General features: G+C 34.1%; 1 protein-coding gene across 2 annotated transcripts; it reads left to right on the top strand.

Annotated features, from left to right (window-relative positions):
- The first annotated feature begins 34,524 nt into the window (after window positions 1-34,524).
- On the top strand, window positions 34,525-49,149 carry LOC149558983 (ENTH/ANTH/VHS superfamily protein). 2 transcript variants are annotated; one of them, XM_089832929.1, is made up of 16 exons: window positions 34,525-34,717; window positions 37,019-37,126; window positions 37,332-37,401; window positions 37,635-37,732; window positions 38,338-38,479; window positions 38,571-38,671; window positions 43,555-43,638; window positions 43,808-43,858; window positions 44,026-44,091; window positions 44,185-44,250; window positions 44,577-44,657; window positions 44,800-44,877; window positions 45,069-45,227; window positions 45,451-45,529; window positions 45,615-45,736; window positions 48,297-49,149. In XM_089832929.1, exons 2-16 carry the CDS (start codon window positions 37,028-37,030, stop codon window positions 48,657-48,659), a joined length of 1,659 nt encoding a protein of 552 aa, XP_089689055.1. In that variant the 5' UTR covers window positions 34,525-34,717; window positions 37,019-37,027; the 3' UTR covers window positions 48,660-49,149. The 2 variants fall into 2 exon arrangements, with proteins under 2 accessions (XP_089689055.1, XP_089689054.1); XM_089832928.1 differs by having other exon boundaries at window positions 45,066-45,227.
- Window positions 49,150-72,089: the final 22,940 nt, after the last annotated feature.

The raw sequence follows: 72,089 nt of genomic DNA, 5'->3' as shown, positions 1-72,089 counted from the left end.
GAGGATCTATGGATGCTAACTCTTGAGATGGAGTGGAATCGGTAAGGTGTGCAGTACATGGAATGCCTTGATCTTGATTAGGAAGGGAATCATGAGATGGACTAAGAGAGATAAATGGATCTTGAGGGATAATGGAATGATGGGATGGAGAAATGCTCAGATCTAGAGGAGAAGAGGAATCTATAATGCCATGCTTTGGAGGAAGGTCTTGAGATGGAATTGGGGGTATGACTTTGGGTGATTGGATCACTTTATTTTGAATTTTGTACTTAGACAAGAATTTGGGTGAGAAAAACCTATGACGAGGTGGGGATGATGTTTTTGGAGGATTAGGATTATGTGAAGGTGGAACTATGGGTAGGGGATTGGGCTGATGGTTTTTGACATAAAGCTCAAAGTAGGGGGAATTGCATGGAGGGTTGGGGTTGGATCGAACATGAGGACTATGGTCTTCAAAACATGGGAGAGGAGGACATATGGCATGGAAGTGGACTTTTGCTTTTGATTTGCTAGGTGCAAGATGTAATTCTTTAGTTCCTCAATTTCTTTGGCCATGGCATTTCTACTTGAGGCATTGTGTGGGCTATGTATGGAATTGTATGTGGCTGAAGGATAATGAGGTGGATTTCCCTTGTCAAAGGTAGAAGAATAATGAACATGAGATGGATTAGAGTTGGATATGAAGTTTTGAGGATGGATTTGATACATAGGTTGAAAGAGAGGTATAACTCCAGATTGCCATTGAAGATTGTCAATCATTTGATTAAGCCAATATGGATCCATAGATATTAGACAAAAAGTGATGAAAGATTTGATGATGGATGTAATATGAACTTGGAACTAGGAGCAATTTTGGACTTTGTGTCAATTTTATTTGAATTGAATTTGACTTGATATTGATTGGACTTGATTTGATTCAATTAGATATTGATTGGATGGATTTGATTTGATTTGATATTGATTTGATTGAAGGTTTGATATAGCTTTGATAAAAAACTTATGATATGGCAAACAAGTGAATGTGGGATTTCAATGAAAGTCCGATGTTTATGATAGTGCTCTGATGTCCAAAGTAGAAGATTTGGTGAAAAATTGAATTAGAAGAAGAATTGAATGGATGAAATTAGAAAGATTGATTATGGATGAAGAGGTAAATGGATTGAATTAAGAATTTATTAGAAATGACTGAATTTGACAAGGAATTGGATTGACAATCATGAGTATGAAACATTGGAGGAGGGCATTGAAGTGTGATATGGAGTATGAAATATGACTAGGATGGAGATTAGGAATTAGATTGAATGATTAGGAAGACAAGGAAATGATTTGGACAAATAGAGATGATTAAGACATCAAGGAATGATTTGAATGATGAAGACAAGAGATGTATGAGGGTGATGACTTTGATGGAAAGAAGAAATGATGTGGAATTGATGTGGACAACTTGACTAAGAGGACTAAAACCAAGACTTCTTCTTCTTCTTTTTATGTTTTTTTTTTTTTTTTTTTTGGATTTTTTTGAACTTTTACAATGTTTTGTATTTTTATGTTTTATGATGTTTTTGGGTTTTGTCAAATTTGAGATGCAAAATCAAACAATGAAATATATACAAGACAAGTGTAGCTAGTGTGTCCCCTTCAACTAGGGAGGGTTTCAAACACTCAAGAATTTCAAACACACCAACAATCCTATAAGGTTTCAACTAGGATGTACAAAGATCAACTAGAGGGCATCCTCGATATATGCAAGGTATGTGAACCTCAAATCTGTAGATGAAAGAAAATAATGCCACATAGCTAGGGGGAGACGGTAACTCAAATCTCCTCCTTCACTTTGAAAAGGTATAAAGTTCTTTGGGGCTTAGCCAAGAGTGACAAGATTTTACTTCCAAGAGAGGTGTCTTTCGATTCACCTCCTGATTTTTATACTCCACTAGAACACTAGAGTTGAGGTCGTCACAAGGGGTGATGAAATCCCCAAGTAGGCCTCCTAAAAAGATAAAAACAAGACCACTTATTTCTTGTGCACCCAAGATCACCCAAAGGCACGAGGGGAGAGAATACGTAAGTGGCCTTGGGGTTTAAAAAATATTTGTTCTTTCCCAATGGAGCTTTAGGTTTTGTAATCTACTTTGAAGACACACATTTTTAAAGCATACAATGTTCTATTCAACTTGAAATCATCGTCAACATAAATGAAAGCGTGGATCCATCAATAAGAAAGCAAATCGCTCGTGAACATAAGCAAATTGTTGAAAATGAAACCAATTCCCTTAAGTCATTCAAGATTGTGTGAGTTCATTTTAAGCATCAATTCCAAATGTTTGCTAGCCTAAGCATGCATGCCAATTTTCTTAAGGCATTCAAGAGCGTGTGAATTCATTTTAAGCACCAAGTCCAAATGTTTGATATCCTAGACATTCATGTCAATTTTTGTAAGGCATTCAAGATTGAATTCAATTGTTTTAGCTTTAACCATGCATTCAAAGACAAGTATTTAAGCATACAAGTTCACTCCAAAACAAATTTAAGGTAAAACTTGCAAGCAATATGGTTAGTGATTTCTAGAATTCTCTAACTTTCAATGCACAAGTGAGAAAATATCCCTGCAAAACCATAAGTTAGGGCATCGAAAATGTGTGACAAACATGAAATAATCCTGCAATGAAAATGTTAACATAAAGTTTGGTCTTTGATAGAAAAAAATAGGAATCTAAACAACATCAAAATCTAATAAAACCAAACCATCATGATGGGCTTAGAATTATCTTTCCAACGATATTTTGTTTTTCGAAAATGGAGTCTGTATGATCAAGTTATGAGCAAAACACTGAAGGTTGCTCCTTATGGTCTAGAAGGGCATGTGGAATGTTGGTGCAGTGATGATGTCAGTGACCTCCGAGTTTAAATTTGATAGTTAGAGGCACATTAGGGAATTTTATTTTATTTTTTGTGTTTTAAAAAAAAAATGAAACCTAGATGGTTTATAAAAAAAAAAAAAAAAAGATAAATGTTATTTTTAAAAATAAAGTTGAACAAAAATCAATACTTATAATTTTGAACCTAAATATCAAAAAAGAAAAAAAAAATGTTTTAAAAAAATGGGTAAGGGAGGGATGGCAGAGGAAGGGCTTTGGTGGAGTGGCAAGAGGAGGGTTTGAGTAGGGAGCGATCGGCAGGTTTTGAGTGGAGATGAGGAGGCAACGAGTAGTGAAAGTGCAGCGTAGGAGGCAGTGGTGGTTTGTAGGAAGTGCAGTCGAGGGTTGCATGAAGAGGTGGTAGGGTTTCGGCTGTGGCTGGTGGCAAAACGCAGAGGGTTGTAGGTGGTTGTGGCTGTGGGAGTGCAGGGGAGGAGTAGCGAAGAGGAGGGATTTGCAGGTGACCGCGAGAGGTCATAGGTGGTGGTGGGTTGAGTAGGGGTTGTAGGGATGGGAAGCAGTGGGGAGGAGGTAGTGGTGGTGAGCGATGATGACACTCACAAGCGAAGGTAGCAACATGGAGGAGGTGGCGCTCAGGGCGATGCATTGCAAGAAGTGACCACGAGGGCGGCGCTCAAGGGTGGCGATGGGAAGATGGTGGAGCCGTCACTGGCGGGAGGGTGTTGCAGGTGGCTGAGTGGGAGAGAAAGGGAGGGACTACCAGGGTAGGAGTAAGGGTTGCGTGAGCGCCACCAGTGGTGGTGCCTGTAGGTACCCAACTTGCCAAAAATGCAGTTTTAAAAATTTTTATTTTATTTTTAAAAAATTTTATTTTTAAAAATTTTTATTTTCCCTCCTATTTAGACTTTTGACAATTTTTTTTTTTACAATATATATATATACATATATATATATATGTATATATATATATATATATATATATATATATATATATATATACATATATATATATATATATATATATATGTATATATATGTATATATATATACATATATATATATATGTATATATATATATATATATGTATATATATATATATATATATGTATATATATATACATATATATATATATATATATACATATATACATATATATATATATATATATATATATATATATATATGTATATAGATAATAATATATATATTTATATGGTTAATACATATACAAAAATGATTTTAAAAAAAGCATAAATGAAATAAAGCAAAAATAAATAAAAAACCTTTTTTTTTAAACCTATTTATTTGTCAACAAAGATGGAGATTTTTTTTTTAGTTTTTCATTTTCCTATTAACAAAGATGTATATTCAACGTATATGTACTTTTACGACTTGAAAATAGAGCAATGATAAATATAGAGTGTTATAAGTCAAAAGACTTCTCTCGTGTGCTTCAAGCATGATGATGGGCTTTTTGGCTTGATTAGAGGCTCCTCATGAAACTTGATCTCCAAGTGCAAGCCTTCAACCTACAAGCTTGAAAACTCACAAATAAACTCAAAAACACGTTAGATGATTAGTTTGAACTGTGAAGTGGGTCCCACCGAGCGTGCCAAAATGTATTGCATAAAACTGTAACAACAGAATAAACACTAAGCAACTAATGCCTATTCCTACATATTCATGCAAACCTCAATTATGAAAGACAACATGTAAATAATGATGACATGAAACCAAAAGAGTTTAAACCATTCAAAATAGTACTAATGCAAACCTCACAAAATCACCAAATGTTGATGATTTCATTATTGTGGGATGTGGTTGCTCACAAATCCTAAAGCATAACAATGGGCTAGATAGTGCTCTTGTAATGAGGAGAGGGCTCTCCTTTTATAGAAAATGAGATGAAATAGACAGTTGAGATTCAATGCAAGATGAAGGGCTAGGATCTCTCAGGATCAATGGGGTGTCCATGAGGTGGAGGCCAAGTGGACTCCATGTGGATTAGGTTTTTTGACCATTCAAAGGGGGGAAGATGCTCACACATGTGTGAGCAACCTTTGATGTGACATGTGTAAGAGGTGTGAGAAGCATGGTTTCTCACACATGTGTGAGACACCTTGATTCTCATGTGAAGGAGGACACATATGCAAGAGATGTGGAAGGCATGAGGGGTGTGGGAAGTGTGAGTGTTCCTCACACGTGTAAGCACACACTTAAGATTAAAAGGGGATTAGCAAAGTGATTAGGAAAAGTAAGTAGGATTAAATGGTGGGTAGGCTTAGAATGATGGGTTAGGTTAGGAAAATGAGGTTGGGTGAGGGTTAAAGTTAGGAGCCATGTTCTCAAATAGGATTAAATTTAATATTTAATTCCAAGTGAGATTAAAAAAGGATTAATTAAGTAAACAAAGTACTTTACTTAATTAAAGTGAATGGGTTAAGATGCAAGTGGAAAGGCTAGGATTTTAAATAAACCTAAGATAATTTAAATCAAGGAAAAGCGAATATAATTAAATAAATGTAAATTTATTTAATTAAAGGTAGGGTAATTAAATAAATAATAAATATCTATTTAATTGGTCATGAAAAGGGGATTTGGATAATTTTAGGTGTCTACATGTATAAAGCAATAACATGTTTCAAGGAATGTAATGATAGTTTACTGGTTTAATTCTATTCGTATGTAATGTACTTTCATATGCTGGTATTTTGAATGTTATTTTTGGGTAAGAATGAGTAAATATGTATTAGGGATATTTTAGAATCTTTTTTCTCTAAAACAAAAACCATTATAAATTTATTCCAATAACACTTTCAACAATTGAAATGAAAGGAATGAATAAATATTTTCTAAACCCTTAGACTTGGAGGTTTTCCATAAAGTTTTAGAACACATGCACCAAACTCTTACCACAATCCATTAATAGGCCTCCAATTCCATTCAATTAAAGTTAATTCCTTCTATTTAATGGGTTACAAGGAAAGATCCTTTAGTGGAAAAGAACAATAAACCTCTAATAAAAAAATGACAAAGTTTGGCTTTTTAAACAACCATTTTATTGAATCCCAACCCATTACCCTCAACCAAAAGAGGGATATTTAACCAAAAATATCTACTCACAACTAAATTTAACCAACCATTCAATCAATTTGTCAATTAGGCTCCCTTGACAACTTTTTTGCAAATGTTGCAAAACTAACTTTTGCATTTTTTACATTTTTGATCCAAATGACTCCCAAACACCAAAAAAACTTGCCAACATATTAAAAATGATCGATCAACATGATTCCAAGAATTTTAACTCCCTTTGACCATTTCTACATATTTTGACCATAATTGACCAATTAGGGCCTCAAGGGTCACTATGCACTAAGGGCTTTCAAAGCCTTACAAATGAACTTAAATGAATATTATGTACCTATTTGATGTCAAGAATAATATAAATGGCATTTCCTTGGCCTTATTACATGATTTGACCATGACATCTCATTGTGCTCCTAATGCTCATGCACTAGAACACAACTTATTCTTATCATACTCTCTCACTGTCTAATGCTATTCATCGGGATCTAGATCTTGGCATAGTGTCTTAGGAAAATTCTTACATTGTATCAAAGAAATTCTTACAATTATATCCTATGTTTCTAAATTCCTAATGTCATGTTATGTTTGTGGGACTTCTTGGCATGGTGACATCCTACTTGGCAGGCAAGACTATGACATGGATCTCTATTCTCTAGGAAGATGGTTCCCACTTTATAGGTCCCAAATTTTAAGGGACTAGTTTTATAAGATTCTATTTCGGGAGTACAACAAGTTTCCATTATGTTATGACAATCATTGGTTTAGTGGAAAAGTTATCAAGAGTTAATATTTAGAAGTTTCAATTCATGGTGAGGTTCACTTTGACAAGTGGTGTGAGGTCAAGAAGGTGTCAATTCTTGGTTATGAAAATTTCTATGTTCAACGTGCATCCCATTAGGCAAGATCAATGTTCTAAATGAGATGGTTGTTATTGCTTTGGAAGTTGCTATATACAACATGTCGTGCCCAAATGTCAAGTTATTTTATAGAACACTTACCTCTTACATATGGAACATGATTTTGGAAACCATGGGCACCTATGTCTTCATGTTGAGATCTATTTAAATATGTTGGTGCCTTAGTTGATTTTTTAAGAAATATTGATTTTTTTTCAAGCATGTCACACTATCAACATTGTACTAGATTTCTCAATAGTTGTATCCACTCACAGAGAGCATTGGATTTTTGCATTACATTATAATTATTTATTGCTATAGCACAATTGAGATTTCTATTTAGAGTGTGAAATTTGCTTCTTAAAAGTGTGATGTAAATATGATTTTAAATTTTTAATATATCTTAGGAAATTTCTTACATTGTATCAAAGAAATTCTTATAATTATATCCTATGTTTCTAACTTCCTAATGTCATGTTATGTTTATGGGACTTCTTGGCATGGTGACATCCTACTTGGCAGGTGAGACTATGACATGGATCTCTATTTTATAGGAAGTTAGTTCCAACTTTATAGGTCCCAAATTTTAAGGGACTAGTGTTATAATATTTTATTTTGGGAGTACAACAAGTTTCCATGATGATTATGACAACTATTATTTTGGTGGAAAAGTTATCAAGAGTTAATATTTAGAAGTTTCAATTCATAGTGAGGTTCACTTTGACAGGTGGTGTGAGGTAAAGAATGTGTCAATTCTTGGTTATGACAATTGCTATGTTCAACATGCATCCCATTAGGTGAGATCAATGTTCTAGATGAGATGGGTGTTAGTGCTTTGGAAGTTGCTATATATAACATGTCATGCCCAAATGTCAAGTTTTTTTTTTTACAACATTTATCTCTTACATATGGAACATGAATTTGGAAACCATGGGCAGCTATCTCTTCATGTTGAGATCTATTTAAATATGTTGGTGCTTTAGTTGATTTTATAAGAAATATTGATTTTTTTTTAGGCATGTTACACAATCAACATTGTACTAGATTTCTCAATAGTTGTATCCACTTGCAAAGAGCATTGGACTTTTGCATTACATTATAATTATCTATTACTATAGCACAATTGAGCTTTCTATTTATAGTGTGAAATTTGTTTCTTAAAAGTGTGATGTTTTATATTTACACACACACACACATTTTATTTGTAACTATTTAAAGGCTTGTAATAAATTTTTGCATTCACTCTCATGTTTAGTTAACTTTGAAATATTTTTTTACACCTAACTTGCTTTATCTTGAAGGTTTTGTGGTGAAATCTTTAATCATGATCTTAGAAATTTTGGACTTCAAAAAAATCAACAACACAAGATTTATGTGGAATCACTTAACCATACTTTTAAACCTTAATTAAACATATTAGATACCATTGAGAAATTGAAAAGAATAAATCAAATCCTAGCAATACTATTTTTCTTCATAATGATCAAATCATGAACAAATTACACAAATAGATGAAGAAGCAACACATGCCATTTTCAAAGATATATGTAGGGTGTAACACCCCTCCAGGGAACCCAAAATAAATTAACCTAAAGTTTCACTAAGTTTTCCAAAATAATTTTTTTTTGAAAGATAATAAACAACAAGAGATAACATAGCGAAAGCAATAACTTAGATACATACAACCATTATAAACAGATTAAATCTCTTAAGGGTTCCATGATGTTGAATCACATGTATAAGTTTATTAATATTAAATCTAACACATAACCAAAATCCACATCATGGAATAATCACAAGTATGAACCCCATTAAATAATATAGAATTACATAAGATGTGACTTGGCAAAATTAGAATGCATAATCATCCGTGTACAAGTCACATGGTGTGAAAATCTCAAAGAATATACATCATAAATAAATACATGATTTCATATGATATCTGATAAAGAAATATAGTACAACAATATATAATCATCCAACATAAAGACAAGATCAGAAAGGAAGGAACAACTACACAAGGACATCCAACATCGACATATAGCTGTCGAATCTCAATGGTATAAGTAAAAAGTACTACCACTTGACCTCATGGAACCTAAATGGCCCACTCCCACCATGTTAAGGAGATAATATCAAGTCCCAAATATATATCAATTCAGAAGTCATAATCAACATCTAGGTCAAGGAAATCCTGATAGTAAACTATCTCAAAGGTACCAAGACACAAGTAACACCTAATCCCAGAGGAAACAAAGATGCACAGGAAATCTACTATGCAAGTGGAAAAATGTCATCACATGAGCTAACTCTAAGGTTATCTTGGAAACCTCTCTGGACTCCTAACCCCTAGTGTCTCTATGTGGCATCAATATCCTTTTGTACGGACAAGGCATACTAATGAGGTAAGGTCACAACCAAGAATCCTCTCTACTCCCATCCTAGCCTATTCTAGCACTCAAGGCATGGGCGAGGAAAAATATTGACTCTTATCAATTCATTTTTCTCTCAATTCATTTTACTCTCATTTAATGAAATGTTATCACTTATTAAAACAACTTACAATGGGTTACCTAGGTAGCCTCTTTAGGGCTTCTAACTCCATTGCAAGCCACTTACCAAGTACAAATAGATTACCTACCCTAAGCTCATGAAAAGTACAACTCATAAATGACAAATTAAGCACCAGTCCTTTACAAGCAATTGGAAAGAACCTATAGATAAAACATAATATTCACCTTTGTCCTTTACAAGTAATTAGAAAGTACCTAAAGACTAATCACAATAATCACCTCAATCCTATACAAGCAACTGGAAAGCACCAGAAGACAACTGATAAAAAACTCAAAGGTTACAACAAGAAAGACACAATAATCACCTTAGTTCTATACAAGCAACTGGAAAGCACTAATCAAAACTCATCATAGAAACACGTGACACATCACCATGGTCGAGTATAAAAGATCATATACATAACATCATCACAGAACAAAAAAGAACCCCAGGCCTCTGGTAAACATCTTGACTGGTCAACGTACTAGGTCAAACCTGAACTCAACACCAGTAACCATACATCACATCAAGTATCAAACAAGTGTAGTTTTTTAATATTGTTCATTTGGTTTGAAATCATTAAAGTTTGATTTATAATAAGGGTTCCAATATTCAATTTCAAAGTATCACATTTAATATAGTTTTCAAATTCACAAGTATTCCAAAATTTCCTTAGTAGACATAAAAAAAACATTTCCTTCTTAAGAACTTAACCATTTAATCAAAGTCCCAATCTCATTAAAATTCCTCTTAATTAAGAAAAAAAAAACAAAGTAAATTTATTAATTTAATATACGTGTATTTAAATATTATTAAAAATCTAATAATAATTATTAACTTACTGATAAATAATAATGTTGATTTATTAATAATAAGAATTATTAATTTAAATTCTATAAATAATTTAACAAATAAATTTATTGTTAAAACTAACATGCCCAAAAAATGGCAAACTCCTGCAGAAGTGCAAAAAAAGTAGGACAGTCGAATTATCAGAGAAATAAAGGCAAAAACCCTAGATCATCTCATTGGAATGGCAGCAATTCACGAGCTTATTCTAAGGAACAAACTAGTTCATGGTTTTCCTTGACCATCAAAGACCCATGAAGATCTGAATATGCAATTGAGATGACCAACAGTTTCTCCATTCTGGAGAAATCCGAAGAAATACAACATCAAAGCCATCAGAGCTAGTAGGGGGTACATTTACAACAAAAAGCATTAAATGGGCAAATATCCAAGACTGAAATTCCTCCAAATTTCTCAAGTTGATCAGGTAATTTTAGATCTTATGCGTTCTTCACCATTGATAGCTTGGAAAACCAGTTTAGGGTTTTCAATTTGACTAAGTATGCTTGTCCTCATTCTTGTGGAATTTTCCAAAAACTTATGAGTTTAGATCTTCATTTGTCTTTTGAACCACTTCATTCTGATAGGTTTAGGATTAATCCTTCACCTGATATTGCTTCCCCAAGCTCATATATACCCCCTCATCATCACCCTGCAATTGCATCTGCTCTTTCTTCGTCAAACCCTAAGAGATATCTTGATCCCCAGTCTCCATCTAAAGATAAATCTATAATTATCTCCAACGAGGAAGTCAAAGATTCTTGGCTTGAATTTCAAAGGGTAGGAATTTTTGTGGTTAGGAACGGTTCTAAGAAAGATTTCCCCCTTCTCTCTGACTAGCTAGAAGAAAATTGCAGTGAACAGGTAAGTATCTCTCATTTTTCAGATAGAATTCTATGTTTGCATTGTTTGGATGAATTTGTTAAAAAATAGTTTATTTTAGTATCTAAGTGTTTCTTTAAAGGCATGTTGTTAAATTTATTGAATGCTCCCCTAATTTTAGAGAAGAAGAATTAGATTTTGTGATTCCAACTTGGTTTAATATTCAATCTCTACCTCTCAAAGCTTCTCCAAATAGAGATACTTAGGTCTTTATGATATGCTTTTGGAGAGCTTATAGGTATTGATTGCACATTTCAATGTTGCAATAATGTGAAAATGCTCATCAAAACTAAGTTTAAACAATCAACATAGATGCAGAGGAAAGTGATAACAAGCAAAGCTACATATGATCTAACACTACAAACCTTTTAAGGTAAAATATCAGAAATTATAAGATTGGATGACAATAACAAAATCATATTCAAGATACAGGACACGTGAATTTCCAACAGATAAAGTTAAGCTTAAATTAGTCATACTGGTTGATCATAAAAAGAGCTCAAAATTGACAAAATATGATAAGTCCAATAGGAAACAGAGAGTTAAAGGAAAGAAAAAGCCTAAAAAAGTAGTATTGGACAAAGTATGATAGTAGAAAATGACAAAGCCAGGAAAAATAGTGGAAACAAAGATGCATAGAATTCACAGGAACAAATGACATGTAATAAAAAAGAAATGGAAAATTTAAATCCCTTGACAGACAAACATAACGAACTAAACTCCCCTCTTAATGGAGTTTCTACAAAAAATAAATTGAGTCCTTCATGTGAAGATGTCAAAGACAGAGTAAACTCAATTTTATAGCAAGCAGAGGCAACATGGGACAATGAAGAGGGCAATATAGAAGACATAGAGAATTCTATGTTATTTGAACCAAATGCAATAAATGAAGATGAATATAAAAACTCTAAATGAAAAGAGCAAGATGGAACATTGCCAGATTTAGATGTAGATGCTAGATGAAAAGGAAGTAACTCCAGTCTCGCATAGCTTATATAAATTTTAGCTATCTCTAGTAGCCTCAATAAGCTCTCCATTTATTCCGGTTAGTAATCAAAAGGGTAAGGAAATTGGTACAAGGAAAGCAAATAAGCCTCTTACAAAGGAAGTTCAGGATTTCTTAAATAAGGATATTATCTTAGACCCAAAAATGGAGAATCTGAGTATATCAAAATCAGAAGAAGACAATTTTAATCTTTTAACTGATGAATTAATTTAGGTATTTAGTTTTGAGAATATTCACAAAAGTACTGAAGCTCAGAAGGAAGATTTAATTCAGAAGATTCTTAAATTAGGAGGTAACAATTACACTTGTGAAGATCTAAAAAGAGATATATTAATCATTGAGACTGAGGACAATATTATGAGTCAATCTCAGTTTAAAGAGCATGGAATAGTTATAGAGCAGAATGACAAAGGTAAGAGTAATGATAGAAAAACAAGCTCAAATATAGTTTTGGGAAATCATCCTGGGCTAATAAATCAGGTATTAAGAGAACTCAAAAATGAAGAGACTGAAAGGAACTCTTGTGATAAGACTACTACTATTTAGAATGCAGAAATAAATTTAGACCAACTTGGGATTCAAATGAACCAAGGTGGTCTTAAATCACCTAAATGTGGCAAAGTGAAAGGTAAAAGAGGAAGAAGATCCATAAAGGAACTCAGGGAAGCATATGGGCTCAATAGAGAACAACAAAAGATAGACCCGCTATTTAACAATGGGAAGGGGAAGTGCCTTCTCAATGAGCCATGAAAATCACAACATGGAATGCTAGGGGTCTTAATGCCCCTAGTAGAAAAAGGTTACGAAAATAGAACCTTAAATCTTTTGAATCTGATATTATTTTAATTTGGGGAACAAAATTAAATAAGTTAGAAGGAAATAAATTAGATAAGATGTTAGGTCTTTGGAATACTATCTTTCAAGAGTTAGTTGGGGCTTCAGGGGGCTAGGAATTTTTTGGAACCGTATGAAGGTTTTCATAGATATTTTAAATAGTAGCAATAACTGGATCAATGGTAGTGTATAGAGTTTAAAATTAGATCTTAAATTTATTCTCATTAATGTCTATGGTCTAATTAGTAATCTAGGCAAAAAAGCAATTTGGGAAGATATCGCCAAATTTATGAATAATTTTAAGGGTAGTTTGTTTTTAGTAGGTGGAGATTTTAATAAAATTTTAAATATAAATGAAAAAAGTAGGTGGTAGTCAACAAATCTCTCAAGCATCTAAAAATTTCAAAGAATGGTGTGATAATCATAACATGATTGACAACCTGATCAATAATGGGATTTTTATATGGAACAATAGGAGGAAGGATTTCTCTTACATTGCCGAAAAACTAGATAGGTTCTTGATTAAAGGTGATTTGGATGTTAACAATTTGAATTTTCAATCTTCTATGCTGTCGATTGCTGGGTCTGATCATTACCTGGTTAGATTTGAATTTTTAGAGCCACATAAACCCGCTAGGGACCCATTTAAATGTGAAAAAATGTGGTTCTTAGACCCCAGTTTCATCAATAATATTAAAGAATGGTGGACACAAGACAACTTTGAAGGTTCAAAGATGTTCATTTTTGTCGCCAAATTGAAAATGCTTAAGGAACAAATTCTCAGGTGGAATAAGGAACGCTTCAATAATATCTTTAAAGAAAAGCAACTAAAGGACTTAAACTCATAAATAATTAAGAATGGTATGAACAATGATAGTTATTTGTTAGAAAAGGAACTACTCGCAAAGCAAGAGGATATACAATCAAAAGAAGAAATTTTTTGGAGACAAAAGTCAAAAGAGAGATGGTTAGATGAAGGGGATTAGAATATGAAATTCTTTCACAATTCCACTCTATACAACAGATCAAAGAGTAAAATATCCTGTATTAAAAATCACATGGGTATCTTAACTGATAAACCAAGTGAAATTGCAAATACCTTCGTAGAATACTTTCAGAATATCTTAAACAATTATGAAGGGTCCAATAGAGCAGCACAAGCTAATATTCTCAAAGTAATCCCAAAAATTGTTACAATAGAAGATAATAAGGTTTTAAATAAACCCATTACTTTGGAAGAGGTCAAGTCTACTAGTAGTCTTTGATATGAATCTTGATAAATCACCCGGCCCAGATGGTTTTCAGGCCTCCTTTTTCCAGAAGTGCTGGGATATTATTGATATAGATCTTTGGAAAGCTATTGAAGCCTCTAGAAATGGTGGCACTCTACTATTGAAAACCAATCATTCCTTTCTCACTTTGATTTCCAAATAATCAGAGCCCAAGACCCCAAGAGACTTTAGACCGATGGCTCTTTGTAACAAGGTTTACAAAGTGTTTTTGTAATGGACCTGGATTAATGTGTATTGTAATGGACCTAGATTAATGTGTTTTGTTTTATCAGAGATATTATGTACCAAATTCACATATTTATTTAATCAAAATTTACTTCTATGATAGCATTACTTTAAATTGTTTCATACTAGTTGTGATGAATATTAACTTCACATTTTCCAAATCTCATATAAACATTCACATTATAAATATATAATATGAACATTTATATTATAAGTATAGTATTACATATTTAACTTTTAATATATAGGTTTGTTATTACAAATATTATCTATGTTTAATAAATAAAATTATTATAAACCATTCCTTGAAAAGAAAAAGAAAAAGAAAACCCTAATCAGCTAAAGTATTTTGATATTTATATATAATCACACCACGCTTATTACATGGGTATAATAATGCTTAGTGAATAAGCATAACACAAGCATTGAAATATACAAAAAGGAATATTGAACGATAAGTCACGACTTTACAGACGTGGCTCCCAAAAGGTATATGAATACTCGTTATTAGGGTTAGGTAAAACAACAAGGATGCAGCAGAATATAGTATATCAACCAAGTTATAAAGCAAGTTAAATAATAATCGAGTCACATGTACTCTTTGCTCGGCGTACAAAATACTTCCTCCCACCACTGAACGTGCAACACTGTACCGAGGACAGATAGCCTGCCAGTTTTTGCACCAGGAAAGATGCCTAACCGTGCATTATAACAAATAGCAGAGTTCGCAAATAACGAATGAAACATTGTTAAAAAAAAACAATTGCAATTAACTTCACGTACCATCAATCAATGATTGGTGTATAACACAAATTTAATTAAATATAAAGTCTCATTAACTATTGTGGACAATGATCCATACGTGGAATACACACAGGTCAATATGCATATTTATATATTCCAACATATAATACAATATATATATATATATATATATATATATATATATATATATATATATATATATAGATAGATAGATAGATATAGACAATGATAAATAGTTCAATTAATAATAATGTGTGAATGACTATGATAATAAAGGAATATTATTACATTATATTTAACAATAATTGGAAAGATTACCATTAAAAAATGTATTTCAAACTATAGCCCAGGAAGCTTTGTTCTCATCTAAACTATGACATCTTCAGACAGGGAGTGGGTGGAGGGAGAGGCAGAGTAAATTCGAGCACTTGATGGTATCCTCCAAGGAGCTGCTAGTAGCTTTTTTCACGCGTCCTTTGCACCGTCAATCTACCGTCTCCAGATAGTCATAGCCGAAGAGAGTAGTTTGCCTGGTGCTATAGAGTGAAACTTTATAAATCAATTAAAATAATTAAATTATATTACTCAATCCCTCCATTTTGAATAATAATAAGGATCTAAGGCATGTTAACAAGAATGACTTCCTAAAATTATACTAATTTTTGAATATCAGGTCAAACAATTAAAAAGGGGTCATTACAATTGGTATCAAAGCCTAATCCCGCCATCCTGAAAATATAGTAAATGACAAGAGGAGAAAAAATGAGTGAGCAATTATCCAATGAAATTAGGAATGTCATGGAACAGACAAACCAAAACTTAGCAGAGCAAATAGAAAGATCAAATCAAGCACTTCTTCAAGCATTGCAAAACATGGGAAATTCCATAAACAATCTTAAGAACAATAATTCTAATGGAAGGGACATAAGTTCAAACCATTCAAAAAATAATGGAGCTATGCCATCTCAAGTACCCAAACCTCCTTTCTTACCCAGGGAAGGCCCCTCAATGGAAGAAGAAGGTCAAACAACCAATACTGCTATTGAAAATGCTAGAGCTTATGCCAATCTTGAACCAGAAATCAGGGAGTTAGTAACATTCAGGGATTTCTGTGAAGCCAACAGGCAAGAAAGTCATAGGAAAGAAAAAAGACATCCGAATCAAGATTTTAGAAGTAAAGTAAATAAAGTGACACTTCCAAATTTTGATGGATTAGAAAAACTTACGACACGTGCATGGCTACAAAAATTGAACACCTATCTCACCCTAAGTCTAATGACAGAGGAAGATGCGCTTCAATTCACAATCCTTCACTTAGAAGGCATAGCTCATGATTGGTGGCATCATGGCCTTGTCACCTAAGGACACCAAAATATTACTTCCTATCAAGAATTTTCTCAAAAACTCATTAAGAGATTTGATAGGAAGCATCCTCAAGAAAACTTTAAGAAATTAACTCAATTAAGGCAGCAAGGAACAGTAGAAGATTATATTAAAGAATTCCAAAGGATCTCTATCCAAGTCACAGGAGTGGATGATGAACACTTTATCTACTTTTTCATAGAAGGGTTGAAAGATTCACTAAAAGCTCTAGTAAGTGCCTTAAAACCTTCATCCTTGGATGACGCTTTTGAAATGGCATTGAGGTTGGAAGTCTCAAACACGAGCAACAAATCATGGAATAAGCCCACTATTAAAAATCACAAAAAAGATAAATCCTACAAAAAGTTCATTCCGAATAAGGAATGATAAGAATTAAAGAAAAATAATTTATGCTTTAAATGCCAAGAACCGTGGGAGCCAGGCCATAGCTGCAAAAAGAACACTTGTAGAAATTGTGGAATAGACTGGGTGCCTGGACATAAATGTGGGAAGAAAGGCCACATCCAAAGAATAGAAGAGGATGATGAGGAAGAAAGGGTGAGCAAAAAGGCAAAATGTGACAAAAGCAATGAAGAAGAAGCAAAGGAGGAAGAATATGGAGTAATAGCCACTATGACTCAACCCTCCAAAAATAGGGTCTTAAGAATTAGATGCACCCTTAATGGACAAAAAGTCATTGCACTAGTGGATAGTGGAGCATCCCATAACTACATTAATGAAAGACTACTTAACAGAATGAGATTAAAAACTGAGAGGTTTAAAGGCTTTACTATTGTTCAAGCCACAGGATCATTGATACGTTGCACAAACGTGATTCCACAACAAGAAATCACTTTAGGAAGAAAGCGCACCATCAGAGAAGACCTACATGTGGTTCCACTAGACTTAGATATAATCTTGGGCAGTCCATGGATATTTTCTCTAGGATGTTTTAGGTTCAACCTTCCAAACCTAAAAATCCATTTTGAGCATAATGGTGAAGAAATAACATTGAAGGAATACCTGATGATTTCGCGAAACTAGTTTCTTGCAAAATAATAGAAAGAATACTACGACATGATCAGGGAGAATGGATTGCACAATGTTTAGTATTAAATAAATCAACTCCACAGGAATCTGTCATCCATATTGACATTGAATCTATCATTAAGAAACATCAAAGAGTACTTGAAGAGATTCCCCCAAGATTACCTCCCAAAAGAGGATTTGAACACATTATAGAATTGGAAAAGGATGCTAAACCAGTGATCACCACCTCTTACCGACATCCTCAAAAGTATAAGGATGAAATTGAAAAGGCCATTCAAGAACTCTTAGCCATGGGACACATTCAACCTAGCTCCAGTCCCTTTGCATCACTAGTAGTACTTGTGAAAAAGAAAGATGGGACAGTGAGGATGTGTATAGATTATCGAGCCCTAAATAAGAAGACTATAAAAAATCGCTATCGCATTCCTAGGGTGGATGAACTCATAGATGAACTTCATGGAGTAGTATATTTCTCTAAAATTGATTTATGTTCAAGATACCATCAAATCAGAATGAGGAAGGAGGATGTTCCCAAGACGACATTTAGATGTCATTACGAGCATTTTGAGTTTCTAGTTCTACCCTTTGGCCTAACTAATGCTCCAGCCACCTTCCAATCATGTATCAATCATATATTTCGAAAACAACTCAAGAAATTCCTTCTTATTTTCTTTGATGACCTCCTTATCTATAGCAAAACATGGGCAGAACATCTCCAACACATTGATGAAGTCCTGAGTATATTGGAATTTGAATCCCTATTTGCAAAAGCATCAAAGTGTGAATTTGGATTAGAAGAAATTCTATATCTCGGTCATAAAATCAGTGCCAAGGGTGTAAGTGTGGATGAGGAAAAGATTAAAGCAATAAGGGAATGGCCAAAACCCAAAACTCTAACTCAACTCAGAGGGTTCTTGGGACTATGTAGCTACTATAGACGGTTTGTGAAGAATTTTTCAAAATTAGCATTCCCATTGACAAACTTGACAAAGAGGGGAAATTTTGGATGGAATGAAGAAGCACAAGAAGCTTTTGAAGAGTTAAAAGAAAGAATGAGTTCGTGCCCAGTCTTAGCTATCCCAGATTTTACACAACCTTTTGAATTACAATGCGATGCTTCTGGTGAAGGAATTGGGGTTGTGCTTATGCAAAACAAACACCCTATTGCTTTCGAAAGCCGAAAAATTTCTAAGATAGAAAGACACTACTCCATTTATGATAAGGAAATGTTAGCTATCATGCATGCATTGGCAAAATTTAGGCAATACCTAGTGTGTGGAAGGTTCAATATTAAAACAGATCACAATAGCCTAAGATTATTCATGACTCAAAAAGATCTTAATGATCGATAGCAGAAATGGATAAGTAAAATCCAAGCTTATAACTTTGATATTGAGTATGTCAAAGGCACCCATAACGTGGTAGTTGATGCTTTATCTAGACAAGGACAATTGAATACTATTACTAGTATCACAGATAATTGGAAAAATGAAATTATTGCAGAATATGCTAAAGATCCTAGAACCAATGAGATCATGGAAGGAAATATAACCAATGATGAAATCAAAATTGTGGAAGAGCTCATACTATACAGAGGAAGAATATTGCTAGCAGCAAATTCCAAAGTTAAAATAAAGATCATGAAGGAGTATCATGACAACCCCCTATCTGGTCACACTGGATTTTACAAAACTTACAGAAAGGTAAGAGAAAGGTACTCCTGGAAAGGTATGAAGAAGGACATCATAAAGCATGTCCAAGAATGTATAACATGTCAGAAAAATAAATCTGAACACCATTACCCGGCTGGTTTATTACAACCATTACCTATTCCCAATCAAAAGTGGGAAAGCATTTCTATGGATTTCATCACAGGCTTACCTAAAGTGCAAGAAAAAGATTCCATCCTGGTAGTGGTGGATAGGCTAACAAAATTTGCACATTTCTTTCCCATATCCATACATTATAAAGCACCCTAGATAGCAGATTTATTCTTTAAAGAGATTTTTAGGCTTCATAGATTGCCAAAGATTATCATAAGTGAAAGGGATAGGGAATTCCTCAGCTTATTCTAGAAAGAACTCTTTAGGTTAACAGGAACTGAATTAACCCCCAACACTAGTTATCATCCCCAAATAGATGGACAAACTGAAATTGTCAATAAGTGGATAGAAGGTTACCTCAGAAACTAGGTAACAGGACAACAAAATAAATGGGTCAAATGGTTGTACTTGGGTGAATATTTTTATAATAATACCCATCACATGTCAATTGGGATGAGTCCCTTTAAAGCATTATATGGATATGAAGCCACTACATTTGGGGATCTAATCATTCAAGAAAGCAAAGTACCAGGAGCCAAGGACTTCATTCAGCAAAGTATTGATATTATGAAGGTTCTCAAAGATAATCTTCACCATGCTCAAAACCAACAAAAGGTTTATGCTGATCAGAAACGGGTGGAAAGGTCATTCCAAGTCGGGGATCTAGTATTCCTAAGATTGCAGCCCTACAAACAATCCTCACTCAAGATCAGTGGAGCAAAAAAAATAAAACCTTGTTTCTATGGGCCATACCGGATCCTGAGAAGGCTAGGAGAAGTGGCATATGAGATAGAGCTACCTGAAAATAGCAAAATCCACAACACATTCCATGTATTCAGGTTGAAAAGGGTCCTCGGAAAGAATATAAACCCCTGTGTTGATCCACCACCACTAGACAATGAAGGAAAGCTTGTTCTAGAGCCTGAGACTATTCTTGAAAAGTGGGATAGGAGATTAAGGAGTAGGACTATTCCAAAATACTTGGTAAAATGGAAAAATCTTCCCAAAGAGGATGCTTCCTGGGTTGGAGAAGAAGTCCTTTCTCATACAACATTGCTTGGGGACAAGCAAAATCAGGAAGGGGGAACTATAATGGACCTGGATTAATGTGTATTGTAATGGACCTAGATTAATGTGTTTTATTTTATCAAAGATATTATGTACCAAATTCACATATTTATTTAATCAAAATTTACTTCTATGATAGCATTACTTTAAATTGTTTCATACTAGTTGTGATAAATATTAACTTCACATTTTCCAAATCTCATATAAACATTCACATTATAAATATATTATATGAACATTTATATTATAAGTATACTATTACATATTTAACTTTTAATATATAGGTTTGTTATTACAAATATTATCTATGTTTAATAAATAAAATTATTATAAACCATTCTTTGAAAAGAAAAAGAAAAAGAAACCCTAATCAGCTAAAGTGTTTTGATATTTATATATAATCACACCGTGCTTATTACATGGGTATAATGATGCTTAGTGAATAAGCATAACACAAACATTGAAATATACAAAAAGGAATATTGAACGATAAGTCATGACTTTACAGATGTGGCTCCCAAAAGGTATATGAATACCCGTTATTAGGGTTAGGTAAAACAACAAGGACGCAGCGAACTACAGTATATCAACCAAGTTATAAAGCAAGTTAAATAATAATTGAGTCACATGTACTCTTTTCTCGGCGTACGAAATACTTCCTCCCACCACTGAACGCGCAACACTATACCAAGGACGGATAGCCTTCCAGTTTTTGCATGAGGTATGATGCCTAACCATGCATTATAACAAATAGCAGAGTTCGCAAATAACGGATTAACTTCATGTACCATCAATCGATGATTGGTGTATAACACAAATTTAATTAAATATAAAGTCTCATCAACTATTGTGGACAATGATCCATACGTGGAATACAAACGGGTCAATATGCATATTTATATATTCCAACATATAATACAATATATATATATATATATATATATATATATATATATATATATATATATATAGACAATGATAAATAGTTCAATTAATAATAATGTGTGAATGACTATGATAATAAAGGAATATTATTACATTATATTTAACAATAATTGGAAAGATTACCATTAAAAAATGTATTTCAAACTATAGCCCAGGAAGCTTTGTTCTCATCTAAACTATGACATCTTCAGACAAGGAGTGGGTGGAGGGAGAGGCAGAGTAAATTCGAGCACTTGACGGTATACTCCAAGGAGCCGCTGGTAGCTTGTTTCACGTGCCCTTTGCACCGTCAATCTACCGTCTCCAGATAGTCATAGCTAAAGAGAGTAGTTTGCCTGGTGCTATAGAGTGAAACTTTATAAATCAATTAAACTAATTAAATTATATTTCTCAATCCTCCATTTTGAATAATAATAAGGATCTAAGGCATGTTAACTAGAATGACTTCCTAAAATTATACTAATTTTTGAATATCAGGTCAAAGAATTAAAAAGGGGTCATTATAGTTTTCTAAGGTCTTAGTAAATAGACTTAGGGCTATCCTTACAAAGATAATATCATAAGAACAAATAGGATTTGTCCCAGGCAGATCCATTCTTGATGGCATTATTACCATTCAAGAGACAATTCATTTTGCTTGTAAGAACAAAGAGGTATGCATGTTTATGAAACTAGACATTCAGAAAGCATACGACATGGTTGATTGGCAGTTCCTTTGCAAGGTTCTTGAAGCTTTCGACTTTTCTCATCAGTGGATCAATCTCATTTTTAAATTCATACCCTCCCCCAAAATTTGCGTCCTCATTAATGGAACACCTGAAGGTTTTTTTGATATATCTAGAGATATCAAACAAGGAGATCCATTATCTCCTTCCTTGTACATTATCATGGTGGAGGCCTTTGGGAGAGCAGTGGTTGATGCTCATATGAATCAAAAGATTTTTGGCATTACTCTTACCAGAAATATGCCCAACATCACACATCAACAATATGATGACGATACCATTCTGCTTGGCAAAAGTATAGTTGTTGAGGCCCTTGGTCTAAAAAACATCATTAAATCTTACATGGAAGCTTTAGGACAGAAAGTGAATGAGTTTAGATTTGAGATTTATTTTATAAATACAAGACCTAAAATAGAAGTTCAGATATGCAAGATCATGTGTTACAATAAGGGGTTATTCCCCTATCAGTATTTGGGAATTTCCTTAGAGAAAGGTCTAAAATCTAGTAAGGTCTGGTGCAACACCTTGGAAAAAATGGATGCAAGGCTTGGTTGTTGGAAGGAAAAATGGCTGACAAAAGTTGGAAAAAGTATAAAGACTAGATCAATTTTATCTACCATTCCAACCTTCCCTCTATCTTCTCTTCCTTTGTCCAAGTGGCTTCTTCTCAAATTTGAATATAAACTTAGGAATTTTCTTTGGAATGATTGTGAAGAAGATAGAAAACTAACACTCATCAAATGGTAAAATATCTGTAAACCAAAGGACATGGGTGGGTTAGGGATCAAGAACTTACAATGGCAAAATGAAGCCTTAGGTGCCAAATTAATATGGTGTCTCTATAGGGAAAGAGATCATAAATGGGATAAGATTCTATCCAATAAATATCTCAATGTGGATGATCCTCTTTTGATTTTTAGGATGGAGACCCTACCCAGAGGTTCTAAGAGTTGGAATTTTATGATAAAATCTCGTCATTTGGTTTGCAAGTATTTGACTTGGGATGTAGGTAAGGGCGACGAGGCCTTATTTTGGGAAGATTCTTAGGATAGGCATCCTCCACTTCATCCTAGTTCTTTCCCTAAGGATCTCAAAGAAAAACTAATTAATCTGTGGGGAAGCAAAGTCTGTGCATACAAGATAGAGGTTATTTCAGAAGGTAAATCTAGATGGATGTGGAAACCTTTGGATGGTTTGGGTTTGGACTCAAATGTGATTAAAGCTTATGAAAAGATGTTAGTAGATAGGAGGATTAAGCAATTAGAGAAGAAAGATGAACTTATCTGGGTAGCTTCAAATGATGGGAAGTATAGTGTAAAAAATGGTTACAAGGCTTTGATTCATTCTTGGAAATGGGACAAAGTGGATATTCCACTTAAACTCTGTTGGGATTCTGCATGCCTCTCAAAGGCAGGATTCTTTTTATGGTTGAATTTTTAGAATAGAATATTAACTGCTGATAGGTTACGTAAACTTGGTTTACAAGGTCCTTCTAGTGTGTGTTATGTAAATAAAGTTGTGAAGATTCTGATAATCTTTTATTCAACTATCCATTCTCCCAAAGATGTTGGGAATGGCTCAAACATATGTTAAGGTGGTCAACGCCTTTGCCGAAATCATTCTTTAAACTCCTCAAAGGATGGCCTACAAATTTGGTTAATGACATTTATAATAAACAATGGAACATGTGCCCTTCCATCATGGCATGGGAAATTTGGAAGAAAAAGAATCAAGGTATTTTTTGTAACGTAGGAATGAAGCCTGAAGAGTTAATATTAAAAATAGAAGCTAGCATTGTTGAAACAACTAATTTGCATCTTAGAAACACCTGGAAAGAAGTAGGCTCCTTTTCTAATTGGGATGGGCAAATGAAGAAGAATTGGTCAAAACTAATTAATCCTCCTCTTCTTTATGTTAAGAAGAGCAAGGAGGCAAGAGAAAATTGCAAATGGACACTACCTCCGAAAGGATGGGCTAAACTCAATTTTGATGGTGTTGCCAGAGGTAACCCAGGTACAACAGGTATTGGTTGTATCATTAATGATGACACAAGTCAATGGGTAGCCAAAAATTCCATGTCAATTCAGCCTATGTCCAATAATCTGGCAAAATTAGAGGCTTTGGATCAAGGTTTATAGTTGTGTCATAAGTTAGGGTTATCCAAAGTTATCATAGAAGGTGACTCTCAGATTATTTTAAATGCAATTAGAAAATGAGTGACCCCTAATTGGGTCCTTAATTCTAAGTTAGAAGAAGTGCTTGTACTTCTTGATCAGTTTGCAGATAGTAGGATTTGTCATATTTTCCAAGAAGGTAATTAGAAGGCTGATTATTTAGCAAATTTGGGGGCTAATGGTGTTAATTCCTTGGTTATTAAAGATGTTCCTTCTATATCTAGTTTATAATTCTATTGATTTATTTTGATTTCCTTATATATTTGTCCTATTTCTATCATAATTTCTATTTACATGTATACATATACATACATACATACATACATACATACATACATACATATGTATATATAAATAAATATTTATTTCTGTTCGTATTTGTTCTATTATTATAGTTTTGATGGCTCCTCTGTCTATGGTTCTTACTCTTTTATTCTCTTTTGGTATTCTCGGTTCACATTCACTTAATTTTCATCATTTCAATGGGTGGCATTAATTTGCCTCTATTTTTACTCATGTTTGTGGCTTTTTCCCCTTATTTTCATTATCATTCTGCAGTTAAGTCTCGCTCGTGTTTAGGTTAATGCAGGTGTCATCATTTCTTGTCATCGTGATAGAGCATGCTTCTAGGACCTTCGTATGCCTTTTTTTTCTTCTAGGGTGTCACCTCCCATCATTTTAGCTGATTATTTCCTACTCTAAAGATGGATTCTAACATCAGTGTTTACCATACCTTTGAAAATCAAAGCATGGCTTTTTGTGGCAATGTCAAACTAGAAAGATGGAGTAGAATTCTCAGATCGGTGGATGACATGACCAAGATCCCTGTAAGAAAAGCCATTGGTGAAGGGATTTTTTATTATAAGTTTTCATGGAGGATGAATAGCGACATAATTGGCTCCTTCATTGGTTGCATGGCAAGACCAAAGGTTGAACCGTGGGCCTTTGTCAGACTATGCTACAACATCTTTGATCTAGTGTGGACAAAGGGTCTCGAGCAAGCAATTTATAACATAGATGACAAACTTTGTATCCAACTTTCTGAGAAATATATGGATCTTCTACTGGGGTCACCTAAATTAGAGATAGCCCACCGTCGCCCTTCTTTGGTTATCCACAAAAATCTTGCCTTTTATAGGGAATGGCCCAAGATGGAGGCAAGTGTTCAATTCCTTCTTTGGTCGAGAGGAATTGTTGTGGAAGAGAGCAGAGCTTGGCTAACAAACTACCTCAACGAGTTTAATGCATACATTCAACTTAGAGTGGTCTTCGATAATCTTGATGCCTTAAAATTTGGCACTCTGAATTTGGAAAAAACTAGTAGGGCTAAATTTGACTTTTAATTCCCTTTGAATTTCTATGTTGAGAATTCCAATGATATCCCCGAGGTCATCGTGGTGTACTAGAAGTAAGTGATAATTTGATGTTCCTACGGGTAGTTTTGCTCAGGTTTTGGTAGATAGGTAGACTCTATTATGTTTTAGGCTTTGGTATATAGTCCTCTGCTCTATACTAAGGATTATTGTAATTATCAACTTGTTTATGATACTTTTATATATGGTTGCAGTAGTTATGTACTCTAGATCCTCGATAAGAACCCTCATAGATTTTGATGCAGGGAGATTTGGTCTCATGCTAATTTTTTATTCATCATATTTTGGTTATATAGCTAATATCAAGTAGTATGTTTTGATTTATTGTCCCTTTGAATGTTTTGGTTTGGATGCCTTCGTGGCTTATTCTTTTATTAGATCCATACATTTATCATGCTCTAATTTTATGGGCTGGTGTTTGGAAAGTGGATTGGTGTTTTGGAAGTAAGGTGCTATTTCTAATGCTATTAAGGGAAGTTTTGCTCTGTTTTGAAGATGGTTAGATGAAATCATGTATTGGGGATTTGTCAAATAGACTGTTGTTCTATGCTTGGGTTATTGCAATCATCAATATGGTCATGATATTTTCTATATGGTAGTAGCAATTATGATCTTTGGATCCTTGACATGAGAGTTTTATAGATTTAAATGTATAGAGATACAAATTCATTCAAAATCCTATATATATCTTATTTTGGTTACAACTAATAACAATAAATTTGGTTTTCCATTTTTTTGTTGAGTGTTTCAGATTTGGATGCCTTCGAGTTGATGGTTCCTTAGTTATAATTAGAACTATATAATTATCTGCTGATTTTATGGGTTGGTATGCTCCAATTTTTGCCAAGTTTTTTAGCATTAATGGATTTTTAGGGCTGTCTCTTATCCATCATAGTGGATGTGTACAAATTTTCTTTAATTTGGTTTCTAAGATAGGTATAGAGCTCGATGTTGGAAAGAAGGATTGGTTTGTATGACCTTTTACTTTCTCAACTGAATGATATAATTAAAAAGTGCTATTTGTGCCATAGGCTAGTTCTCTACCTCCATGTTTTGTATTAGGGTAAGTTTTGAAATTTCAAAGATAGAGAACCAACATTCTGATTTCAAGCAATAAGTACATATTGATGAATGCTGTTTAATAGTATTGAAATCATCCTTGGTGTCACCTGCTTTAATTGGTAGTATTGCTTATTTCTATATTTAATATATTGGTATAAGTGCTTTTAGTTCTGAATATAGGTATTGGAGAGGTCTTTGACTTTATTATTATAAGCTTTGTTTATGATGTATTCTTGTGGATTTGATGCAGTTTGAAATTAGATCCGTAGAATTCATAGATTTCCTTTGTTCTTGCTAACTGAAAGGCTGGTTAGTAGTGTTGTGGGGCCCTAGTTTTTGATGTCTTGTGCATCGGTAGTGAGACTGGGATGGTAGTAGAGTGCTCCTATGCCTCCAGATATCCTTTTGAAATAAGACAAATTTAGATTTAGTCTGATGGATTAGGTTTGACTGTTTCCTTTTCATCTGTCGGTTATCAAATAGTTGAGCTTTAGCTAATGTCAAGTCTATTCTAAGTTTGGTATCTTTTTTGATTTCCATTAGGAATTTGTCCTTTCTGCCTATTTGTTTTGTTTAGGTAGGCTTATATGTTTAATATATCTCGATAAGTTTAGGAGAGCTTATTAGACATCTCTTGATATAGTTTAAAGCTATGTTAATTTAAATGAGTTTAGTATTTATAAGCTTAGACATAGATAGTTTCTTAGTTTAAAGAACTCTGCTAGTCTTATGATTAACCAATTTGTTTGGCAAGATTGTTAGACAAGGTTGTTCGCCCCTAACAACTATACAAGGACATAAAGAAAGTGATGGAATCGCTTCAAAAGATATTGCAATGTATCAAGAAGCATTATGCTCATATAAGCTTATTTAAATTTGATCGTTGTAATGTAAAATCCGAGATAATAATTTTGACTTGGGTATGCCCCTTTTATGCTGTAATAATAAAGGACCATGGTCCTGGGCTAGACTGGAGGTTTTCTTTCCCCGTTCTTTCCTACTAGTGTCCGTTTGAATGGTGGACTGCTATTGTATTGATTTATTTTATTAATAATCAATTATCATGGCCATTGGTCTTTTACCGATAAAAAAAAACAATTATTAATTTTAATATTAATAATGATCAATATTATATTATATATATATATATATATATATATATATATATATATATATATATATAATGAGCTGAAGCATAAATTAATTATTCTTTCCTAAAATTAATTATAAATATCTATTAAATTCAAGTAGATTCGAATGCAAGACCGCCTCATCTATATATATATATATATATATATACAACACAATGGTAACTTGTGAGCCTCTCATCCAAGAGGTCTGCGTTCGAATCTACTCGAATTTAATAGATATTTATAATTAATCTTATGAAAGACTAATAATAATTAATTTATGCTTCAACCCATTATTGGAAAAATATATATAAAAACAACTTACATCACGATTTATTTAAAGCTCGTGGGTTGGAAAATGCTGCCGCAGTAGCCCTGCTATTGCAATAATAGGTTTGTCATGTGCAAACCTTGGCACAAAGGCGGTTGACAAATGGAGAAAGGCAGGAGGGTTGGGGGGGGTTGTGGTCTGCCTCCCTAAAAAATTATATATTATTATTTTTATATATAATATATATTTTTAAAAATAAAGCCCCCTCTCCAAACAAAATTAATAGATTTATAAAAGCAATTACCACAATAATTTATGGTAAAAGCATATATATGTATATTTCCATGATAGATTTGATAGGGCAACAAAATTAAAACATCAAAATTTAATAATTTAAATCTAGTTTTCTTTTACAACCTTGTCTTGATTCATAATTTAATAGATAAATCCAATATTCCAATAAGAGCATTCAATAACAAACTACAACATTTCTCATACAAGAGTTTCCTATTGATTTTGTTTACAAATGTTTCCAAAGACAAGAAAATTTCAACACAAGGGTTTCAACATGAATTAAATTATGAATATAGATCCACACCAAACATAGAGAAGACATAGGAATTTTTAAAGGAGATTACTATGCAAAACTCAACAAGATCCTACCTCGATCTGATGATAAACAAAAGAACTCTCAAAGCTTTGCAAGAAATTTTTGTCTTTTCAAACATCTTTCTCAAAAATTTTCTCCTCCAAACTTGTGTTGGAGAAATGAGCTCTAATTTCTTAATAAAGAGCTCTCTCTAATTAGGGTTTTGGTTTCACAACCACGCGAAACCTTTTTCTTTATTATTTTATTTCATTTTAATTTCATGTGCAAACTTTTGTATTTTAATTAAAATAAACTTTATTAAATTTATTCTTTTGCTCTTTTATTAAATCACAAGACATCTTTAATAAAATATTTATTAATTTAACTATTAATAGTATTTAAAGTTTATTATGAAAATGAAACTCCTAAATAAATTATTATTAAATTAAAATATAAATAATTACACCAAAATTAGAACTTTAATTAAATCTTTTAAATTCGATTATTTTATTTAATCCATTTTTCAATTAATTAAATATTGAGTTTTCTTTAGAAAATTTTCATTAAATTATCTTTTAATTTGATCTAATTATAACTGAAAAATCACAACAGACCCACAAAATTAAATGCAAAAACCCATTATAAAGAACAAAGTACTAAATCAAACTCAATGGTCAAAATCACGAATTCACATCACTTGACGAATTCGAAAGGGTAAAATTTAGATACTTGTCCTACTTTCTAGAACAATTGGCTTGAGGTTAGTATTTGGACTCAAGAATTATATCCCCTCTTTTACCATTGAGATATTGCGATAGGGCACATTCATCCTGGCAATTTAGGAAAGTCGATGCTCGGTACCTACAATCTACATAAAGCTGAGCATGTACATATACATATAAATCTAAACTAAACAGACAATGGAGGGGAGTGGTGCATCGTGTAGACCCCAACTAGCAGGTGATTATGACTCCCTCCCTCAACCACATCAAAAGCATCAAACATAAAGTAAAACATACAAATACATCATACACAAGTAAACATGGGTTAAGTCACCATAGAAACTGCATATAAATCATGCATATAACTATCATCATGAAATAATTAAAATCACTCTATGAACATACATATATCATCATCGAAAGAATAATCATGAACACATGAAATAATCAAGTATCAAGTAGTTCATCAAATATATCAACTGAATATGAAATAACATCTAATCCAATCAAGTAACCAAGTACCACTAATCATAAAACGTAATGTCACAACTCATATTTTAACTTTTGAAATTATCACTCACTTCTCGCCACTTGAAATTTTGACAAATTTATTTATCGTTTATTAAACTAAATCAAATCACTAATTGATGAACGGTTAATAAGGTAATACTTTTTGTCAAATGATTAAGGGCAGTTGTAGTATTAAGTGTTTCAAAGATACCCACCACATCCGCTCTTTTCCATCGGATTTGGCATAGTTTTTGTAACTACCTTGTGGGCAATGAGAATTGAGAGAATTTTGACTCCATTACTTTTAACCATGATTATTTTTGGGGAATGAGCCTATTTTGAAATCAGCTTGATTGTGTGAACTTTTTTGGTATTGTTTCTATGGTTGCTCTAGGTATCTTCCTACAATTGGAGTGTGTCATGATGGTTGATTATTGAGCTTTCTAGTGGCTGGCAACATGGATCCTAAAGCAAGAATTGATAGGTTGAAGAACAATGAGTTATGCCACGGTAGAAGCTCAATTCATCTTTTGGGGGGAGGCACTTAGGAAAATCTGAAGGAGATTGGGAACTAAGAACATAATTCAACATCTTCAACGAGTTACCAGGTTCCTTATGTTTTGTAAATCTTGAATGCTTGATTTAAACTTGGTAATTATGTAGTAGTGTCGATGTTGTATCTTGCAATAGTAACTAGGTGATGTACAAAATTATGAAACTCCATTTCTTCTTTCATATGAAACAATAGTTGCTTATAGAAAGTGCACTTGAATTTAATCTTTTCCATTCTTTGCATTGTTTAAATGTTGCATCATAACTTCTTCTAGCAGAAGTTTTTTTTTTTGGGGTAGGTTTTGAGTATAGGTAGGGTTACCTCTCAAGTTTACATAAATCTCTGAACCAAATTCATCCTTGAGCCTTTCCAGCTGTCGACTACCATACAAATTCTGCATTGCAAAGAAAAGCTAGGAAATCCACAGTTCCAGTTGGCCAAACGAACTTAATGTTTTGTTGTTTTTTTTCAATGCTAAAAGTTCTAGAATCTAGAATTTGTTTAGACTAGCCAGGGGTGTTAGATGGTAAACTGAAACTATTAACGGTTGATAGATGCTGAAACATATTGAAGTCTTCATGACATGGAGTGATTTTCCTTTTGACTTCACCTTCCTTAGTGAATAGGATTAACTTTTTTTTTCCATTTGTATTTCGAAGGAAACAAGTTGATTTTTTGCTCTAGAATACTTGATAAGCATGAAATCAAACTCTCAAATATTTTCAGATGTGTTTAAAATTGTTCATACTATTTAGAAAATTATTTATCTTTTTTTTTTTTATTTATTAAAAGTCTTGGTCTATAGGGATATAGTTGTTCTAGAAATAGAATGGAAAAACCAATAGGAACATGTATTCTATGTTTCCCTTCATAAATGATTTACCATGAACTGCTACAATATGCTCATTTCTCATTCCAACTCTAAAGTTAGGTCTTTTCATGTGCAATCGGTTCTCATGTCAACAATATTTAAAGATACAAATGTTAATCTAAAGTATTGTTAAGCCTGGATTTATGTTCCTTCATGGACAAGTTGTATTGCACTAAAATGATAACAATTTTGAACTTGTAACTTATTCATCTTTTATGATAGATTAGAATATGCTTTGCCTTGCTGATTGACTTTTATGGTAGATAAATAAAGTCATAAACAACTTATGATTGGAGAACTTGTATTAGACCAATTCTCTTCCTAAGGTTGCCTCCTCCTAGGTTTATTCTCATAGCCATGGCTTGAAACTTTGGTTTACACTCTATTAGGTGGGGTTCCCCATTTTCCATTTGATGGAGCATTAACTTTAACATGACTTGTATCTAATAAATGTCACTTTATTAAAAATTAAAGCCTTGAATAGTTACTTAGTGTGATGAAGACAAAGAAGAGAGCTAAAGACCAAAAATAAATACCAAATTTATGAATTGGTATTTTCTTATTCTATTTTCAGTGGAATTGAACAACTTAGTTGCAGTCAGATATACACAGTTAGAAAAGTTATTGGTTAAGCCATTGTAAATCAATGGGTTCTATATAAAGGTGCTTGAATGTTTAACAATGCTAACCTAGTTGTAATGCTATAAGCGATGTGTCCTTATAGTTTCTCTTAATTATATCTTCTTATTTTTATGATGCTAAACGATGATAAATGTTGCTGAGTGATCATTATGTTTTGAATTTTGATTCAGCTCAGTGTCTACCACTAGTAAGATTAGTGAGATGATATTAGTTATTTTTGCAAATTGAACTTTCATTGAGAGATTGTTCTTATTTTTATACTATATTTACAGTGGGCTTCTTGACGTATATGTAGTGTATTATTAGTTGGATGCTGATTTAAGCATAGTTAATGTTTCATGCACCTTAAAGTACTTTTTCTTATGAGACATTTGTGGACTAAAATAATGGTACTCAATTGTCTACTATCTTATCTATAATAGAGATTGTCTATCATAAGAATGTGTCATGTTATCTTTTCTAAGAGAAAGACTTAGTTGGAAGGGTATTGAATATGAGCATATTTTCCTAATGTTGAAAATATCACTATATACATATGTTGGGGGTTGATTATTTCCATGAAGTGGCTTTGACTAGAAAGTAACTAAATTTCTATTTCTTTTAGATATTGCACCTTGTGTAACAGTATCTTAGGAGGTGAGTTCAAGATATGATGATATGTTTGGAATACTACTCAATAGAGAATGAGTGTCTTTTATACTAGAGAGAAGATATATATTTGATGCACACAATTCCATTACTTCTCTTGTTTGTACTTGGTTAGATTTCCTTGATGTTGGGCTAGGTATCTTTCGTATTAGGAAAGATTTTGGGGAATCGTAATAGCTTCATGGTAGGGTGGTAAAATACTCTAACAATATTCTTGCCCTTGTGTTCTTAGATAGGTTTTAGAGCTTCTGCCAAAATGGTTGACATAATTGGTACATCTTGGTATCCTGGTAATAGAAATATGGTTTCTTTTAGATTTGAAGCATATATGTATATGTATCATTTTTTTTGTTAAAGTTAATGATAGTTAATCCACTAATGTTGACTGGTCAATATTCAAATGACTCTGACCCTCATTAAATTTCTCGCATTTTATGGAGATTGCTGTTGTGACATTGTCTTTGTAGGGGTAGTCTTTACACATAATCATAAAACTGGTATAAAAGAATTCAACAATACAACATGAAAAGTAAACTAGGGGTAGGCATTACATAAGGTAGTTTTCATATCAAGACAAGTGATTAACTAGGAATTCAACCAAGTTCCCTTATTCAATGTAAAACTATTAGAAATGAAGGTTACATGATTTACAAAAAGTATAAATTGTCTAAAACATAATTTGAGATGTATTACACACTTAATATGTAAAGACACCAAATTAAAAAACTCTAACAAACATATATAATTTAAATATCTTTTATTCGATTGCTCATTTAACTTCAAAGAAAGATAAATTACTATAAGATATATACTCTTTAATTCTTACTAAAAATACTAAAGTAGTTAATTTTTTATTTTTATTTTTTAATTATATAATGAAAATTTACTCTTTCCTATATTTAATAGTTACAATATATCAATTTCCCAACTAATCTACTATATATTAACATTGAAATAAAAGCAATTTGATTCCATTTGGTCAAATAGTATGAATTATCAATTTAAAAATCAAAGCCAAATTGTTTATCTTTCAAAGACACTCTTTTTGACCAAAAAGAAAATGATGGGTATTTTGTCACTATGCATATGCCTTGTAATGGGTTTTAACAAAGGCACCTATGTTTTCCCTCATTATTCAAATAAACATTATTTAAATGTCATTGGAAATTATTCAATTCAAATCTTATCATCACCACGTTTAAAGGACAATGATTTCCACCTCCCTTGCCTTGATATCTCAAATATCAAGAGGCCCACACATAATATTGTCATACAACACATACTATTATAACATGCTCTTAGGACCCACAATCTTTTAGGAAATTAAAATGTTTTTATATATTTTATCTATAATTATAATGTTTTGGTATATTTTTATTTTGTAATTTTTATGAAATAATTATAAATTTACATTGTTGTTTATTAAAACAAGATTATACTATTTAAAGATGATTAGTAATGATCAAATGAGATTTTTTATATTCTTTTGAAATCAAGAACACCTTTGTTTACTTAAATTTTTTTTAATAATTGACTTGTTCAATTTGGCTCATTGTTGAACACAACTTGGGTTGGACAAAGCTGGCACGAGTTTTTAATTCAGTCCAATTATCCTTCTCTTGTTGCTTTCTTCTTTCTAGTGAGACTTTTTGGCCAAATATTTTATTATTTTTTAATTATCATACATTTTTGTCTTTCTTTTTTCTGTATTACCCTGTAAACCCTCGTTTCGGTGCATTATTGTGCTGGGGACATCTCGTATTACACAAACTTGCGCTCTTAAAGCAGGGGAAACATACACTCGCACTCTCTAAACAGGGAATATACCTGTTGTGTATATATATCTTGGGGTCCTGACGTCCCTTTGTGCGGATCTGATATTCGCCTGAGCAGAACAGTCAGGCCTTTTCTTTTCTCTGAAGTACTAAGGTGAGCAGCGAGAAACCTACTTTTATCTTCTTCAATTTTGTTTTTTATTCCGACAATTAAGTGTTTTATGCAAATTTGAAATGAAATCGGGTTTCGTAGAGGGTCGAATGTTATAGGTAGAGGTTTTGGCGAGATAGGCGAAATTTTGGTGTCATGGGCGAGATTTTGGCAAATGGCGTAGTAGTCAGGTGTAATTTGTCCGAAAATTGTTAGAACTTTAACTTGTGATTTATATAAGAAATTGGCTGCTTTTGATACTAAATTGGCAGACATAAGGTGAATTTTGATAAGAATCTGTCAGACCGTGGTTGGAATTGAGGTTATTGAAACTAATTTTCAGTGGCACTTTAGAAATAAGCTTTATGTGCATAAGATCAACAAAAGTATATTCAAACTCTATATTCAGGGTCTAGCAGTGAGGCTTAAACGTTGGATTTCAAACTCTGTATTCAGGGTTCAGCAGGGAGACCGTAACTCATAGAGGCAGATCCAGAAGCTCCTTGTAATACTATTTGTTTTGAACAAATCACTCTCGGAGCAAGAAGATTCTATTCCATTTTGTTTCTCAGATTATGTTTAGGATCTGTTTCTATGGTCGGCTAACCACAGATAAAAGATGGCAGATTTAATTTGCAATTTGCCTAGATGGACTCACCATGTTTTGCTAAAGATATGCACTTAGGATATAGTTTACATAATCAGCCTCTATCATCAAAAGGATCAGGAAATTTGTTGTCAAATGTAGACAAGCTTTCAAAAGTAATAAGCAGTCATAGGTGTTTTGGTGTATGGTAACAAGAATGGATGCGCGAAGCCCTTGACTAGTTACTATGAGGTGGAATCATCAATGCTAGTGCTAGATCTATGAACAAAAAGGGACAGGACAATGTAGAGAGTATGAGATATGCAAATTGTGCAGGTACATGCTTTATGCGATACAAAGTTAAGTATCAAAGCAAAGTTATAGAATGCAGATAAAACTTACTATAAAGGCATGATTGGGTTCTAATATATATGCAGCAAAGTTTGCAGGCACCGTGCAAATTATGAGATCAGCAAAGAAAGCTGGAAAATTCATGTTTGTTTTATTTACAATCAGAAAAAATTGACTTGTACCAAACTTGCAAGGAAAACAAGTTTGATTTAATCAAGGGTCCATTAAATTGGTTACAGTTATAGGCAAAGTTATCAAAGCTTGATGTGGTATGAATTAGCATGAAGAGAAGCAATAGCGTAAATCAACTTAGTTCAAAAATAGGTCCTCTTCAAATGGACGAAGCAATATGATATTGGCTGGTAGACAAAGCAAAAGTAGTTTCACTTTAGAGGAATTGCATGGCATTTTGAGGCTTAGTTGTTTATTTGGTACGAGGTTGATAAAGATGGAGCTGGGTTGCAGGATATAGCAAAGTCTGGGTCATCTTTTACAAAATCAGTTGAGTTGGATATTTGTTAGAAGATATGAAGTTCACAAAAACCAATAATCTAGCAAAATAAATGTAATTCTGCTAAGTGGTAATTTAAACAAATTAGCTTCTTATTTACAAGAAATGAAGCTCTTGTAGCCAATTTAGACACTTAGGTTTTTGTCTTTAAAGTTTGTTGGAGATGAAATGGTTGCCATAAAATTAATGCCAAGGAAATCAAAGATAGAGCCTTCCTCAAAGTGACATGTTTTTTAAGCTGGTTGTTCCCTTTTGGTCAAATTTTTATTCAAGCTGCTTGAGTCTTTAGTTTCAATAGAAAATCTGAAAGTTTTTGATTATAATATGAGGCTTGTATTATGGGCAAAGCTTGGTATCCTTGGGTTATTGTGAATAAATTTGTAATGGAAACAAGTAAGCTAAAGTAACCTTCTGTTATGAATTAATTTAGATTTGTTTTGGTTTATAAATGAAATGAGAGAAAATAATTGAGCAAAGCCATGCTTTTTAGAGGCCAAGATTGGATGCTGTAAAACATCTGTAATTTAATGTAGAATGCTTTAATGAAAAACAAATGTGTAATTTGCTAAATTTATATATGAGCCGAGTCAAATAGACTTAGTTTCATTTACTTGAGTTTGGGAAAAATACTAGAAAATCCTTAGAATGTCGAAAAATTCAGCCAATTTTATGGCATTAACTTCTACAATATGATGAGAACTGTTGATGTTGTGGTGAGTTTATTGCAAATGGAGCCAACGATGACATTGCACATATGCTATATCAAATTTATTAAATTTAAATTAATTTTTAGTTGTTTCCATACCTATATCAATTTTGACCATTTGTTGTTAGTGATCTTGGTTTTCCATTTCAGTGCAGTAAAATGTCAGGGGGTGGCACACAACAGAGCTTGAGGAAGGCTTTAGGTGCTTTAAAAGACACAACCAAGGTTGGACTTGCCAAGGTGAACAGTGAGTACAAGGTATTTCGTTCTATACCCATACCATATGATGCTAGTGAATGGAGCATTGAACATCAATGACACACTTTTCCATAGACTAAATGTGTTGTTTGAAACTCCAATGAACTATGGCATCTCCTGGTGCAAGTCATCAAATATCTCGAGATCCCCCCCATAATTGTTTAACTTTTTCACCATTCTAATTCTTTCATTTACAAGCTTGCAGGATCTGGATATTGCTATTGTTAAGTCCACAAACCATGTGGAGCGGCCAGCAAAAGAAAAACATATTCAAAGTGCGTAAATGCATTCTATTTTGCAGTTGAATCTTATTACTTTTTCATGCACTTCTAGTTTCCTAAATACACCAAAATTCACAAGGTCTTTGAAAAAATCGATATGTCTGCAGATAGATATATCCAGTCTGCACATTGGTTTGATTGTAAGCAAATTGGAGAAAATACAGAATAGGTCTCTGAGCAAAATCCATTGGTATATAATCTTACAATTGTATTTTTTTCTTTGACAGTTATTTTTGCTGCAACCTCAGCTGCAAGACCTCGGGCAGATGTAGCATATTGCATTCATGCTCTTGCGAGACGTCTTGCAAAGACACACAACTGGGCGGTAATGTGTAGTCCTTACTGAGCATTGAATTAGTTGATTTGTCTTGTAATATCTGAACCCTCTATTAGTATATAAGATAGTCACATGTCAGTAATGATATTTATCTCCTTCTTACCTGGCACTGAACAGATATAAATAAATATAAAATATTGTATCTTTCATGATCCAAATGGATGGCTCTTCATGGTTTGGCTTCTTGTTTCTAGATTCTGTGTCTTTGTGCTGTGAATTTGTTCTGCAAACTTATACATTTTTTTGGCTGCTTCACCTTGAATAGAATGATGGTTGCCAAGCAAATTGGGTTTGATCAATTTACTAGGGGCTCCAATTATTAGTGGGTGAACATGATTTGAAGTCTTGCCTATTCATTTCATTTTCACATACCACATAATATGCAACAAGCAGCTGTTTATTTGGTTTTGTTTTAGTTTTCCCTCTATTTGAACTTTAATATGCTGTAAGGAATATTGTGGTTCTGAATGGTAGTTTGTTATAATCCCTGTTCTACACACAGGGATTTCATTGAAAAAGACATTTCATGCTTGCATGAGTAAACTTTTCACTTTGTGTCTATCTTACTAATTCCTGTTAGTTTCATGTCTCAGGTTGCTTTGAAAACCTTAATTGTTATTCATCGTGCTTTGAGAGAGGTTGATCCCACATTTCGGGAGGAGCTGATCAATTATAGCAGGTCCAGGGGTCACATGCTCAATTTATCTCACTTCAAGGATGATTCTAGTCCAAATGGTAATTTTTGTTGTTGCACACACCGGTATTTTGATAATTTTTTGTATAGGATTGGCATCAACGTGAAACAACTTTGTTGTATTTTGTTCAGCTTGGGACTATTCGGCATGGGTGCGTGCTTATGCATTGTTTCTTGAAGAGCGTTTGGAATGCTATCGTGTACTCAAATATGATATTGAAACTGAGCGTCTGGTGAGTAGCCCATAGCATCTTCGATTCTGCATCTATTTGAAGTTCAATCTCATGAACAGTGTTGTAGCTAGGAACTGTGAAGTTTTCATGACCATAATAACTGTCATATTTTCTGTTTTACTCATTGCATTTTATTTATATGGAACTGGATGCTCAGATTTAAATTTTAATAGAAGGGAAACATAAGTGGGGATGCTTCAAATCGAGTAGCAGATTCTAGTTTGGCTGGTTTCAACATCATGGACATCTATTAAAGACATCAAATTTCCATAGTCCATGTGATTGAATGCCTCTGGTTAAAACACTGAATGCAAAAAGTTATGAGACACCGTTTAAACCAGAAGCACTCAATCAACACGGATATCTTGAAACTTTCAGATTTTAGAAAATATTTAAAATGTCCATTTATCATTAGAAGTTAGGATATCAGGTTGAGCTTGTAAAGAAGCATTTTACTGAGATACTCACTGAGTGAAAGCACAAGCTCAAGCAAGGTGGTTGGATTGGGAATAGAGGAAGGGATGCAACAAGATTAGAGAATTTGGCAATTAGTCTGTGTGCATTATGCATACGATTGCATAAATGACACATGAAGATAAAATTTGAATTACCTCCAACAAAATCTATTCCAGATTCTTGATGGCCCTGTTTTGCCTTTAGATTAATGCAAAGTTGCATGGAGATGGATATGGATACAAATATGGATAGTGTATTGGGTACGGATATGGCCATTTTTTAAGATCCCCAATACGAATATGGTTGCATACAACATTAATAAATATCATACACATATTTAAGACTATTTTCAAAGTTATTAGAGAACATTTTCATTACTTCAAAAGCAATATTTGTTGAAGTTGATGAAAGATCAACCCCATAGCTCCCAAGAATCACCTGCATGCAAACACCTGTCATAGAAAGAGAGAAACAAAAGCTATGGAGGCTGGAATTTTCAGATCTATAGATGAGACATTCTTGATGAGCAAAAAGAGAGATTGGTATAATCAAAAGTAAATCGAATGTTTACAATGAGAGATTGTCCTTATAAAAGAGATCGAAACCCTAGAAGGTCTAACCTAGGTTGCACCATAATAATTAATAAAAGAATTAATTATTATATGCCTAAAGTTTAGCTAAAGTGAAATAGAGTTAATAAATGACTTAATAATTAATTAATAAGAAAAAACTTTATTACTCTAACACTCCCCCTTAAGATAAACTTAGGAATTAGCTAAAAACCTAGAAACTACCTGAAAGAAAGTTTCGGTCTAGGCAACAAAGCCTGATGAGGTACTCAAGCACAACCAAATCGCTGAAAAGAGGAAAAATAGAGAAAATCATATGGGAAAAACCCTACTCCAAAAAGAGATGGAAATAATGCTAAAAAGAACTAGTGAAGGATTGAAGAAGCCTCCAAACTAGGGAATGTCCTTGAAGATAGGAACAAAAGATGAAAATGAAGAACACCACTGAAGCATGTAGAAGCTGCAAAGCTTAGTCAAAAGTAAGTGCTAATCTGAAGAACCTCCACTAAATTAGAACTTGACTAGGTAGAGAAGACTATAATCTGCATCGAATCAAGAGGCACACAAAGGCAAACAACTAAACTCGAAGAAGCAGATGGTGTGAAACACCAAAGCTTGAAGAATTGATCAATTGAACATAGAAGGTTGCAACCAAAGTAGGAATGAAAAGAAGAGTGTCTATATGGTAAATGATCCATCTCACCGAAATGCATAGGTACCCAGCCACTGCATCCACCTAGTACATAGGAACAAAAACTGAATACATAGCTCACTCCATCGAATCAAGGAAGCATGAGAAACAATAGAAGAACCCCTATAATGTAGAGAAGGGTGAGGTCATAGGCAACTAGAAAAGTGGGCCAAAAGAACTGCATGTCAAGGAACCACGATCAAGATGCACAAAAGAGTACATATGTGTGTACTGAGGTGATTAATCTTAGAAACGTCATGTGGCTAATGTCACAGAGGGGAAAGTCGGTGGACAAAGGAAGGTGGCAAATGAAGGCAAAACATCAACCCCCCATGATACTTAATCAGAGTAGTGCATGTATAATAAGACACAAGATATGATGAATCCCAAGAATACAAATAATCTATACGAGTGTCCTCAGATGACACTGCTCAAATCAAAAATCAAAATAAGGCAAAACAACTGAAACGAAAATACAGATGGAATATGACCCTTTATCTCAGTGCGATTGCAAGAATGCATGCAAATGTTGTTTAAATAGACTAGAAGAGAGGCTAATACAATAGATAGTACAATCCATGACAAATCATCTGAAACAACAAAATCGATCCCCAGACTTGAAACAACCAAGATATCTACCAGAATGCAAAAATGCAAAAAACTGAATAGAATGTGCTTGGAGCAGAATCTGGACAAACTACCAGCATCACTGGAAGGAGCTCTGAAAGTCCTTTCCAACGATATAAAGAATTCCCAAATCGGAGATCGGATGCTCAAGATGTCTCCCGGAGTGCAAAATCGTACCCCTGACTTTGATAGCAAAAACAACCATAAAAAACACCAAAATTGAAAATAACCTGTACCAGCTTTCCGACGATGGTAGGTCCAAACAGAGCATGAAGGAGTGACAGGAATGCTGATGTCAGCAAGTGAAGAGCATAAATTTGACAGTCAAGCAGCCGTCAAGGCAAAAAAAAAGCTTCAAAAATGACCTTTACAAGAAAAAAATTCTAGTTGTTGGAAATGTGTCAGGCAAAGGACTAGTGCTGGAAAAAAATGCGATGGCCAATACTTGCTATGTGTTTAAAAAACTGATTTGGTTGGTACAATTTTTTTTTCCACATGTGCCAAAAGCATGTCGCCAAAGAAAAGTTCACGCGGGGGCCTCTCCATGCCCAAAATATGCGAGTGATTTTGGCCCTCGGTTGAGGGAGTAAACTTTGTGGTTGGAACCCATGCATGCATTTTGAGCTTGGCGCCACCTCTTTTCTCTTTGATACCATGTTGAAGTTGATGAAAGATCAACACCACAGCTTCCAAGAATCACCTGCGTGCAAACACCATCACAGAAAGAGAGAAACAAAAGCTATGGAGGCTGGAATTCCTAAATCCACAAATGAGACATTTTTGATGAGCAAAAAGAGAGATTGCTATAATCAAAAGTGAATCGAATGTTTACAATGAGAGATCATCCTTATAAAGGAGATCGAAACTCTAAAAAGGTCGAACCTAGATTGCATCATAATAATTACTAATTATATGCCTAAAGTTTAGCTTAAGTGAAATAGAGTTAATAAGTGACTTAATAATTAAATCAATATGATTTAAATTTTTAATTAATAAGAATTTTTTTTATTACTCTAACAATATTGACAAATAAATGCTACATAAATATTTATAAGTTAGTTTAACCTTTTACAATATGCAAAAATAGTAAAGTTGCATTAGAAGATAACTCAAAAAATTGGGCTGCTGAAATAGAAAAACAAAATAATTGTCTTTCTCATTTGGTGTAGGTTTTGTTTATACGATCTTTTAAAAAAAATTGCATTAATAAAGTTTTTTAAAATTAAATTTGGGGAAATTAATGTCAAATCTTTAAAAAAGCCAAATCATGCAGAATAAAATCAAGGTTTTTAGGCAGACATGGGTACAATATTTGAAGTGTATCTGGGCAGTATCGGATATGTTTCCAAATTGGATATGGGGATACGCTTGCCCAAGGAGGGACAGAGGAGTTTTTGGCAACTCTGGATAAATGTATTTAGTAATTTACTATTTTCTTTACTTTACCAGTGAAGGCAATCATATATTCCTTGTGTTTTTCTCTGAGTAGCATTAAAATGTTAATGATTAACTTTTAAACAAACTTAGAAGAAATGATATTGTCAGTTGTTTCTGTCCATGAATTGATTTTTATTTTTTACTATTTCAAGTTTGATTTTCTGTTCGGATCTTTTTTGCTTGAAAATGACAATGCTGAACTATATCTTGGCTATTTCATCCTTAACAGCTATGAATGCCTTTTCTTTTCCTAGAAGCTATCTGCACAAATCCCCTCTTACATTTATAAAAGGATCCTACTGATAGTGGAGACTATGGGAAATTATTTTGTATGAGATCCTAATTTGTATCCGGAAATCATATTGGGTTAAAATCTCATTTCAAGCTCAAAGATTTTAACTTTTTCAGTTGCTTTATATACTATAAATAGACACTAACACATTGCAAGTGCTTTTAGTAACTCAACAGAGCAATTTACAGGTTTAAAATAGAAGTGATTTTGAATATTTCTTTCATAAGTAGTCATATTCTGCATGCTTTCGCTATTTGCATACATGAAAACAAGTCCTCCACTCTTTTATTTTCTTAATTTCTTGACGTCTCTTTTATAAGATTTATATGCATTAAATTTTTTTATTAGTGTTCATGTCTACTATTTGACATTTAATTAATTTTAATTTTATAATATTAAAATTTAATAGATTAAAATTTAATTTTAGATTCTAAACAAATAACATAGGAAATTATAAAAATTAAAATTAAAATATGAAACTTGTTAATATTTTAAATTTTGTAAATATTATTAAAGAATCAATTTTTATATGGCAAATTTAATCTCTTATTTTTTTCTAAACTTTCCTCTTTTCGAATATAATCCCAAATTTTATTGTTACCAAACTCAAATTTGAACTCGATCCTTGTACCTTAGCTCTCACATGTTTGATTACGATGTTTTATACTTAGCTGTTGAATAGCATTGTTTTTTCTTCCTTAGTTATATTGAAATTTATTTGTAACCCGTTTCTTGCTGGTCACTATTTAGATTAGCTATATTTTTTTTTTTTTTTTTTTTGTAAATAGATTTTTTCTTATCTCTGTTGCAGAGAACCCGGGAGCTTGACACTGTTGACTTACTAGAACAATTGCCAGCATTGCAGCAATTTCTTTTCCGCCTCATAGGATGTCAAGTATTATATCAGAGTTCACTTATCAAATTTTCATTTATTAACTCACTTCTTTAGGTCACATGTATTGATTGGTTGTTTTGACATATGAAATTCCAAGGGTGCTCTGGTATAAAAATTCTAAAATGATTTGGGTACAATTAACCTCATTTGATAACATAAATATGTGCAGCCTGAAGGGGCAGCTATATCGAATTATGTGATCCAGTATGCTGTCTCATTGGTTTGTTGCAACTTTTCATTCTCTTTTTGGCAAATTTTTCCTGCTTTCATTTGATACAGTAGTATTACTTTGTCTACTCAGTATACCATATTCAAATTTTGGCAATTATTTTGTATATGGACTTCAGAAGTTTAGGGTTGTCTTATTCAACATGATTAATATTGCAGGTTTCAAGAGAAAGTATTAAGCTTTACAATGCAATTAATGATGGGACGATCAACCTTGTTGACAAGGTCAGAAGTGTTGTGATTTGATATATATTTTTATTTTGATATAATTTTCTATAATATTTAAATGATCCTTGCTAATATTGTATGTATTTGCAGTTCTTCGAAATGCAACGTAATGATGCTATTAAAGCTCTAGAGATATACAGGCGAGCTGGAAAGCAGGTATAACTTTGTTACTTAGTAGTTCATACATCTTGTGCATGTTCATGGCAGTCTTTAGTTTCCTATGAAGAAGATACTAGAAGTTAAAATGATTCTTCCAATTGTTTGTGTTATATTGTTTAGCATCATATATTTTACCTGATGTTGTATGAACTTGTAACTTATATTTTGGTTCTCTTTTTGGGAGTAGTTATTCTTTCTAAAAAAGAAGGTTCTAGCAATGTATTTCTAATGTAATTACTGGTTTACAATCAGTTGCTTTAAGAATGTTGTATTCAAGCTTTTAATTGAAATATGGCTCAACAATTTTTAACCTGGCAATGTAGACCGAGCGACTGTCAGAATTTTATGAAGTTTGCAAAGGCGTTGATCTTGGACGTGGACCAAAGTTTCCCCCACTTGAACAGGTAATAATGGCATGTCTTCTTTCTTGTTTGTTTTACCTTTTTGATGAAATTTTTGATTTAATCAACATATAAGATACTGGATTTAAGGAAGGTGTAAGGTTCATCACTTATATGATCTGCTGTCAATCAAATTGCTGATCAGCCTCCAGCATCATTCATTGCTGCAATGGAAGAGTATGTTAGAGATGCCCCAAGAGCTTCATCAGCCCGTAGGGAGCTGGTATGTAGTGACCATGTGTGAAAGAAAATACATATAGTTTATTGCAGATATAGTTAAGTCATACTTTAATTTGGTATTTACTTTCAAAATGATAAATTAAATACATGATTAAATTTCTGTCAAACATTATTGCAAATTTGCAACTACTCTCATAACAATTTTTTGTTTCTATGTTATGTTTCCTTCAGCAGAAGATTGAATCCATTCCAAAGGTTTTAGCTCTAGAGTACAAGAAAAAGCCAGAACCTGAGGATGACACATCACCATCACCATCACCACCCCCCCCACCTCCATCCGAACCTGTTAAGCAGGAGGCTGCACCTGTACAGCATGCAACGCCTGACCTATTGGTAAATCTTGGGAACTACAGTATTGGGCACTAGAATATTTTTTCCTTGTAATAAATTTCATTACAATGAAGAACTTATATAGGAAGAGGATGGTATACCATAAGGCAACTTGGACTGTATATTTTAACCTAGTGAGAGTGCATATAATGGTTTTATGTTATTTGTAGGTCTGACCAATGCTTAAGTAACTGTTAAATAACCCTTTTTAATGTCTGGCATATAGGGCTTGGATGACATTAGCCCCGATCCTTCAGCACTCGAGGAAAGGAATGCACTAGCCCTTGCTATTGTTCCTGCTACAGGTAAACTGTTCGTATGGTTCATATTAAACATACTGATGTATTTCTGTTAAGGGTATTTTGACATTGGAGCTCCTTCAAATTGCAGACACTGCTTCAAATGGAAATTTAAACAGTGCTTTAGATTTGTCAAATGGGGCCACTGGTTGGGAATTAGCTCTGGTTACCACTTCAACTTCTAGTCCGAGTGTCCAAGTAGAGAGCAAACTGGTAATGTCAGTTTTCCTTATTACTGGTTTTTGTAGTTTCTTGGATCGAGATAAAACTTAACCTTTGATCTGATTGCTTTTTGTTATGCTTTTGCAAATTCTCAGACGGAGAGTTCAATGAAAATATTTAGCTATTTAGCTAATCAATGCTTAGCAAATTCATACAGTGGATAAGAAGAGATGACTTGATGAAAGCAATCTTTATTGTTTAAAACAAAGCTACATTTACAGCCTTCAAAACTTTCAACATAGATCAGTTATAAGCCTTTGAATCACAGTGCTCTCAAGGATTACAATTCAGATCTTGTACTAATTGTCCATGACTTCTAACTGAAGCAAACTTGGAATAAATCCTCTATCTCTAACTATGGCTAAACCATTCTCACACTTAGGCTAACTCTCTACTGGCTTCCAAATTGATTGGTCGTCTTTATATAATGAAGGTTGATCTAGTAAGGTAGCACAAATCAAAACCATAGTACAATCTGCTTGGCAAGGAAAGGAGGGAACATGTATGATTCTGCTTTGGAACTGAATGCACCTTAATAAAATGTGTAAATGAATCATCTGGATATACTGTAAGGCGTGGACCTCAAAAGTTGATGCTTTTCCATACTTGAATCTCTCTAACTAAATTGCTGACTTATACTTTGGTGTGAAGTTCAAGTATATGGTACTTTAGGCCTTCTTTAACAGAGTGGAACAAACTACAATGCAATTCTGCATTAAATACGAAATGAGACATGGACACGTTTTTGACACATATGAGGTATCTATTGTGAAATTGACAATGATGATTGGTTGCAACTGCAGTAAAGTACACATAGGTTATCTTTTTACCCTAGAATTGCAGTAAAAGAATGTAATTTTGGTAAAATCTAGAGGACAACACAAGAAAATCTGCAAAAGACAAACAAACTTTAAGAAAATGTTTTTGGTTGAAGCAAAATGGGTCATCGGCTTAGGACGCTTATTATCAATTTGGGATTTTGGAGGGATCTATAAAGGCCCTTGTAAACAAACAATCCAACTACAGGTACCACTGATCACAAAATCACAAACAATTCAAATAAGATAAAAACCCAAGTACAACTAACACTAGAAAAACTATACTTCAAAAGTTTATGTTAAATAACACATAAACAGATCCAACAAAGAACACCCGAAAAAAGCTATTGTTAAAAACCTTAAAATCACCTGTAAGAAACAACCTTAAGCATTAGCAGAAACCATCTCACTCTATTGGGAAAGGAGTTTCTTGATTGTCCAAACAGTAACTACTCAATCACTTTCTAAGTTTCTATCTGAAGTTTTTTCCATTATACATTGAGAGCTTTTATCAATAGTTCTTGAGCTTCCATCTGAAGCTCTTCAATTTCTAACATTATTCCCTACAATTCTTTGGTTTGTTCACAACAAACACCTTCCCCTTAGAAGCAATTCTGTTCATGCATTCAAAAACATCTTGTTCTGAAGGAAAATTCTAAAAAGACTATTCTCCTCAATGTTTCATAGAGCTTTGGAATGAGAAGGGAGAGTGGGGCAGTGGAATTTATTATAGGACTAGAAAAATTACATTCAAACAATTTTTCAAGTCCTATAATATATCTATTTTCTGTTTGCATGAAACCTTGATTCAGAAGGCCAGTTTCTTCGCAAGTTCTGAGAACCAAATTGACCTTGCATTCATGAGTGCATTTTGTCATATGGTATACTCATTTTGTATTAATAAGTTATTTGGACTGGATGTTCATTAGTTTTCTTGGATATGCTTGAACACAGTTTTCTTTTATCTTGGAATCACAATCATTTTTCTAAAAGGAATGTGGCTGCCATGATACGAAGTACAAACTACAAATGTAACAGTTTACCGTAGCTTATATTCCCTAGGAACTTGGATGGCATCATAACATAGTGTTATTTGGACTAGATGATCAGAAAATTTATTTGAAAACAGCTCTATATGTTGATTGGCTATGCTTAAACGTAGTTTACTTTTCCTTGAAGCTAGAAACACAACCATTTTTAAAAAAGGAATGTTGATGCTATCATACCAACTACACATGTAACAGTTTAATTTGTAGTTCTAAGTTCATATTCTTTAGTAACATGGATGCCATGGTATAGACTCAACAGCTTATTATAGCCTATATACCTTAACTTCCAGCAATGTTTATATCGTAGGGTGTCACACACTTCTCTGTTTTGCATTAGATATCCTATGTTAGGGTAGAACTGTAGAACTGTCTTTCAATTAAGAGAACTGTTGATGAGTGGTACTTTAGGTTAGGTGAGTTCTAGTATCCTTTTAAATTATTATTACTATATGGTAATTCCTTTGTGTTTCATATTACAAACAAGGCCTATTGATAGTTTCATTCATATCACAGTTGTATCAAGAGGTGCAGTTTTATTTCAATCACCCAATGGTGTAACAGTTTTTACATTTTTATTAAGGGAAATGTTTGCAGTGTTTGTCTTGGTGTTTACAAAGCAACTGCTTTTTTGAAATTGCACAAGTGCTTAAATATATGACTTATTTGGCTTGCCTTTGGTGTCAGGCTGGTGGACTTGATAAGCTTACACTGGATAGTTTATATGATGATGCAATGAGAAGACAAACGAGTCCATCTAGCAACTATCATATGGGTCAAGTGGCACCAAATCCCTTTGAGGCTACTCCAATGTTGCAACCAGGTCAAGATCCCTTCTATGCTTCAAATAAAATAGCTCCACCGTCTGCCGTTCAGATGGCCTCTATGGCATATCAACAACAAGCTTTCATGGCACAGCAGCAAATGATGGGGCAACAAGTTACTGCAAACCCTTTTGGCAATCCATATGTACCAGCTACATATCCTTATGCTGCTAGTACTCCATATCAGGCCCAAAATCCATATGGGAATGCAGGTTATATGATGTAGGTGTATTATTAACTTGATTCTTTGAAGAATAAAGACTGTTGGATCACAGATGTTACATATTGTTGCCATTTGGATCATTGGACAGTTTTTTTTTTCACTTTGTCATACATCGACCTTGATTATTGTAAGCATATGCCAATTTGTCGTCTGTCATTGTTTCATTCAGCATCCTTCATAATTTTTAGTCATGGTTGGAGAGGAATGAGTTTGCGAGAAGTAACATTTATTTTGTGACCAGTGAGACCAGTGAGTCATTGTGCAGTGATTACTGCTAAATTTATTTAAGAAATGTATCATATTCCAGTTAGCCCAGTGTGGTATTGTAGTAAAATATGAGATTGCTATAAAGAAACTTAGAACTTGAGATCTCTATTAAATGTCTTCTGTAACACGGTTCATGATATTAGAGACATTCACAACTCAAGCCTTTGTACGAATTCCTCTTTTCGGAGTAATATTAGCTGAAGCAAATTCAATGCTTTGTATCAAAGATTTATTTTTTCTTTGTTTCATGCACATTTATCTGAAGCAAATTCAATGCTTTGTATTAAAGATATTATTTTTGTTGTTTCATGTACATTTATGTAAGTGACCTTTTCTCCATAAGTACTATTTTGTAATTACAGATTGCACGTGGGTATTGTGAACTCCAGATATTGTAATTTCCTGATTGTTGAATATAGCATATGGTCCCTTTACCTAAATTCACCTTGATAAGAGATGATTATGTATTTCATTGGTGTGGAATAAATTATATGCATAGGAGGAATTTGCACAAATTTTGGCAAACGATCCCAGCTCAGGCATCAATGCAATGAACACTATTACAGATATTGAAATGTACATACATGCATCTCAAAGTTGCACAGCATTAAACATAATTAACAAAGCAATTTTATGTGTCAAAGAGGTTGACAGAAAAGCCTATACAGTTGAATGCTGATAAAACAATGTAATTTGATTCTCTGCAAAAGATACATCCAACTAGTCAAGTTTTGTGTCAAATATAAGAGAAAATGGCAGAACGTTGAATAAATGTATGCTTTTTTCAAATATTTATGCTTAATGGTTGAGACAACTATTGGTACTTTAAATGGCTATTTCATAATCAGAGAAGGCACACTGATTCATGCGAGGCTCTCCCTCTACTGTTCATTGTGTATTTAAACATATCATTTGAAATAAAACTTTTAACTGTTTCAATCCGGCAGAATCATCCCTGGCATGAAATTATCTTTCCTTACTACAACAAGGCTTTGTATTTATAGTGTAGTTTTAGTGCGGAGCACCTAGTTTTTTGCCCTCACAGTACGGGTTATAGAATCAAAATTGGGCAAATAATTATTGACGATGACACAACATGGTGGAACTGTTCAATGTTATTAATGGAGCTTTTTTCTGCAGTAGTATTTTTAAGTTACAGATTGCATATTGGTATGGTGAACTCGAGGTGTTGTAACTACTCTATGGTTGTAATTGTTCTATGCACTTTTCTCAAAATTCGTATTTAGATGGGATGATTCCTTTTTTTCATTGATGCCCTCTGACCTCTATGATCAAAAGGGCTTTGTATGAATTTTACCAGACAAGATCCATAACAGCTACCAATTGCAAGGAACACTACCATACATTTCTTATCTTGTAAACTCTGGCACGACGGTAGAATCCCATCATGATCTTTTTTTAATTAGAGTCCAGCTTAGATTGTTTAATATTAACATGATAATTCAGAGATCATTAACATTTACAAGGATGCAAGGACCTATAGATGAAGAAAACAAACATGACTCAATTTAGAAATCATTGACATTTATAATGTTCCACCACAAGTAAAGATAATCTAAGCTTGTATGAAATTAAACATCACAATAATATTTAGAATGTACTGATATGAAACCTGTGGGCTTTGAGAGAGCACTCGCAATCTCTCTTCATTGAAGCTTGTTGGACTAATTGCCACCATTTCGCTTTGGGATTCGCAACATGACTTAACCACCTTATGTGTGTTATAAGCCTAGTGGTTGTATCGGGCATTGATAGGTTGATCTTTTGGTGCAATGATAATCTTAGCCTGTAAGAAGTGGTATCAGAGCTTGGTCATAGGTTTGAATCTCCTCGAGTAAGGGGGGGTGGTGGGCGGAGCGGTTTGTTGGACTAATTGCTAGTGTTGCCCGTTGGGATTCGTGACATGACTTAACCACTTGTTGTGTCCTATAATCTTGTAAAAACTAGATTTCCCGGGTCTTAATTAACAACTAAAATACTCAAAGTACATATATTACTTCAATTTCATAGGAAGTTAAGTTAGTTTTGTTCATATGAAAGAGATTGACAATTAAATATCAGTTAAACAAAATTTCTTAATTAAGAACTTAAAATACCATAAATGAGTTTATTGTAGAAATTTAAAAACCACATACCATGGAATTTGAACCGATAAAATCTTTGTAAGAATACTTCTGCAATCACCTAGATTAGTCCACAAATACCACTATAACAAAATCATATAACGACTACCATTCAATACCACTATATCAAAATTAGGGCATCACATATTGCTGTATCAATTAGGGCATCGATTACCATTGGATCATTTAAGGCTTCAGATACCATTATATCACCTAGGGCTTCAATTACCACTGGTTCATTTAGGGCATCAGATACCACTGCATCATTTAGGGCTTCAGGTGCTATCGAATCAATTAGGGCGTCAGATATCATTGTATCATGTATGGCTCGAGATATCACTGTATCATTCATTTCCTTTCGATTGCTTAACTGTGGCAGTAACTCAAGATTAGGAGATATGCTCATATTTATTATTCATATAAAAGAAAATTTGATATATCAATTCATCAAATAAATCTATCTCTCGCAACTAAATGTAAAATAACTATAACAATGATACAACTCAATTACTTTTACTTTCATCTTACATGTACATCATAAAAGTAAAAATACCTGTTCTGATAAACAATTAAATGCATAGCTTTTCTTTGTCTGTTGCACGTTTGACAACTTATGGAGAGTTGAAACATTGTCAGAGGCTTAACCACCCAACTTTAGACCACAACTTATCCCCACGAAAAAACTAAGGAGAAAGGCCCTCCCTACCAGGAATTGGACTTGGAACATCTGTCATCTATTGAGCATCCTAATATTTAAACACACCATTTGTCTTGACAACAGAGAAAAAAAATTAACAAGATTATGCATGAGCTATTAAACATATTTCTTTTGAGTTATTCATGTTTGATTTCTTCTTTGTTTTCATTGCAGATTTGTTCCACCTCTTCACCATTTCATGGCTACTAGCCAGTGAATCCCAAGTGCATTAAAATTTATGAGTTTGCTGCCCTTTTCCACCTCTTCAACATTCATGGCTACACTGCCAGTGAATCCCAGGTGTTTTGGAAAGTTATGAGCATTCTAATCTTGGCATAGCTTCTAAAAGATTCATTGATTTGTATAACTTATCATGACAAAATAAAACATATTCTTGAGATCGGTATCATTCATCTAGAATTTATTGCACTTAGAAACTCTTCTTTAAGAGATACTATTTGACTGTCTTTATCATGATTTCTAGAAGCTATGCAAGTTAAGAAAATAAATCCTTATAAATGTCTTAGATTACTTAGCAAGCTTATAACATGAGAAAGAAATTCTTGAGCCTAGTCCACTGCTATAGTAATTGAATTAAAAGTATGGGAATATCATAATTTGAAATGATAACTCATCTGATAAAGTCTAGAGTTATCTAAGAACTTATAATTTGATTTGAAATCAGTTTCCCTCCAGTTGCTTGAAGACGTCACTTCAATGCATTTGATCTTTTATTCACAGCCAAAATATTGGTACGATAGGTATATCAAATCGCTGCTTGAACATAACTTTTAGAGAGATATTATAGGGAGAATGCCACAAAAAGATTATGGAATCAGGAATGATGAAGACGATAGCAAAAATGCTAGAAGTTGTCAATCCAAGCATATAAGAGTTCGGGTATGAATATATATAAATCTGTCTACTACTCACGACTTCAATAGTATTGCAAATATGTGGAAAAAAATGAGTAGTAGGTATCAATTAAGAGGAGGCTGTAATAAGCAAAGAAGAATTTTTGCGTTCTTAAAGGAATTCAGCAGTGAGTGTTATATTCTTTGTCTTACCCGACTCAATACATTAAAAGGTCTAAGGAGACTCTTTGGCTTCCGAAACTTACAAGATTATTTGCCAAAATAAAACGCCAAGTGTTAAATCGATTATAAACAAGGGAAGAATAAAGATGGAAAAGGAAGAGTTGGAAGGTTATGAATCAAATATTATTATGATTTATATTTACATACATACATGTAAATATATTAATGTGGTGACATCATTTTATTATCTTATTATAATATAATGGTGCCATTTCATTTTTATATCTATATGTATGTATATACATATATATTATAATAATATGGTGAAAGGTCAATTAAAATCTTTTGAGGTACGATTAATATTTTAATTAGATTATTTATGTTTCTCAAATTATTTATTTAAATAGCTCATGAGGGTCCCACATATATATCCAGTTTTCAAGTCGCTAGGTCCTCAATCCATTTGCCCAGTGACGATGATGCTCCTGCCTAATTCTTTTCTGACAATGCGTCCACCCCTTCGATGTGCTTCCTACAAGGAAATTCTCTGCAGTTAAATTATGTTATCATAATAAATTATTTAATCATAAATAATCATAACAGTTAACCATCTTTTCAATTCCACGAATTCATGATAAATGATCAACTAGCATGTTATCTTCACTTGAAATTATAACGACTAACCATCTTATAATTTCGCCTAATTATAACAAATTAAACTACCAACTGACTTCATGTGAACCTCAATGGCTATATTTTAAATTAGGTCAAAAATTGGGATGTAACAAATTTAGTGGTTGTTTGGGCATTGACATGTCGATCTTTTGGTGCAACAACCTCCCTAGCTTGTAAAAAAGCCTTCATTGACCTCCTTTAACTCCCTTAGCATAGCTTTCTTTAACACCATTCGAGTCACTAGTTTTGCATTTGGGGTTGGTTAGACTTTCAACCTTCCTCTTCAATTTTGTGAGGTTTTATATTATAAGATTTTTGTCAACTCCATTGGTTGCTTCTTGATGGTTGGCAATTCTATTTTTGCATGCATTTTGGCTAACATTGACATCTCCAAGCCTCTTTTTGGGGATATGTTTTAATGGTTGGAGAAAGGCTTTGCACTTCTTGATTATGAGTGTTTCCTAATTAGATGCCATAGTTGCCTTCTGCATCAATCCTCTGATTATGGATTGTCCTACCTTATGTTGTAAGGGTATTACTACGTGGAGAAATGCTAATGAAGATAACTTGATTATCCATCCACTTGATTCTCTGTTGATTGGCTCCTCGTGGGATGACAACAAGTCTCAAGCTTTTGGTGTGGCTTTGATGTGTCCTCCAAATACTATCAGGAACCTCTAGCTCCGACCTCACAATTTTTTCCCCATAGCTTCAAAATAGACCCCAACTACTTGTGGTGGAGGGTTAGCTTTCACCTCACCAATCTATGATCCTCATAAAGTAGGTTCTTTATGAGGGAATCAACCCTTAGGTCTTATTAAATCAATTTCCTAAACACATGTTGGCATTGCCCAAGTCAGACCTTAGGGGCCTTAGTGCTTTTTATATTGTAATGTTGTAAAGCTAACCTTGCCAAAGGAAAGCTATATTCCCTTGAGATCCAAGTTACCAATATACATTCAGATATCTTTAACTAGCTAAGCTAGTAGAAATATCTTATTATAGATAAAGAGAGAATATTCTAATTGCAAAAATGAGAAGTCCAAGTGAAGAAGATCCTTCGATCCAAATCAGAGTCTCTTGGCTGATGACACCAACACAACATGCAAAAGTCTGTGACATGGTGCAGTACTGAATGTACAAAAATATAACACTTGGGATTTGACAAAAAAACTTAGGTTTTTACTTTGAGTATTTGCAAAATACAAAATTGGAGATAGAGAAATAAATGCTATATAATAGAGGCCAAACAATTGAGCAAGGTATTTAAATACAAGAAAACCTCTCTATAATTAAATGTCTCCAATGAATCTGCACACAATCAAGATAAGAAAAATGCCTGAGGATGCTTGATGACTTGCTTTAGACAAGTCCCTGCTTTAGTATTTCCACCTCCACAACCACCAGATAGATAGATTGATTGAAAAGACAAATAGATAAATGTTAACATGGTAGAAGTAAACCTCGCTAGATGGAGGAGAACCTCTATCATATGTGTTATTCAAATATAAGAAAACCCTGCTAGCAGAGGAGAACTCCTATTGCATGAGATAGATTATAGACAAAAGATGTGATGGATCCCAAGATGTTCAAAGATACAAGGTAAATGGAAGGGTATTAGCAAATCATTGTAAGAGATTGTTGTTGCAAGTGAAAGCAAAAGAGTCAACATATTGTGAGCAAGAGAACTTTCAATATAAGATAAGATAAGATAATATTATTAATGTCCAAAAAAAGACCACAATGAGGGTCTATGGGGCTGGAAGCTTACATTTAAGAAAATAGTAGACACATGGAGCACCAAACAATGTCCACAAAAGAACAAGTACAACAAAAGAAGAAAGCATGAGACAACACATAAAAGATTAGGTATCCGTCCTCACAAGGAAAAAGTCCAACAATGACTAATTAGTGCGGCCATTGAAGGCCTTGTGATGAAGGTGAGTGCTATGAGTGCTATGAGAGGAGTGTCATTGGCAAAGAGGTCCCCAGTGAGGTCTATAGATCTAGAATGGCCCATATTAGGGAAACTGTACAGATGCTTCACACCCTGAACTAGAGTTAAGGGCAAGAAGAAGATCGTAATAAGTTGTGTCTGGGCTTGACTCCTGGAAAATGAAAGCTGTAAAGTATGATAACGAAGCTGTAAAGACTCACAGAGATAGAGCACAATGCAACATTGATCGGTGTACTTGAAAAAATCTGAGAGGGATCTGCAATCTCTAAATAGACAGTAAAATCTCCCTCTAATCTCGTAGTATATGGGGCATCTAAAAAGAAAATGAGTCTTTAATTGTGCCTTAGCTAAGGTACAAAGTGTGCACACCTGATCCTCTCTAGCAATATGGTGATCGACCTAGATCCGGAGTCTGTGCAAGCCCACCTTGAAGGAGCCAAGGGTGATATGCAGGGAGTGTGTCCAGTATCTGTGTAAGTACTCAGGGCGAACAATAATCCCATCTCAAATATCTAAGAAGTACTTGACATAGAAAGCCATCCTCAGATGTAGTCCCCCTAGAGGACCCACCCAGGTCCGTATGATATATTGCCTGTAGATGTCAAGTCTGACATGACCATTCAACTCTTGCCGAGAGGGGAGTAGATGAGCAGGAGTGTCTAATGAGAACTAGTATGGAGGGAGACAGTTGATGTCGATCCCAACTAAACTCAGCAGGATAGTACCTTGAGTATACCAAGAATAGGCTCTAGTAGTTGGATTAGAGTTTGCAATAGCAACTGAGGAGCAGAACGCTAAGTAAGGGTATCTGTGTTGGCCTTTGACTAAGTCTGCAAAACCACGAAGATGGTGGAGAAACCAGATGAAGTAAAAAATGGCTACAAGCCTGAATGGGTGAGCTCCAAACTCAGCCAAAATAATACTGTAGGGGGTAGATCTGTAACATTTGATAATCTGACCAAGGAGTAGAGTCTAGGTATGCTTGATCATGGCCCAATTTGAGTCTAAAAGGGAAGGACCCCAAACCACTGCACCATAGAGCACTGTGGGTCTTACTAAGGAATCCAAGAGGGATAGCTTAGATGATGTGTCCTAAAAGTGGTGTCCGAAGCACTGTCTCTCGAGCATGGCAAGGGAACCCAACCCTTTACTATTCTGAGGTTGAATGGCTAATCTCAAGCTGAAATGAGATCTAGAAAACTTAACTCCAAGGTATGTGTAAGATGATGTAATCTCAACTTCTTGACCTTGGAATTGAAAATGGAGATGTGAGGTCTTCAAACCGTTGAAGACCATAACACAAGTCTTCTCAAGGTTCATGACCAGTTGTCTCATGTCACAAAATGATGCAAGTCTATCCAAAATCCTGTGAAGACCCTCAAGAGAAGAAGCAAGAAGAACCACATCATCAGCAAAGAGAACGATGGAGATTAATACCTGGTGTAGATGACAACCATCACCTAGAAACGAGGATTCACTGAGAAAAGCTTCAAGCTCATCAATGTAGATCTTGAACAAGGTGGGTGAGAGAGGGCAACCCTGCTTCACCCCAATGGTGCTCTAGATAGGATCGGAGAGGCCCTATATAGTCCTAAGTCTACCAATCACTGTCTCATATAGCCTTATGATAGCCGTCATTAAGATTTCAAAAATACCAATATCTCCCAGTCTCTAAAAAAGGCCACTCTGGGGATGGAATCAAAAGCCTTATGAAAATCCATAAAACAACAGTAGACTTTCTTCGAGTGGTGCCAAGCCTCCTCAATAATAGCCCATAGTGTAAAGATATGATCCATGGTTTGGTAGTCTGACCTGAATCCTACTTGACCCTTTGCCCTGCAATTCCTCCTATTGAGTTCACTAGATAAAATAGTATTCAATGACATAGCATAAAGTTTGGCAAATGTATGCCCAATCATGATGGTCCTATAGTTTTCGGGATAGGAGGTCAGCCCAGACTTATGTATTGGGTGAATAACATGTCTCGACCAAGAGTCCAAAAAACTAAAACAAACCACTCTATTAAAGAGTGTAGAGAGATAAGGGCCCAGGATCGTGGTGTCGAGCTTGAAGAGCTCAGCTTGAAAACCCTCATCAGTCGTCCTGCTGCATCTCATAAGTATGATGGCCTCATAAATATTGGAGGTGGAGAATAAGTGAAAATGGGGGAGTGGGCTAGGAAGGGGAGTGAGATGACCTGAGATATCATATAATGTGGATACATGAGAGGCAAGGAGGCAAAGGTCGCGGGTGGACTGGGGTTGGCTACATTAGGGGAACATAATGCACCAAAACAACTTGGGTACTGAATAAGCATGTCACGAAGGGATCTGCCCTATGAAGAAATAAATAATTGCTTCTTATGGTGCAAAAAGTGTTTGTAGGAGAGTCGTAAATTGGTGAAAGTAAGAGAATGAGTATCAAAAGCCAAGCGTAAGGAGCGGTGGAAGGTTTTACAAGCATCATCAAACCACTGGTTCATGGGACAAGTATTTTGTTGAACTGATCCTAGGAGTGTTGGGAATGGACTAGGGGTAAGGGATAGAGAGGAGAGCCAACTCCCAAATCATGGTAGCTAGTGAGTAAAACATGGTGGACACTTGACTATGATCCATGAAGCTAGCGGGGCGAGGAATCTTCTCAAATGGAAAATAAAAAGGTCTTGATCACTATCCTCAAAACAGAAATGGGTAAGGGGGTTGTTCTAGGCAGGATGACTAGAGATGGGTGGTAGAGGGTAGGATGAAATGCAAACCAAAAGGTTAAGGAGGGCATGATCCGCCAGGGGAAGATGAGAGGTAGTAAAGTTTTGGATGGAGGGGACGAAATAAGAAATAATGAGGATATAATCAACCACGCTCACACCCCCACTATGAGGCCAACATGTAAAAATCTTAGAAACCCGAGAATAAAGAGAGGCTATTCAGAATCACCAGATCGAAGGTCTCATAGAGCTGGAGAAGGTGGTGACCATAGCAAGTTAGAGGTCCACTATGATCCTCAGACAAACACTGAAGTCCTAGACTAGTAGGATCCCTCTTAGTAGTACAAATCAAGTTAGACCCACATTCATACTGGAGGGTCTGAATATCTTTAGTCTATGCATTAAAGTCTCCTAAGATGATGATGTCACCCATAGCCCCAAACTTGGAGATGCTCTTGAATAGGTTTGTAAAAGGGTTCCCATTCTTAACACCGCGAATGGCGTAAGGTGAGGAAGTCGACCGAAAGTAACAAATGACAATGAAGATATCTCTCTAATGGTGATTGGTGCTAAACTTGGATCCACATAAATTTGTCTTGAGAGTCAGAAAGAACAAATGTGGTAGTACTAAATAGATCATCTCTAATCAAACAAACAACCCCACCAGAACCATGTACACCACTCGAAGTCCAGACCTCCTCTCTACAAACTGAAAGCCACTAATATCCTGTGTAACCTAGAAGGAGTTGAGAAGGACTCTCATGAGTCTTAGTAACAACCAACAAATTAGCATACCCAACTGCATCATGAAGTAAGCCTGGCAAAGACCACAGGGAGCCATTGCCATTCCAACAATTGACAAGCAAAGAGCCAATGGAGGGCTTAAACTTGCCCAACTGTTGGTTCTCAAACAGTCATTTGGCTTGGGTATGTCTCTCATCCCAACTCTTGGGAGTTGAGTCACGAATAACTACTTTTAGATTCCTTATTACTGCCCATTTCCTGTTACTCCTTGCTTCTACCACGAGGCTCCTAGAGAGCTTTAGTTCAACTACCTATGATTTTGTGAGGTCTTCATCAAGAAATATCTTTGTGGGAAGAAGGAAGAACTTCTTCTTTTCCCTGAGAACTTGTAGTCAATCAACCAGTGAGAGAAACATAATAAAAAGGGTGCCATCGTGTACAAACCATGCTCTGTCTAATGTAATATCGAAAATACTCAGTTGCTTGCTGAGAAATGAGTGGCCTGTGGGGAGAGGATCAATGGAGGACAAAGGAAGACCTCTAACCCGAAGGTTGAGTTCCCTGAAGCACCTAACCCAATCCTCTACCAACTTCTCTTGGACAAATTTTTTGACCTTAGGCAAAGACGTAGTGCTAGAGTTTTTGCAAGTGGAGGCCCAAGTTTTAATTTGCTGCTTTGTTTCAGTCAAAAAAGATGTTTGTTTATTAAGAAGCTCGATCTTCTTGTCCTTGAGGTTTCCCATATCCCTGAAGTCATCAATAATGGAGCTGATATCTTTTGTAATGCCTGTTGTTTGTGTTGTAAAAGTTTTAGAGAGGTCTTGAATGCGTGAAGAAGTAGCCACAACCTACTTGTTCAAATCATTCAATGATTGAGATAAGGAGTGAATAGTGTCTTGGAGGGTTTATTCACTAATTTGTACTTCTGCAACTGCACTAAGAGACCTTGGGAAATTGCTAAGAGAGAAAGAATAGTGATTTTCAGAGCTACATTATCCTTCTCCAATAATGTCAAGTGATCAACTATCTGCTATAGTGTTGTGAGATTGGGTGGGGGTTCCATGATTCAAAATAGTACTAGTAGTATATGAATAAACAAAACTAGTATATATATTAATAAACCAAAGCATATACAATACCCGACATTCTGTCAAAAAATTCCCATACAATCTTGTTTTGCAGTGGATAATCTACTTGTAGCGGATAATCTATGGATTGGAAACAAAAATAAGAGATCCTTGTGTCGTGAGTTAGATTCTCCACCCCTCTTTTACAAAGAAACAAAGCCCTAGATCTACGGGTTGAGTAACAAGGGTTAAGAGTGGCAACCTTCAGACTCTCAGAAGACAAGAAGGGTTAAAATCCTCCTTTAGAACCCTCACACCCTTCTTTGAGCATGCAAACACGTAGCCAATGGATCTGAAGGCACCACGAAAAAAAGTGCAGATTTTTCAAGAGAGATTGAATGGAGGTGAAAACATGAATTTAAAAAGAAAAAGGAGGATTCCCAGTAATTTTAGAAGATTCTAGGTTGTTCCATCAACAAAAGAGACAAGTGGAAAGCATGTGCCTAACCAACATTTGAATGTTAAGATGTCACAAGTCAAATGCGTTACAAGTGTCCAAATGAACCACGTTAGAAAATGAGTGCTAAAGGAAATATGTAGATAATACAAATTTGATGTTGAAAGACAACTGGTGACAAGCACTCTAAGCATCTTGAGAAGGAAAAGGTTGTTGCAAGGGTTAGAATGGACCTAGACAAATGCTAGGGAAATGGACACTGAAGTGGTTACAAAAGTGTGGCCTAAATTCCAAATGTGGGTATGTAATTTTTGAATCTACATTCCTTACCCGCCAACCACCCCCCCCACACAACTTGCTGGTTCAAATCATTCAATGATTGAGATAAGGAGTGAATAGTGTCCTGGAGAGTTTATTCACTAATTCGTACTTCTGCAACTGCACTAAGAGACCTTGGGAAATTGCTGAGAGAGAAAGAGTAGTGACTTTCAGAGCTACATTATCCTTCTCCAATAATGTCAAGTGATCAACTATCTGCTGTAGTGTTGCAAGATTGGGTGGGGGTTCCATGATTCAAAATAGTACTAGTAGTATTTGAATAAACAAAACTAGTATATATATTAATAAACCAAAGCATATACAATACCTGACATTTGATCAAAAAATTCCCATACAATCTTGTTTTGCAGTGGATAATCTACTTGTAGTGGATAATCTATGGATTGGAAACAAAAATAAGAGATCCTTGTGTGGTAAGTTAGATTCTCCACCCCTCTTTTACAAAGAAACAAAGCCCTAGATCTACGGGTCAAGTAACAAGGGTTAAGAGCGACAACCTTCAGACTCTCAAAAGACAAGAAGGGTTAAAATCCTCCTTTAGAACCCTCACACCCTTCTTTGAGCATGCAAACACGAAGTCAATGGATCTAAAGGTACCACAAAAAAAAGTGCAAGGGAGATTTTTCAAGAGAGAGTTAAATTCTAGAGAGATTGAATGGAGGTGAAAGCATGAATTTAAAAAGAAAAAGGAGGATTCCCAATAATTTTAGAAGATTCTAGGTTGTTCCATCAAGAAAAGAGACAAGTGGAAAGCATGTGCCTAACCAACATTTGAATGTTAAGATGTCACAAGACAAATGCGTTGCAAGTGTCCAAATGAACCACGTTAGAAAATGAGTGCCAAAGGAAATATGTAGATAATGCAAATTTGATGTTGAAAGACAACTGGTGACAAGCACTATGAGCATCTTGAGAAGGAAAAGGCTGATGCAAGGGTTAGAATGGACCTAGACAAATGCTAGGGAAATGGACACTGAATTGGTTACAAAAGTGTGGCCTAAATTCCAAATGTGAGTATGTAATTTTTGAATCTACATTCCTTAACCCCCCCCCCCCCCCCTTCCAATTCTTTAGTGACCTTATGAATCTAAATGGAGATGCACACTAAAGGAATATACTATGATAAAATAACAACATGGTAACAAAAACATATTATAGAGGAAGCAAATAACCCTTCAAACCACAATAGTATTCCCCTATGGTGAAAACCTACAAGATAGATGCATTAGAGATAAAATAGTTGCACAAGACAAGAAGGTTAGAACACAAAAGCCACAAAACCACGAGATTAGAACAAACAAAAAACAAACTAAAAGTTTTGGGTTGGCAATTTTAAAGAAGCCTTGATAAAAAGGTTGTCTCAATACAATGTGTTGTTCCCAAAATACAAGAAACAACAGGTAGAGGAATTTTGAACAAGGAGAGAAGAATTTAGGACTGATTTCTTCTTCAAGGAAAAATGTACCCAATAGATATGGAAGCGACCAAATTCAAAGAGACAACACATGAGTAAGCCACAAGCTTGCTTTGTTGCTAGAGGTCATACAAATGATTATGATTAGTAGCACCAATCCTGCTGAGGAAGCAATTACCAAAATAGACACACAATATAACCAATTTTGCAATGGAAGATGTCCTCTATCGAGGAAATTATGTCAATATGGGTAGCAAATTGTGTTAAGTTAGATAGCCATATGACAGGGTAGTTTCAATTATATTTTGACATGCATAGAAAAAGCTAGATAAGCATGTGATAGGGAGGCTTTTGATAGTGCACCAAAATGCATAGCAAATGCTAGATAGGATATGATAGATAGCTTAGACACATGTGTGGACACATGTAGAAAAAGCTAGATAGGTGCATGATAGGGAAATATTGAGACACAAAGAGTGGATTGCCCCCCACAAACGTAGATAAGAAAAGATAGTGGATTGACCTCCACAAAGGCATATAAGATAAGATAGAAGATTGACCCCCCACCCGCCAGATAAAATAAGATAATGGATTGTCCCTTACAAGAGCATATAAGACAATATTAGATGTTGAAAGGATAGGATAGAGGTAAAACTCAATATCACTTGTCATGCATAGAAGAAGGCATAGACTCGTCAATAGACAAATGATCGACAACACCCAATTCATAGAGTTGTACTTTATCATTCAAGACTTTATTTGCTAGTGCACTTATCATTTTATGATACTCCAAATTATTGCCCATGTTTGGACATACTTAGGCAGGGGTCCCATGAGGGGGCTTAAGCTCTATTTTTGAGTAAGCAAGTGGTCTCATGAGCAAAATATTATTTTTCTATGAGATTATTTGGTTGCTTCTAAAAAATAGTAGAAGAAGGGTCTGGAAATAGCCCCACTAGCTTAGGAATATTTTTTGCCACTTGTCAAACATTTGAATTTTAGAATTTCAGCTAAAAAGTAGTTTTAGAGGGAAATTAATTTTTCAGCTTATTTCTAATGCCACCTCCCTTAAATTTTAGAACTAGCCTTGAATATACTACATGAGTCATGGGACTGCTAGCTTTATTTCTTCCCTTAAAAACAACAATTAGCTTCTACCCTATTTTATAGGAAGCCCCCATCCATAAGATCCAAACCTTAATTGCATAATGTATGATGATCCAATTTTGGTGAACATGGGGTTCCACCTTGTGTGGGTGATAAGTTATCTCTTGGTCCTCATGTTCTCCTATTGCTTTGTCTATATAAGCACAAACATACATATTGTAATCATTGAATTCTTTCTAGTTGATTAAATGCATTTCATTTGAGGACACAATTTTTTGTTATCTGTAAGTTTTTTTTTATGCTATTCATTGGCTTCTAGATCTTGCGTTTCTATAGGAAAATTATTATAAAAAGCAATCTCATAATCACAATATTCATATGCATTGATTCCTATATTAAGTTTTAGCATTATTTGCCTCCAAAGCTTGCACCTATTTGAGGGTAGTTACAAAAGTTTACATATAGGAGACCATGTATGACTATGAAATGAATTTTGGAAATTCTAGAAGCTAACTCTTGATGAATGAAGGAAATGGCAATGGAGAATTGAAATGAAAGTGAATAATGCCAAGGTTATATCTTCATAACTAGGGTAAACTTTAAGAAACCCCTCTAGAAAAAGATATAAAGTATTGGCGAATCTTTTATTATTTTGAAAAATAAAATAATTTGTACTAGTGAATATCTCAGCCTTTTAATTTGAATTATTATTTATATTGGCAATTATTTTGGAATTATAACTTTTGTGAAGAAAATATTGACGAATCTCAATAATTAAAATTTCATTAATCACCATGCCAAATACTTCTATTTTAAAATAGAATGCTTATTGGAAATTATTGGGTTATATGTAGAGATCGGTTTAAGAAACAAAATATAATATTTAGATGGTATTATTTTTAGAATGTAATCTAATAATCCTCATAGTATTGTGTAAGATAAATGTAATGATAATTTTTATTCCAATAGGACCCATGATTTCTTTAAGGCCATTGATTTCTATTGTGATCCACAATCAAAAGGAAATCTTAGTCCTCATAAACATTACAAATCGAACTTGATCATTTTTAATCTCATGAAATATTATGCTCATCACATCATATTTTAAAATAATAGTGAAAATTAAATATTGGTGATATATCCCTAAAGTAACTAATAATTATGATAATAATTGGTGAATTGATATTAATTTCTCTAATAATATATAATATTTAGGTGAATCCAATTTAATCATGTATTGAATATTGTGTTGAATCTTTGAGTTTAACTTTTTTAATAAAATAAATTATTGATTGATTTTAAATATTTTTAGAACTAAATTTTATAAAAATGTGGCAATTTAGGTTGCATAAAATCTTTAATTATTAGCTAATTATTTTCAATAAACAATAAAAAGCCAATTGAAAAATATTAACCACTAAAATTTATCTTGTTCATGACTATGACATAACAAGAAATGAAAAGAGCACATGCATGATTGCATCACCTGCTCACTTAGATCATTCAACATAAAAGCTTAATAACCATACCCACTTCATAACACAATGTAAGTTGTATTATGCATATTACAAAACAAATAGAACACATGCACAATTTGATATAATAGTTTTTGGTAAGAATAAAATACAATACAAAGGTCTCCGAGTAGAGCCACTAATGCTCAGAGTTATAAGAATTACTACCTAATACAGTATTGACATATAAAAATGAGCTACAACTATCTTAGGTCTAAAGATTAAGAGAAAGGACACGTGGCACCCACATAGTTATCATTTTATGCGCTATGCTAGCATTTCGTGAACTATGTCTTCACGGACAATTTTTTCCACTAGTAAATAAACTTGTCAAATTATTAGGAGCTCTTCATAATTCAATAAAATTGACCTACAATGAGTCCATTGCTTATAGAGGTGGGAATTTGCTTCATGAAGACGTCGTCTATCACAACATGATGGGAGGCATTTGATCTTTAGTGCGTGCAATGTACTTCATTTCCCACCCTCCTTGGGAGGAAATTGGACAAGGATTACATTTGCGTCAAGCTATGTCGTAGGTTCATCCTCAAAAGAAAATCAACATAGATCCTTGCTATCAGATAGACACCCATAGCTTTAGAAAGAATATTCCCTCAATTTTTGCTGAGAATTGTCTTGGTAAAGTTGTCCATACCACATAATCATAGATAAATATCAATAAATGAAAAGAGAACATGACATAATTGAATCATCCACAAAATCAAGTCATTCAACATATAAGCTTTACAAACTAGATAGGAATTAGCCATTACCCACTTCATAACAAAATGCAATTCATATAATAAATACTATAGATTAGAGAGATCACAAGGTAGAGGCCCAAATGTACATTTTAATACATTAGTTTTCTATTAAGTGGAAAACAAGTTTTGAAGAGGCTCATAAGCCCTTTGTAAGCGGAAAACAAGTTTTGAAGAGGCTTATAAGCCCTTTGTAAGAAGGTCATAATAGATAATTAAAAAAAACCTACAATATGAAATAGATGAAAGATCAAATAGAATGTTTTGATAGCAGGCTCCACCAACTTAGGATTAACACAACATAAAATGAATAACATGCAATTAGGACTATTTTTTTTGTTTACCCCCTTTCTTGTGGGATCTAAGTGTCATGTCAAACCAAGGTGAAGTCCTCTTAAATTTTTTACCTTTCATCATAATTTAGCCCTCTTTGGTGCAGGAGCACCCATTGTGTAAAGGGCCTTAGGAGTATTTAGTCTTTAGTTTTTGAATCCAATATGTAGTACTAAAGACCAAATACTCCTTAGGCCAATTGTCCCATGGGTGCTTCTGCACCGATCTTCCACATAGCAACTACATTCTGCCAATCCAAAGATTCCAACTACGAGGACCCAACTATGGGGGTAAATTGAGCAAATCTAGAGATAGGATCGACATATTCCAAAGGCACAGAGGGAAGAAAATCCATAGAGATAGCATCAACAATATTATAATCCACTAGTTTCCATTAAGAATGAAATAAAATACAAAGTGAGTGGAGCTATTGGTCCCAAAAATTATAAACATTACTACCTAATGTAGTATTGGCATTTTTGTTTCCCTTTGTCATCAAGTTTTCTTTGAATAATTTTGAATGCTAGAAATTGAACTTTTAAAATAGGGAACCTTCATAGTTTATACTGTTCTTGACCTTAGAAAAGGGAAAGAATATTCTAATTGAAAAGATTCTCCACTTCTCCCTTTTTTGTGCATACCATGGTGGTGGCTATTAAAATTGACCACTAGTTTATTATTTTCATCATTCAATTAGCATGTACAAGGAAATGCCACTTGTAACAACCTCCACCTTCTACATGTGTCATAATGATGTGAACTACAACATCCTTAGGTATGAAATTAAGAGAAAGGGCATGTGGCATTTGTGTAGTGGTCTATTTTAAGGAGAACATAAACTCTTGAATGTGTAGGATCTACTTGGCTTAAACCACAACCCAATCCAGCGAGAGTTACACAAAAGAAATTCCCTACAAACTATTAAATAGCTAATATGTGACAAACAAGCATAACATAAGACCCTACCAAAAGGAAGAAACTCTAGAAGACCATTGAAGAGAAAAGTGACAACCCAAGGAAAGCCTTGGGATAGATGACCACAAAGCCCTACAATCAACATTAACCAACCCTCAAAAATCACTACATATTAGAACTGTGCAGTATGAAGAGAAAGCCACTAATGATCTGCAAAGTTTTTGAAATGAAGTGATTAATTGAGAGGGGAGGGGTGAATTAGTTACCACAAAAAAAATTCCCTATCCCTAGATGTTAAATCAAAAATTTCACTGATAATGTAATTCTTTATCCATCTCGGTTAAAACTAATTTCTTGCTGTAACTTGGTTAGCAAGGTAGTCTTATGATTATTAATGTGTTTTAACCTTTAGTAACTTAGTTGTAGAAACATAAAGCATAAAGAAAATAACATGAGCATAGATGACCAATTTGGGAAAACTGCCATGCAACTAGTTACAATATTTTCACTCTTCTGAAGTAAGCCCTATTAGGAGGCAACCTTGTTAAAGGTTACAATACATACTGTTAACTATGACCTTGTTAGAGGATTTAATTTACCCTGTTAGGAGTGACCTGGTTAGAGGTCTTCAAACACTTCAATCTTGAAATGTCACCTTGTTAGAGGATTTACAATCTGACTGTGAAGTCAACTCTATTAGGAGATTTCTTCACTGCTACAATCATTAGAAGGTAACAATAATTTGACTTGATTTATGAAGAAACTTCTTTTGTAGATTCAGATCTCTATTTGGCTTGAACTCTAGATCCTTGACGATCAAAATATTCTTTGTTGCTTATCTTCCACACTTGTCTACTCTTCCTTTTTCTTCGATCACATATCCATCTTAATCCACATTATTCACACTCTCAATATTTACTTCCACTTCTTGATCTCTCTTATATATCATAAGCTTTTCCAAGTCTGCTTGAATACCTTTTCAAATAACCATTAAACATCTAACTAGCCGACCTCATGATGAAGGGTGCTCCTCTTAATACCATAAACCATAACAGAAACAAAGAAACAACAACAAATGCAAGAACAAAATATGGACTTCTTATTTGTGCTGCAAACACGAAACTAAAAAAATTCACAAGTACAATATGTTAACCCACATGGGCACCTTAATTACAATAATTTGCAAGACTAGCTACAAACTATTACCTAGAGTTGTCCTAGACAATGTTCAGACCTTTCTTAAATAGGTAATTTTATGCCACTCGGGAAGGGTTTAGATGCTCAAATTTAATACCTAGGGCCGACAGATCCTAAAAAAATATATAGAGTCAACCAAATACATATTTGACAATTATTTTAGAAATTTTGGGTAGCCCAACTTGGAAGGCCATAACTCTCAAACCGTTGCTCTGATTGGCTATTATACCACTTTTTAGAAATGCTAGCTCCCAATCTACAGGTTCAAAATGATGCAAACACCCTTCCATTGAGTTTTTAGACCTCATCTGGCACTCTAAGGCCTCTAGTGATGAGCCAGAAGATTTTTTTGCAAATTTTTCCACTGAAAATCCACAATAACTTCTTTGATACATAAGCTAGAGCAATGAGATTTTTATGGTAGGCTTATATCTCTAAAATGAACCTTCATGTATTAAATGAGAACATATTAAGCTCGTATGAAAAACTTACTTAAAATTGCAAGGTCTCATAAATAGTAACCACCCTATCTAGTAGTCCTTATTAAAATAGAAAAGATTGAAAAAAAAAATATTTTTGGGTGATGCAAGATTGCTCTTACACCCAGGATGCTCCTGCATTAGACACCCAAGGTAATTGGAGAAGTGACTCTATCACATCTCAGGTGTTCAGAGGAAAACCAAGATGGTTAACCTTCTCCTTTTCCAGTCACGATGAATCCTCTACCGGCCTCCCTTTTCATTTGACTAGATATTCCTCATAAGTTTTTTTCCTGGTACTTTTGCCAACATGATTGTCTAGTTTCTCCTCAATCTCCTTTGTAGCCAAACTAGCTACTAGAATACTCCATTGCTCTTCTGCAACTTCATCTCCATCACCTCCTTCATAATACTCTGTCAAATCTGAAATGTTAAATACTGGTGAAATATTCAATTCACCATGCAACTCCACTTCATAAGAATTTCTAGAATCATGCCTTTTCACTATCTTGCATAGTCCAAACTTCTTCATCTTCATCTTATTATATGTACCCACTAGAAAAAAGCTCCTTTCCCAAATGAACCATGACTTTATCTCCAATCTAAAAAAATCCTTATATCTTTTTTTCACATCTTCCTTCACCTTGTACTATGTATTCATCTTTATGACATGCTTCCTTACCTCCTCATGGATGTTCTTCAAATGTTTAGTAAATTCTTCTACTTCAACACTACTTATCTCTCCTTTATCCAACTACCACAATTCAGAAGCATTTCAGGGATTGCTCCCATATACAATTTGGAATGGTAATTTACTAGTACCCCTGTTGACAAAATTATTATATGAAAATTCTGCCTATGGTAAAATTAGATCCCATCCTTTTGGCTTGTATCCAACCAAAGATCTCAACAAGTTTCCCAAACTGTGATTCACAACTTCTCTCTGTCCATCAGTTTGTGGATGATGCGATGAGCTGAACTTCAAATCTGTCTTTAACTTTTCTGTAATGTATGGCAGAAATACCCAACAAATTTGGTATTTTGATATGAAACTATACTCTTTGGAAGACCATGTAGTTTCACCACTTCTTTGAAAAACAACTCTGCCATATGAACAACATCACTAGTCTTCTTGCAAGGAATAAAATGTACTATCTTTGAAAACCTGTCAACCACCACAAAAATAGAATCATGCACATGCTATGTCCTTGGTAATCCAAGAACAAAATCCACGTTGACATCCTCTCATAACTACTTTGATACAAGTAATGGCTGATACAACCCTGTATTCTCTACTTCACTCCTTTCGCCATTTGACATACTCTGCAACTCTGTACAAACTTCTTCACATCTTGCTGCAATTGTGGCCAATAATAATTCTCAACAACCAAAGCAATGGTCTTATCTCTGCCAAAATATCTAGCCAATCCTCCATTATGCTTCTTCTTGATGAGATTCTCTCTCATTGAACTTCTAAAAATGCACAACTAGTTTCCATTGAACAACATACTATCCTGGATCATGAAATCCAACCACTTTGTCTTGTCAAGTGTAATAGGTTTTGTACAAGCATTTTACACTTTACCAAAAATAGGATCATTTGGATACAAAGCACTAAGCTCCTTGAACCCAACCACCTCTATCTGCATTTTTTTTCAGCAAAAGTTGTCTTCTACTAAGAGCATCTACAACTTTGTTAGACTTCCCACTCTTGTGTTTCAAAACAAATGTATAACTCTACAAAAACTCAAGCCACTTCAAATGTCTTTGGTTCAATTTTCCTTGAATATTCAAATATTGCAAAGCTTGATGATCAATATACAAAACAACCTCCTTAAGAAGAAGATAGTGTCTCCACTTCTTCAATGCTTGAACTATAGCATTAAATTCTTGATAGTAAACATAATATTTTTTTTTTTGCATCATTTAACTTCTCACTAAAATAAGTAACATGTCTACCTTCTTGGCTCATAACAACTCCTATTGCAGTACCACTAACATCACAGTCTACTTGAAACACCTTGTTAAAATTAGAAAGTGCTAAAACAAGCTGCTCAGTAACTTTCTATTTCAACATATTAAAACTCTTATTTTCTCCTACAATCCACTTAAATTGTTTCCTATCCCCTCTCATTGTTTCAATCAAGGTTTCGCAAATACTGCTAATACCTCTTATGAAATTTTTGTAAAAACTAGCTAGTCTATGAAAAGATCTTACCTCTGTCACACTCCTTGTAGTAGGCCATTCAAAGATAACCTTCACTTTCTCTGGGTCCATTTTCAGACTTTCTGCTGAGACTACAAATCCTAGGTTCACCAACTCCTTCTTTACAAAAATGCACTTCTTTAGATTTATCAGCAACTTTTCTTCCCTCAACTTATCAAACACCTTGCAAATATGGATCAAATTCTCCTCCAATGTCTTACTAAAGATCAAAATATCATCTAGGTAAATAATGACAACTTACCCAGAAACTCCTTCAGTACCTCATTCATGAGCTTCATGAAAGTGCTTGGTGCAATGGTTAGTCCAAATGACATGACTAACCACTTGTACAGTCCTTCTTTTGTCTTCAAAGCAGTCTTTCAATCATCACCTTCTTTGATATGAATCTGATGGTATCCAATCTTCAGATCTATCTTTGTGAAATACTCAACTCCACTCAAATAGTCCATAATATCATCCATCCTTGGCAATGAAAATTTGTACTTGATTGTGATCTTGTTGACCACACAAGAATCTGTGCACATCCTCCATTCTCTATTCTTCTTTGGTGCTAATACAACTAGTACAACACATGGACTCAAACTCTCTTGAATCAACCCCTTCTACAAAAACTCATGAACTTGTATGTTCAAATCTTCACTTTCTGTTGGTGTCATTTTGTGTGCTGCATTGTTTGGAAAATTGGCTCCTGGAACCAAACCCATTTGGTGACTGATCTTCCTCACTGGGAGCAGTCCATCAAGTACATTATCAAAAAACTCTCCCAACATATTTACAACTTTTTTAGGTACCTCCTCTACTTCTTCTTTACTATCTTTTGGAATTATAGAAAAATACATATGCTTATGCTTCATACCTTTGAGAAACTTTTTTCCATCAATAAAACATATTCTAGAAACACTACATACCTTTTCTTCTTTCTCCTTCAACAACTTCAACTTATGCTTCACTCCATCCTTGGTCAGAGTGTAGGTATTTGCTCACCCATTGCATACAACATGCCTATCAAAATGCCATGACCTACCTAGCAACATATGACATGTCCATAGGTATGATATCACGTTGTACCTCATCCTGGTAGCTTCCAATCTTGAACTTCATTGAGCATTTCTCATTTACCATGACCTTGTGGTCATCTTGCACCCAAGCAATACGATATGGATGTGGGTGTTTCTATCTCTTTAGCTTAAAATTTGTGACCATCATTTTTGACACTAGATTGCTAGTACTTCCACCATCAATGATCACATATAACACTTATCTTCACATTTGCACCTTGTGCGAAACAAGCTGCTTCTTTGATCCGGTTCATTCTTACCACTCAGCAAGACTCTTCTATTAACTGAGACTTCTTCTTTTCAGCATCTTTAGAATGTGAGGATCTAGCATCTTCATCAA

The sequence above is a fragment of the Cupressus sempervirens genome, chromosome 5 (genome assembly GCF_028749045.1).
Source record: "Cupressus sempervirens isolate cs-2001-9-10 chromosome 5, ASM2874904v1, whole genome shotgun sequence".
NCBI lineage: Eukaryota > Viridiplantae > Streptophyta > Pinopsida > Cupressales > Cupressaceae > Cupressus > Cupressus sempervirens.
The sequence above is the reverse complement of the archived record's forward strand: the minus strand, read 5'-3'. Positions and strand labels throughout refer to the sequence as shown.

Excerpts from the sequence above, each read along its gene's own strand:
- LOC149558983 (XM_089832928.1), top strand. The coding sequence starts at position 37,028 with ATGTCAGGGGGTGGCACACAACAGAGCTTGAGGAAGGCTTTAGGTGCT. Across the intron at positions 38,480-38,570 it reads GGATGATTCTAGTCCAAATG|CTTGGGACTATTCGGCATGG; the intron begins GTAATTTTTGTT and ends TATTTTGTTCAG. Across the intron at positions 38,672-43,554 it reads ATATTGAAACTGAGCGTCTG|AGAACCCGGGAGCTTGACAC; the intron begins GTGAGTAGCCCA and ends TCTCTGTTGCAG.